At 45.7% G+C, this 72,089-nt stretch overlaps 1 protein-coding gene across 1 annotated transcript; it reads right to left on the bottom strand.

The window, feature by feature from the left end:
- Positions 1-32,763: 32,763 nt before the first annotated feature.
- TMEM260 (transmembrane protein 260) lies at positions 32,764-69,376 on the bottom strand. Its single transcript, XM_027719742.2, has 16 exons — positions 69,241-69,376; positions 63,810-63,841; positions 62,849-63,000; positions 48,877-49,054; positions 46,347-46,460; positions 43,582-43,761; positions 41,321-41,361; positions 40,878-40,961; positions 40,387-40,504; positions 39,888-40,060; positions 38,410-38,581; positions 37,302-37,450; positions 35,820-35,996; positions 35,018-35,071; positions 34,504-34,594; positions 32,764-33,425 (listed from the first exon to the last, which is right to left on the bottom strand). Exons 1-16 carry the CDS (start codon positions 69,374-69,376, stop codon positions 33,153-33,155), a joined length of 2,124 nt encoding a protein of 707 aa, XP_027575543.2. The 3' UTR covers positions 32,764-33,152.
- Between the last annotated feature and the right edge of the window lie 2,713 nt (positions 69,377-72,089).

Genomic DNA, 72,089 nt, shown 5'->3' with positions numbered 1-72,089 from the left:
GTGTATTGTTGGATTAAGGGCTGTTGGTCCTCTCCTAATAAACACATTTATTCACGTTACACAGATGTGAGAGTTGATAATTATGTAAAAGCATGTGAGCCTCAAGCATAGCAGGATCCACAATGAAACAGCGATAATAAACACTGGAATTTCATCTGGACAAGAAGGACAAGCAAAGCCAGGCTTAGGAGGACTGCTAAAAATTTTAAACAGCCTCCTTACCGTCCTTTCCTCACGAAAAACCTGGGGAAGTAACAACAAAGGAAAGGATGGGAAGAGATAGAAATCTCCAGAATTCAACTTCTCCACACCATTAATTATGGCAGTTAGAAGAATCAAGCGCTTTGGACAGATTTTGCCCGGATTCAGGAAAGCGCTTTAACATGGGTTTAAGTTTACCCTCTGTTTGGAAAGTACTTAAGTATAGGCTTAACTTCGAGCAGACGTTTAAGTCCCCTTGACTTTAACATGTGCTCAAGTGCTACCTACAAAGGAAGCATTTTCCTGAAGCGGGAGACCATCTTGGCTTAGGCACTGGATTAGCTGTCAAGAGACAGGGATTTGTTCCTGGCTCTACCCCTGGCCATTGGCAGGGTGAGCCCAGGCAAATAACATCCCTTCGGTTTCACCACCTGTAAAAGGGAGCAAACTCCACTGCCCTTTGCAAAATGCTCCAATGTTGACGCACGGAAAGCATTTATTTAAGAGGTACACATTCATATAATTATTTTAGGGGCTTTTTTACATCATCCTTTCAAACAACTGGTGCTGACAACTGCTGGAAAATGATGGATATTGCTTGTACACCCCCTTTTATCCATCCCTGTTAATTCAGAATAAGGGCTGACTTTTTTTTTTTTGTCTGATTTCCACTCTTTATACATCCCTTCGAAACACCTTATTTTTTATTTTAACATTAAAAATTCCCTTGAATTTAATGGGTTATTAAGTTGTTGGATGCATTTTACACCTTCATATGTGAAGTGAGTTTGGATTTTCATTAGTTAGAGCTAACACCAATTTTCAATAAAATATTAACCAAACACACAGAGAAATAGTTCATGTGGATCTATCCACTACTTCAATAAAATTAACAGACTTAGATATTTACTCTTGCCCCAGCAGTAATATTTTCCCACATTACATTTCAAACAATGAAATGACACTAAATTCATTTAAAACAAATTTATATTATTGTTATTTTAAACAATACTTAATTCAATTTCAGTGTTTGGCATGCAAAGTTTGAAAATATCAACATTATTGTTTAATGTATAAAAATAATAATAATTCAGCTACAAACTATTAGCATATGCAAGCCTCCCAAATGATTTCCAGGGCTGGTATTTACATTAAACTGAAAATGAGCAAAACCAGCCAGATGTAACTGTGCCATTCAGCAAAGGGGCTGCTAAGATTTAAAAACCAGAGCATTCAGCCCCAGTTTCAGCCCTCTCACCTGCACTTGGTGGTAGCTCATCCAGGGGAGTGTCACCACGGGTTTGCTGTGAGTGAAAAACAGAGGGACAGGAAGGTGAAGAGAGATGGGGAAGCAACCCACACACTGCTTACTGGGGAGCTTTATGGGCTGTATTCACTAATAGAAAACCTCCAAATATTTGACACATATATACATGGGGTTGTTCAGGATGGGGAAGAAAAGGCTCTGGGGAGACCTTAAAGCAGCTTCCACTGTCTAAAGGTACTCCCAGAGAGATGGAGAGAGGTGGAATGACAGGACAAGCAGGAATGGCTTCCCACTGACAGAGGGCAGGGTTAGATGGGATCTGAGGAAGAAATTCTTGGCTGTGAGGGTGGTGAGGCCCTGGCACAGGTTGCCCAGAGAAGCTGTGGCTGCCCCATCCCTGGAAGTGTTCCAGGCCAGGTTGGACAGGGCTTGGAGCAACCTGGGCTAGTGGAAGGTGTCCCTGCCCATGGCAGGGGGCTCTAACTGAATGATCCTTAAGTTCCCTTCCAACTCAAACCATTCTGTGACTGGTGGAGTAGCCAGCTGGGATCACCCCTCAACAGCAGCACTGTCCCACAGCCAGAGCAATCCATGGGATCAAATCCTTCTGCACATGGGATTTAAACCAACTCATGGGGAAGCAGTGTCAGCACAGAGCAGGTAAATTCCACCTTGGGCAAACTGTATTTGAACCAACAAATATTTCTAAGCTTGTAAGCCATGTAGAGAGTCAAGGTAAATAATGTGCTCACATGTCCCTGAATGCTCCACCAACAGGGAGGAGATGGTCCATCACCTGGAAACAAGCTGCTCCCTGAAAATTGCCGGGACAGCTCTTGCTGAGCTTTTCTGCCAACAACAACACATCAGTGGAACCTGGGAGAGCCCGCAACAAACCTGTGATTCAAGGCAACCTTTGAGGAAATCACAAAGTATATTTAGATTTGATCTTTAAAAGGGTCTTTTAAAACCCTTCTAACAATGAAGCAGTTGCCCTTTGAGGATGCCTTCCCCATGCTCAGCGCTCAGAGGAGCTGTGATTCAGAATAAAACAAGTGGCTGGAAGAGCATGTGGGTATTTAGTTAATTATATGTCTGGTAAATTCGTGTTTTAAAACAATGCTGCTTGTCTCCTCCCTTTGCAGAGTGCCAGTTCACTGGAGTGCTTCCCGTGGATTGGCAATTAGATGTAATTAGGTCTTGTGATTTCCACATTTGTCCTCATGTCACAAAGTTTACTACTAAAAATGCTCATTTTGGTGGTAGGAGGTTTCTAATTGCTCAGGGCCTGCAGCAGTAATAGAAACCATTGGCAGCTGCAGCACCTGAGTTTGCTGTTGGATCAGGTCATTGCTCCCTGCTCCCAATATTTCAGGTGGATTTTGCAGCTCCAGAAGTCTCAGCCAGCTCTTTGTCTGGGTCGAGGACAGGGGACTTACACTTGCTTGCTGTCTGATAGGTCAAATCAACTAATAATTTGGGAGGTGGGGAGGGAGTTAGAACCCAAATTGAATAGCTGCTAAAAAATTAGAGAGGAGGAACTGAGATCTTTTTTTTTTTTTTTTAACCTCCAGAAAAACACCTAAGTATTAAAGTGGTAATTTACTTTTGGGACTCAGGTCTGTCTGTGACTGACATTACCTCAGTCCCATGCAAGGTGATTTCGTGTAGTTTGTAGCAGGGACCAGTCTGCTTTGGTTTTCTAAGGACAAGGTGCAACAGGATTAGGATGCAAAGAAAAATACGAGCAACCTGGGCTAGTGGAAGGTGTCCCTGTCCATGGCAGGGGGTTGGAACAAGATGGCCTTTAAGGTCCCTTCCAACCCAAGCCATCCTAAGACTCTATGATTCTAAAAATTAGGAAAATCTCCACAGAGTGAGAATTATAACATGATGAACTAGGCTGGTGGTGCCACAGCTGCTTCTAAGGTTTAGGTCTTTAAAAACATTTAGGGAAAGAATTAGCAGGAGTGATTTCTGTTTCGTTGGGTGCTGGAACTGGGAGGTGGACTGAATAGCTTCCCCAAAGCCTTTTGAGCCTTATCCTTTGGTTTTATGAGCAGCACAAGTCTCTCTGAGCCCACCATTGTAGGTATTGTTTCACTGTGTGTGCATTTGTCACGTTAACTCATATGGGCACCAGTCTCCTCTCCTGGCTGGGTCTTCTAAGCTCTTAAATGCATTCCCCTGAAGAGTGCATAGCAGAAGGGCGTATTTGACAAGCACAAGTGGAGATAAGCAGCCCCGAGGAGTTTCAGGACACTGAAGAAAGAAAATAATCTTCTGGTTTCTTCTTTGCACAAAAAAAAAGATTTAAAATGACTCCATCCCCTCTGGACTGGAGAAAGAGACACTCTAAACCAGATAATCTCCAGCTCTTAGACAGAACATTTTCTCAGTTGATCTCCAAGATCTTTGCTAAGGAGGTCGGCGGTGTGATCCTGTTTTGCTGATGCACACGGGTGTGCAGGTCTGGGCTGTGGCCACAGCCCCAGGTGAGGAGGGGCGGGAGCTGTTTTTCCCACTCGGAGGCGGATGCAGGCTCAGCACCTCCTGCAGATGGAGAGCACAGCACCTCCAGCCTGTGCATCTGTGTGGGCAGACCAGCTGGGCCCCAGCAGAGCTAAGCTTGCCACGTCTAAGTCCATCAGCAGACACCATAAGACCAGCTCTTTCTTAGCCCGGTGCAGATGCCTTTTGTGCCTCCCCGACTGCTTGGCAGTGCAGACCAGAGGCGTGCCTGGGTCACAAAATGCAGGGACTGCTCTTCGTTCCTCTTCCTCACCACGCTGTGTGGGCACATCACTAACAACCGGTTCATGTTCACCCCACGGGTCACTGGGGTGGAGGAGAAGTAGAGCTGGAGGTGCCATCCGGTCGTCCTGATGCTTTCCAGGCATGTGTCTTTGCCAGGAGCAGGCACACTCATGGATAACACATGTGGCTGTGCATGTTCCACCTGCAGAGATGGCAGCTCTTTGTCTCAGTAAACGCTGCTGTGACAAAGCTGTTCCCCATCACTCCCTTTTATTAAATATTTGCGACAGTGCTTTCCTTAAACTCCACAGTCTTGAATTTAGGGCTGACAATGGAGAAGGAGCACAGAAACAGTGCATGTGCAGAGGGATAACACCTAAAAATTCAAAGTCTGGTGGTCCTGATATCATGTGAGACTTTATTTATTTCTTCAGTTGAGCTTTGAGGGGGGAAAAAAACAACCAAGAACTAAAAACTATCTATTTTATTTTTGTCTGGAACTGCAGGGCAGATGAGTTTTGCAGAAGGAATATAAGGCTGCCATCGATTTTATTATTGAGTCAGTTTTAATGAGTCACAGTATTTTTGGAAGGCTTTTAAGATTACTGTAAAGTGCTTAGTTACAGTGGCTACAGGTGCCAAGGCAGGAAAGGAAACAACAAAGAAATGCACAGCAGCTGTATTGCTACGCTTCCCCTCAGAACTGGGATCAGCAGAACAACACACATGGCAAATGCAAAAGAAAATAGGAGAAGATGTAAGAGATGACAGAAGTCAGCATGGTCAGCTGCTACACTAAAGCAAAATGCATTTTATTTAAGGAACTGTCCAGTGCTCCTTGGCTGCAAGTTGGAAAGGGCCACTGACAGACTCCGGATTGCCAGACGTTCAGTGAATCGTGTGCTTGCCTTTCAAGCTGTCCTTTGGTTGTAAGTCATTTTCTCCCAGAGCTGCCAAGCTCTGCCACTGCCATCCTGCGTTGAATGAAACTGTGGAAACATCTCATTTAGCAGATGAGAGAAGGGAAGGCAGAGAAGGGGGAAAAGAGGTGGTGTGAAGAGAAAAAAAATTATTTTTTCTTTGTGACTTGAACAGGCTTGCCTCTTTTTTTTTTTGCCTGTACCATTCTGAAAACATAGAGAATGACTTTTGCAGCTCATAAGGATGATCTGTGTTATGAAATTATTCAGTGTTTCCCACTAAAAAGAATGTACTAAAAAGCACATTCTAAACATCCAGAGATGGAAAACAAAGAACCTCAGAAATACAGGGGTAGAGAAAAAGCTTCCAGTCACCATATGATGCGCCACCTGGATTTTAAGATCCTTCACACGATGTTTGGACTCAGACAGAGGCAGGAACTGTGATTTTGGAGAGCTGGAGCTGGAGCAGGACCCATTAAACATGCGCGGGGCTCCTGCATAGCAAGGGATGGGATGCACAGCTGGACCCTCGCATATGCAAATACCAGTCTGTACATGCAGATAACTGCACTGCACTGCAGCCCAGAAATCACCTCTGAGTCTGCAGGCCCATTTTCACTCCCCTCCTGCCACCCCCACCCCTTCCACCCGTGGGGGGATGCACGGAATTCCCTCCCGGTGGAGGGGTCTCCGGCGGCCTCGCGGTCTCCTCGGCGCCGGGCGCTGCTCGCCCTGGAGATGCCACACGGCAACCTGGGCGCACAAACAGAGGCGGGGAGAGCAAAGGAAACCACTCATTGTCCCCGGTGGAGCGGGCCCAGCCTTGTGTCTGCTCTTCATGCGTGACTGGCATGAGTCCCACCGCTAAGTCCTTGGCCGGCGGCCAGGCGCGGAGTGGCAGGCACCTGTCCCTGCTGGGAGACCTGGCGACCCCGGCGTGCCCTAACGGTTAGTTCTTTTCTAACATCACGTCTACTCGAATTTACCTCAGGATTTCTAACACACACACACACCCCCCCCCGCCTCCTCCGGGTGCCAGGGAGCCGGGCTGATGCCAACTGCTTCACCATGGATAACGCGGGGAGCGTTCCCAAGCTGCGCGCGGGCACCCTCGAAGCGTTCAGCTGTGCCCTGCTCGCCGGAACAGATGGGGCCCATCAAGGTGTTGGTGTCCTCCAGCACATCAGCAAAATGCCCCAGCACTGGGGACAAAGTCAGGAGAGAAAAACAAAGCTCAGCAGGGATCCCTCTGGACTGTCCTTAAAATGTGGTTTGAGGCATGTGCTGAGCGCTCCCACCATGGGGGTGGCAGTGGGGCTGAGATCCTTCTCCCCCCCCACCGAAATCCTTCACCCAAGGTCAAGGTCTCTGCACCCAGGGAATCACAATTCGTGTTGTTGTTCTTTCCCTGGGTTGCATTTTGGTTCACTTTCTTCGGGAAGCCCGTTCCAGCATTTCCCTTTTCTTTTCCAGCACCTTGCACACACGGATCAAAACCTTTCACAAGTGGCCCTGCTGGAAAAGGGGACAAGGAATTTCAGTTCACAGAGACCAGCCAGAAAGGGATTTTTTTTCAGGAAGTTTAGGGCAGAGATAGGACTAGGACATGAATGTCCTTATTCTGCAGCCTGTTTCTTACATAAAACTCCACTTTCTTCAGCGTTTCAAATGTGAGTGGAAATATTTCCAAAGCGTGGAGAATTTTTGAGTGATCTCCCATTATTTCAGCTTTATTTATGGTCTCTCGTCCCAATATAGGCACAGTTCACTTATCCTTCTGAAGAAAAAGAACAGAAGCTTTTACTTTCAGACAAATGATCTGCCTCAGAAATAGGGAAGTTCTCTGCACCCCATCCTCGGTTTTAATGGCATGAAGTTCATTAGATAGAAATAATGACAAATGATTTGTCTTTGCCAATGAAAATGGAGCTTTATTATGTGCAGAAGAAGCTGCCTGCTCTGTGATGAGGAAGAGAGAGTGGCTGATGGCAGAGCATCCCAGCTCTACTGCCTTGTGTCAGGCACTCAGTGACTCTGCAGCCACCTTTCTCCTCATGGAACCAAGGTCTGCAGGTTTCTTTTGTCTGTCCTGTCTCCCTTGACCATGAAACTTTATGGCCCAAACTCTCGCCTGAAAGGAGGACGCAGCACTTACATCCTTGAAGCTTAATCTCAGCAGGCTCTACTACAAAAGAAATAACACAAGGAAAACGAAAGATCCAAATCCTCTCTCTTAGAAATCGATGTTCATTTAGTATTTAGGTTCAAAGAGGTGCAGAAGCCAGCAAAACCAAGGCTGGAAAAACAGGAAGGACTGAGCAAAAAGTGCTTTGTGCTAGAACCACAGCCCAAGACTGGAGTCAGTAATATCCTCAGGCCTGCTCATCTGTAAAAACAGGCTAAAAACAGCCTAACAGCAGCAAGATGAAGGCAAAGCCATCATTTAGGGCAGTGGCAACTCGTTAACCCAAATGACCTGCATCTCTGGCGAGCGCTGACCCAAGGACTTGCGAATTTACCTCCACTGCCCAATAAACTGTCGCTGCCCGGCTTCTCTAATTAAAATAGTCCTGGATTTGCAGGACCTACCCAGAGAATAAACTGGAATTTATCAGATTAGCTAAGCCAGATCATACGCAGAGCGTATAGGCTGGCCAACAGCCTACTTTGGACCAGATTAACCAGCTAAAATAATTGGGGATTTTTGCAAAGTCTGCCCCTAAAGACTGGCATTAAAGAAGCGCACCAAAGACTGAGCATATAGTGCAGCCCATTTCTCTTTACCCTATTTAGTTCTTAGCTTGATGTTTTTTGGCAATTGCTGGGAATCAGCTTTTTGTCTTTCACTAACCAGTGAAAAAATTTCTCTCTCCGCAGCTCCTTCAGGTGAGCTGTGCCAATGGGAACTGGTGGGTCTCTGAAAAGGTAGGGAGGCTGTGTTTAATGTATTCCTACATCAAAACTCAGTTCCCCTCATTCCTACACTCTGGTCCCTGCATTGTCAGCCTTGGGTAATGAGGAATGATTTCTGTGGAGGCTGTGGACTGATGTCTGAGTGAGAGCAGAGCTGTGTCTTGTCCTGATCCAGTCAGATGTCTTTGCTGGAAAAGAATGAGGAGGTAAGAAATTCTTGCAGCCAGAAAAGGACAGAACCCAGGTGGCTATGGAATGCTTTGGGGGGCTGTCTGCAAAACAAGGGGCTTTTTCTGGGGAATGTGGTGCAGTGGTGCATCCCCCCACCTGCTCTCACCCCGTTATGTGCACGTGAGCAGGCAGTGACATTCTGGCAGATGTTTCTCTGTGCCATACAGGCTTTGCTGCCACTCAGGCAAAACAGGTTTTGCTACCAGAGCCAAAGGACTGCAGCCATGGGGAGGAGCAGGAGGAGGAGCAGAGCCAGGAGACACCTGAGAGCTGGATATCCTGCTCGCTGTTCTCACCCTCCCTCAGCAGCCCCTGCCCAAGCCAGACAGACAGCAGAGCCATGGACATCTTGTTCCCCTCTGTGGGTGCAACCACCCACTTGGCTTGTGCCTGGAGCAGGCTTTGGGCATTCTCAGCACTGCTTTGAACCTGTACACAGCCACTTCAGAGGGGAATCAAGCCTGAAATCTTCTAGGACAATTCTGTGCTTTTCAGCATCACTGTTTCAACCTTTTCCTCTCCTTTCCTTTTCCTTCAATATTTACTGGGTTTTTCTTGCTACACAGAAGTCATATTTAATAAAATGTGTGAAATATCCTAAAAACGGGAATATTGTATTCTGCTAACTTCAGCTGTCAGATGCATTCACTCACTTCCCTTCTCCTTATCAAGGATCTGTCCAAACATGGGGGAATAGAAAATAGCAGGTGACAATAGCAGGGAAACAGCAGGGAAATAAGATGCTGCTGTCCTGAGCCAGTGCTGGTCTGGAGCCCATGAGGAAGTAGAGAAGAGGGTAAGTCATTAAAGGACAGAAAAAGACATTCTCCCTTTGTCAAGAACATCAGGAGGTATCTGATTTGTTATAAAATAAAAAGAGGAAAAAACCCAGCAGCCAATCTTTTACACAGGAGAACCACAGCTTCATGAGAGCTGTGACTGGTTCATCCAGTGTCTCATATCATCACGTCCTGTAACTCATTCCTCCTTCACTCACAGCTCTGGACAGGAGTGGTTTGAGCCCCACAGAAAAACATGGAAAACCTCACACCTCTCACCATCTGAAAGCCAATTTCCTTTCTCAGGAGCACACATCCATCCGAGCTCAATGCAGTAGGCTTAGTTAAGCCCTAGCATTTGCAAACCCAGCCCTGCATGTACAAGCTGAGTCCTCTTCTGAACCCCTAATGGACACCCAAAACAATTCTGCACTTCCAGGCTGAAGTAAGGGAATCTGTTGCTTGCTGCTGGTTAGAGGATCTGACCCCAGGATTACCACGAGACAAACAAACCAAATGCTATCTGGCCTGCAAATGGATCTTTACATACCCCAAACCAGGGCAGGCATCTGTTTTTTGGGCAGAGGGACAGCTGCCACAGCAGGAGAGAACAGCTCGGCCCCAGCATTCAGTCTTGGCTGCAGAGACCTGGCTCCTCAGCTTCCACATGTGAAATTTCTTCTGATGTAAACGAGGGAGCTTCAGGTTCTGAGCAACTGCAAAACAGGGATCTGAGCGCTAAGGTGGCTCTCCAGGGTGCTCAGAGACCTCCCCCAGCTCTAGCTGTGCCCTCACCCAGGAGTGCTCAGAGGATTTGCTGCAGCACCCGGGGCTGAACCCTGAATTTTTCACCGGAGTTAGCATTTCACCCTCTTTTCTAGAAGCAATTCCAGAAGCTGACCTAAGACACCCACATGGGGGATATTATATAACAATGGAGATTGTGTGTGTAGTTTATGTAAAAACACTTAATCTCACAGCTGCTTCCCTCCCCTACACCCTCGGCAAAAATTCTCCCTTCCATCTCCCGTTTAAATACCTGGTATTTGATCATTTCACAGGGTTGGCAAAACAAGCACAATGGAGGCAATGTTTGCTCAGATCTATTTTTGTGTGTATGTGTGCGTGTGAATTTTTGGCAGAATCAGTGTTTGCAAGGAGCAGATAAAACTTTTCCGTTGAAGAGCCACGGACAGCCAGGAATTGCTGCCTGCCAGCAAATCTCTGCTTACTGAGGGAGATCATGTCACTGTTAGCCAGGTAGAGGGGCTGGAGACAGGAATCTAGAGAGCTTCCTTGTTAGGCTGTAAATGAAAGAGTTGTTTAGCAATTACTCTAAGACAGCAAATCTCTGCGTGTGAACCCACTCCAAGATAAAATCCAAACTTGGTTTGCCCTGCTTATACAGCACAGATGCATATGCATCCTGGAAGCTACATAACCCAGTAATATTTTATTCACATCACACTCCAAGGAGCTCACTGACTGGAATTCAATAGAAACTGTTCTCTGTGTGAAAGTAATTTCAGAAAGTAATCTAGTTTATGGAAATGAAAGGCATCAAAACACAAAAAACACTGTTTCTGTACAAGTGCTTTGCTTCAAATATTTGACATGGAAATTTATATAATCCCTCTGGGGCACATGGGTTTCACGAGTGTTAACATCTTTTGAAATGAATTTCACAAATGTTTATTTGGAATACCAGGCATACAAATAATTTAGAATATCAAGGCATCTTGTTGAATCAGTCTTAATGATACAGATCTCAGATGGCTGTGGAGGTTAAAAGGTATGAATTTTAATTGGGTGTATGGAAGATGTCATTTTCAATCATTGCACTGCATTGCCAAAGCTATCACTTTCCAATTCTAAGCTTCCTGCTACCTCCTCCTCGGGCTCCTTCTGTTACTTAAAGACCAAAATGAAACATTTTTCACATTTTATTTGTGTGCTGGGCATGTATTAAGTACAGAGTTTGGCTGCCTATCTTGGTTTATACAGACCCCATCACCGCTGTACTGCACCACTTCTCAAGCAATAAAAAGAGAGTTGACTTTTTCCAGGCAGATAGTGCTACATTGTCATTCCAGTCTTATAAAAACTTAAAAGATTGAAGGCAAACAGTGTCGAGGCCATCTACAGCTCAAATGGTTGCTAAGACTCTGGTCAAAGCCAGATTTTACAGCTGCCCTTCTCTCTTCCCTGCTCCCATGGTGGACCCTGATTACATTATGGTACAAATCAGAAGTAAAATTATTTTGCCATTTAAAATCTGTCCTTTAATTAGTACATCCATATTTACTTCTAGCTTTGGACAACATGATGGACAAGCATGAAAAGAAAAACTAACGGGGTACCTGTGAAGGGATCTTTGTCCATCCTTTGTGGCAAAGTAGCAAGGATCCTGTGGGAAAAGATATCGTGTGATTGGGTAATTAAAAATTATCATAAGCCATAGGCAGCAGGAAGACAAATTAAGCCTGAAGAGGCTGCCTGAGTTCTGAGAGCTCCTCAGCTACTGAGGGCTCAATATCCAACTTTAACACTCATTTTAAGATTGTTCATAGCCTAGATTTGTAATCAGCAAGATTTTATCCAAGATACTGGGTTTTTTTGCATATGAAAACAAATTTGAGAGAGAAAAGTAATGTGTGGTTTGTTCACATGAAACGAAGTGTTGGGCTCTTTTGGGTTCACTCACTGGCTACCCTTAGATGTGTTCAATCAACACCAGGGAGTAAAGTCAGGCCTGTTTTGGGGAAATAAAGTCCCTCTCCCATTCAACAGCCTTGGGCAGACCGTGCCTTCAGAGAAATGAAGCAGCCAAATTTCAACAAACCTTTAAAGAACATGCACATTACTGATAACTTGGCCAAACACGGGTGGATTTCAAGAAGGGCGTGAAAAGCACTTTGTTCCCAGGCAGCACACGGCCAATTTCCTTACTGCTCCCAAGAGCGATGATAAAAGCTCAGCAAATGGCTCTGGTTTTTTTTTTTTCCCCTTCTCTATAGATGCACATTTTATTCCAAGAAATCATCATTGTTTTCTTTGAAATGTCCACTGTCGGCAGCAGGAGCAAAATGAGCGAGAGGCAACCATCCAACCCACACAAGTCTGAACCACTGGCAAGAAAAAAACACCTTGGTCTTCTGGTGTAGAAAGATGCCCTGGTATAGACTGAACAGTCAGCTCTACCTGCACCTAGAGTGATGCTGATTTCAACACTTTATATTGCTAGAATTGATGACCTTACATATTTAAAAGGAACCATTCTGGGTCAGGAGACTGATGGTCAGATCAATGACTTCAGCCACTATTTATGGAATCATATGAATCCTAGAATGGTTTGGATTGGAAGGGACCTTAAAAGTCTTCTCATTCCAACCCCCCACCATGGATAGGGATGCCAAGAACAGAAAGAGAATAAATATATATTTGTGTTTCTTGTGAATAAGTCTCCATCATCTGACAGTCTGTGCCTTTGGGATTTATGGATATACTGGCCATAAACAAGTAGGATTGAAGGCGACTGTCTAGAGCATTCCTGGGAGATGCTGCACAGAACCTCTGGTGAAAGGGGAATCCATGAGCCTTTAGGGTTGGCTCAGAGTATCAACATCTTCACAAACAGAAAATATTTCCTGAAAACACCATTAAGAAACTCCCATTTTAGAAGGCACAGGTTGGCCACAAAATTCCCTTTTTTTTTTTTTCCCTCAGTTTCCCAGTTATCCCCACATCAGTGGGTAGTTTGGCCCCGCTGCCGCAGCCTGTGGTGCACGTCCCTTCTCCACGGTGTGTGAGCACACCCTGCCCACTGCCAGCCCTGGAACTCCCCCCTCGTTAAGGTTCTCCGGGAGGAACACAAAGTCCTGTGTTTTGCTTGAGTATCTCCCGTGAATAGGTGGAACAAATGATAAGCACAGAAAGAAAGCAGGAAAGTTGTCCGAAGGAGGCATCAGTTTTCCTCATGGGAAAGGCTTTCCAAGTCTTCCCCTTCCCCTCTGCCCTGCTCAGATGGGAATGAGCCTTCTGCTGAGCAACTGGGACATCAGTTCCTTCCATCCCTCCGCTTTCCTTCCATTCACACTCGTCCTCCCTTGCAGCCCTGCAACATGTTCAGGTGGTGTCAGGCCATGAGCAGGGACAAGGTTGGCTTCCAAAAGTCCTCAGTTAGCAGAGCAGTGGCAGAAGCATCCCTTGGAAGGAAAACACCTTTAGGAGATCCTGAGAAATGCTCATGAGCTGTGATGTCTTTTCTGTGGTACAAACCACCCTTTCCAGGCAGCAGGGCAGGGACAAACAGGTGGGCAGTATCTGCCACAAAGCTGCTGACTGGGCTGCAGAAGGAGTTCCAGTGGCAGGGCAGAGGGAGTAAAACAATTCATTTGCTGGAACTGAGGCGGCAAAATGGATCTCCTGCGGTGAAATGACTTTGCTGTTCTCGGGGAAGCAGATCACCTGGTGCTGCTGCTGGTTTTCGGTGACATTTGGCTGCATTTGCCATCAGTAACACATGGAAGATCTGTCTTAAGGACGCTCAAAGCTTTGGGGTGCAAAGGGGTCCCTGACATGGAGAAGAGCTGTTGTTGATGTCTGATCCTGTCTGATCCTTCAGCAGTTGCCAACAATGCATCCCTTGGCTGAGCTGTGTGCTCGGGGTGTGGAGCATTCTTTTTGTTCCCAAGAATGTACTTATTTCTTAATATCCAGAGGGAAAAATACCTTTGCGTGGGTTCTTGGGGAGGGTTTCACCATTTCAGAGATGAGTTCAACCCCAGCCTCTCATTGCACGTGGACAGCAGCACCATTTCACAGGTCAGTCCCACTGTGTTCAAGTCTTTAGTGCACTGCAGCTACATCTACTTGCCTGGCATTGATGGATGCATTTTTTCTACTGATGGCACTGATTTTACAGGTATCTAATGAAGGGGGAAACCAATTCAGAAAGAAATCTTCCTTGCTTAGACTGTCTGTATACTGTAGGATATAAGTCTCTGGAAAACCCAGAGTCTTTATGAAGCAAAGGATCTGTAGGATCCCACAAGTGAGTTACTGAGAAGCAGCTGAGAAACTGAGGAACAGAGGAAAAGGAATGAGTACCTTCCTGCGAACCTGCAACAGAAAATGAGCATCAAGCAGTTTGAGTTATCAAATCCAAACTCCTGCTGGCAGTCGTGTCACACACTCCCTTACTCAAACCCAGTGCCAAGATGCCAGTGTGTATTGTAGAAAGCAGAATAGGCAGCCATTGGACTGGCTGCTTCAAACACAAAATTTGAAATGCTGAAAGTGCTAAAAATGGTCTTTTGCAATGTATGTGATGTTACATTAGAGACCACGGTTCAAGGAAAGGGATATGAAGGCGGTGCAAACCACTAGGAGGTAATGATGGAACACCTGATTATACCAAAACCACAGCCCTTCATCTCACAAGCAGAGTATGACAACACTTACAAGGCATGTGTTTTTTCAACCAGGGCACAGACACTTCAACCAGGGCACAAATACTTCAACCAGGGCACACACACTGCATCCGTGTTCGTCAGAACATGCCAAAAGCCTGAAAAGCAGTGTCAATTGCCATGGTCATCACAACATGACAGCAGCTCCAGGACTTTCTGGGAAGCACCTCCAGCACCAAAGAGGAAACTAAAACGTCCTAAAACCCATTTGAGGACAAGAAGGGCCTTCTTTAATCACCAAGTCCTTCCCGTCACATTCCCCGGCAACCAAGTCATACAATCCCATTTCACAGGCTGAACAAGCATCAGCTTCAAATGAGCTGGAGCATTTGCCCCAAGGCCATTCCCAAATCTCCCTTGTCTGAGAGTCTCAAACTCTCTTCTGATATCCAGCCTGAATATATTCTTCATCAGTTCACGTCTCTCTGTATTTGCAGCAGCACGGTCCATTAAAGCTCGGCAGCCTCACCCCTCTCACAGTCTACACACAGCCTTCAGCACACATCAAGCCAGGATAAATCATCTTCTGTGCCATCTTCTCTTTTCATTCCTGCCTGAATTTAAAACTGTCCCCTGTTCCAGCTCCCACCTGACATCCCCAGTCTCAAGCGCAGCCATTGCACCAAAGGAGCTCGTACAAAGGTTTATCCCAAAAAGCAGAGGGTGATGCAAGAATGAGATCGTGTCCTTCACTGCCGACACGAAGTTGGGGTAGACAGATGTCCAGATGATGGGACAATTGAACCAGCCAAATGCAACCTTGAAGATGTTCATCCTTTGCAGAATGTTTCTGCTGCACACAGTGCTTGTAGTTTGCAAATGTTTTGGAAATGAGTTTCACAAGCAATCTGGATCTGGGTTGCTCACCTGGTAATTGGGACACACATTTTTTTTTTTTTTCCACTGGATACAAAGCCCCAAATAAGCCAACTGTGCAGGTCAGCAGGAGTTGTAGTTTCTTCTTTATTTTTTTTTTTAATTCTCCTCCTCTTTTGCTGTAGAATTGGAGGCGCTGGTTAAAAATAGCTGTGTAAACCCACTGCAGGGAGTGAATGTCCCTCCCTCAGCACTTCCAGGCAAGTCTCTATTCAAAATTGTCCCCCAAGACTGTGTGTGCTTTGGGGTCAGCCTGGGCCACCCATGGCACCATTCAGCACTGGGTGTAGCTCGGGCAGCACACAGACAGGCAGAGCAGGGCTGTGCACCCCTCAGGGACTCCTAATGGGAACCTGCCTTCAGGACCTGTGTCTCTCCCACCCAGCAATCCCATTCCTCACTGTCCTTTGGCTAACAGCAGTCATGGGATAACTATTCTCCTTAGGTAGATGCCAACCCTGGTGAATACTCTGAGCCCCCCCAGGTGAAGAGAGGTTGTCAGAGGTCAGATCAGGCTCTTCTCAGTGGTGCTGAGCAATAGGACAGGAGGAAAAGGGAATAAAATGATGCACAGGAAGTTCCACCTGAACATGAGGAAGAACTTCTTCGCTGTGCAGGTGACCAAGCACTGAACACACTGCCCAGAGAGGGCATAGAGTCTCCCCCACTGGAGATATTCCAGAACCATCTGGACACAATCCTGTGCCATGTGCTCTGGGGGACCCTGTTCGAGCAGGGAGGTTGGAGTACATGACCTCCAGTGGTCTCTTCCAACCTTACACATTCTGTGATTCTGAGAGTTCCCGATCTGTCCAAATATTTGGGACAGAGTATAGGAGTCCAGGTGGGCTTTCCAAGCCCACCCGAAGCACCTTCCTCCTCTCTGACAGACGTGCCAATGGTCAATTAGCCACAGTACCCAGAGGGTGGTGGGGCACTGAACAGGCTCCCCAGGGCAGTGGGCACGGCTCCAAGGCTGCCAGAGCTCAAGGAGAGTTTGGACAACGCTCTCAGGGACAGGGTGGGATTGTTGGGGTGCTCTGTGCAGGGCCAGGAGTTGGACTGGATGATCCTTGGGGATCTGTTCCAACTCAGGATATTCCATGATTCTATGATTCTACCCGTCAGGAGGGAGCTGGTCCTCAGGGCTTCACCCCAGGACAAAATCACACATGAGAAAAGCTGGACCTCTAGAAAGGCAGGGCTTAGAATTAAGAAGATGACAAAGAATCACAAATTCCTTGTCACCCATTGGTTTTATTTCACTGTTGCTTGAAGAACCTTTTGGTAGAATTTTAAGCCCATTTCAGTATTTGTGTCAGTCTGATCACTCTCATTGCAATCAGTATGTATTTGAGTTTGGACAAGGATTGTTGGGAATGCTGGTAAGGAAAGGTCACATCTACAGGTTGTCATCTTGCTGGCAGAAAAATAAGTTACAAAAACCTCCAATCAGCCTCAAGTGGATTGCTTGGGAAATAATTTTCGTTCCCAAATGCAATCATCTATATTGGATACAATGTTTATTTGTTAAAAAGAAAATAAAAGTGGAGTTTGGGAGCTCTCATGTCTAAAAAAAGACTACTTTTCCCGGCATTTATAAATATTAATTTGGAATGCTAGAGAGGAACAATACATAACAATAATGAGAATCACCAAATCCCATCATTTTTGACATCGTCGTATCAACAGCTTAAGGATTAAGGTGAACTTTAAACATATTGCTTCCAAATAATAATAATAACAATAATAACAGTAATGATAATAACATCAAAATGAAAAAAAAAAAATAACAAAACCCTTACTGCATTATATATTCCTGATGGCTTCCTTCTTCCAATAACGTTCACAGGATCATCGCTTCGAACGTTTGGATGACATGCCTAAAAAAATTAACCTGGAGAAGGGGGAGGTCTTCTTATCTCTTCCCATTCTTGCAACGCTTTCCTTAGCCTTGTCTTTGTTTCCCACTAACCCCTGCATTGGCAGAGTCAAAGGCCTATCAACTAATACCCTAATTTCGGGAGGATTTTATATATACATATATCTATGCGCATCTGCACGTGTGGGGACGTAAATGCATAAAACCGAGCAGTGTTTGCAAAGATAAAGTTGCACCAGGTGTCAATTTTCACACCTCCTACTAAATACTCGTGGTGGAAAAAAAAAAAGCGATGCCACAATTTCATTGAAAATCCAAGCTATTGAGATCTAATCGCCCGCTTAAGCTGTGGCTTTATTCAAATCTGGATCACCAATAGGGCTCAGGATGTAAATGAAGTGCAAAGAGAAATAAAGCAAAGGAAGGGGGGAAAAAAAATCTATGATAGCCCTTTCCTTCAGCCATTTGATTCCCAAGTCCTTATCAGTCAATTAATGCATACTAAAACTTTAGTGGCAGCCTCAGTTTAACAGACCTAATAGCTCCAGCGAGGCCCAAGCATTAGCCAAACAAAACACACTTTCAGCTGCCTTAATATGAGACTGAAAAAAGGTCAAAATAGACAGGCTTTACAGAATAAATCCTGAAGATCCATTCTAATTTCCACTCAAGGATCTTTTAAGCAGTTCTTGGATGCTCTTTATGGTACTTTGATCCAAGCATAGTTTCATTAAAACTTTGTGGCTTGGTATTTTTAAACCTGATAGCTTCACTAAACTAGTTCTCAAAATGTTAGCTAAGCCGCTATGCATAAAACTACTTTACTGTCATGGTGTCTTCTAATATCACCTAAGTACAGGCTGTTGCAATTTTGAAAATGAACCTTTTTTACATTCACCAGATCTCGGCTTGGGAATTTCTGCTTTCACACTTGAAGGCTGTCTCGTGGTATAAAGGGAAGGTGCTGCCTTACCCCCTTCCTCTCCCCCTCCTTGAAACCTAAAACTAAAATTAGCTGCTGTACCTTATTTGTTCTGGAAGCAAGTTACACAGTACTTTTATCCACTGTGGTTTCCAATTGCAGGATTAACACTGGATGCTGGGGAAAAAAAAAAACATACCCAGGAAAAAAAAAAAACCAAAACATTAAATGGTGGTTTAAAATCCAGTTTAATGATGGCAGGATAAATTCCCTAAAGACCCAGGAAAACAAATGTTACTTGCCACCTTCATAACGTGGCATGTTAATAAATCTGATTTAACTGCCACAGATAAAAAACCCACCCTGTGTCTCCAGAGATTGTCCTTTGCTCCCCTGAAAATGAGGATGGCTGAAAGGTTAGGCGACAATTTTCTTCCTCACGCCTGGCGTTCACAAAAGCCTTGATTTCTCGAGGAGCTTTTGTGGTGAGTTTGCATTACAGTAGTTAAGAGAATTACCAAAAGATGGCTTCAGAAGAGGCTGGGCTGTTGGTTTTTTTTTTTGAGAGAAAATACAAACAAAGGATTATTTTAAAAAAACAGCAATAAAACTGAAGAGGTCGGGTTGGCAAAGGCACCCTGTGCAGCCCTGCCTCGAACATGAGCCCAGGGCCAAACTCACACTGGTTCTCATGGGAGCAACTTGGTCAGCACTGGGAAATAAATAACAAAAAAATTACAAGACAGCCCCATAAACTTCTCTGGGTGGGAGACTACTTTCATGAGTGATGGGCATGTAAGACCAATTAAGGCCAAAACAGGAGTTTATATAATTTGTGTAATAATAAATGGAAATGCAACTTCTGCTGTCTGCATGGTCACTCCATGTCCTGCATGGGTACAAAATATCACCTGAGATGGACCTTGTGCTGGTTTTAACCACAAGCCATTGACTCTCCAGGGTCTGAGCCCAGGATCCCACCCTGTAACCTCAGCTCTGGCCCCAGCACCATCAACATAGGAGGCAGAAGTGAGCATGAAACCCTTGGGCATACAAAAATTCAGGAGATATTCATGGGTTTGGGATAAAAACCGTCCAACTGACCACTTCTTGGGCAAGGGTTGCTATTGACTATGTTATAGGAAAGGCCACCAACTCTTTGCTCTTTAATTCTCTCGGATGCTCTCCAAAAAGAAAAAAAATAAATGACGGAATTACCAATTTTTGTCAGCAGCCGCTGCCCGGTGGTTTGGGATAAGGCTGTCCCACTTCTCCCTGAGTCCTCATCACCTGGCAGGAATGGCTTGGTTGTTTTCACTGCTTCACACACCTCCGAGGGGTCAGCAGAAAATCCTGTCAACTGAATGGCGGACAAAAGCGTCCTGATGTCAGGTATAAAGAATGCCACCTACAGCTTAATGTCTGCACAAACCTCTCCGACTTCGGGCAAACAATGAGCGGTTTTGTCTCCTTAATGCCCAGTATGCAATCGAGTGGAAATGCTACTTCCATCCTTAATCTACAAATGAAATTAAAGTTGTTGAAAGACACACGATAAACCGGGATCCTTTGTTTCTTGCGGGAGGGGGGGGGGGGAAATTGAAACCACTAAATATTTTAGCAGATTTACTAAATTTCCAATTAAATCTGGAATTATGGGAGAGCCCGCCTCTCCCTCTCACTCCACCACACGCATTTTTCTATTTGAATAAAGTAGGTTAAACGCGGCGCTCCCTCCACCCACCCACCCACCCACCCACCCGAGCAGGAATATTAATGAAGCAGATCCGTCGCCAGGCGCGTTGGGCCAGCGGGGATGCTCGGGCATCCCCGGGCCCGAGGGTGTGGAAAGGGCTGGTTTATAGGGGAACAGCCTCGGCTATCCGGAGGGAGCGGGATATGCAAGGCAAGAGCACCCTCTGCCCGCTGGCAGGAGGGTCTGGCTCTATTAACATGCCCCCCATCCCTCCCCCTCCTTCCCTTCGCCGCGGAAAGGTCACGGGAAGCAGCTTACACAAGCCAGATGAGGTGGAGACCAAATCAGGACCAAGATTATGTGTCAGGGACTTAAAGGCAGGAGCGGAAGGACGGTGTGCAGCGCTGGTGCGTGCTCCCTGCCTGCTTCCAGCCTTTCCTCTCATCCCACAGAGCACTGGGAATGTCAAAGTAAGGATAACGGGTGTCCCCTCCCTCAAGGGTTTCCAGTACATGTGGCCAAGTTGGCTCAGACTTGGCCAAAAAACGGTTTGAGCGACACAGATGTGTTTATGGATCTTCTAATGTGGTCCAGTCCCATTTGGAACGGAAGGGAAAAGGGATGTGGTGGTTGGGCCTCATGGGAGACACAACCTCACTGTCCCCTCGTCTGCCTGGGGGAAGGGTGGGGATTCCTTCCCTGCCACAGGTCAAGCAAAAAGGGACAGCCTGTCCCACAGGGAAGTTCTGAGCCTGAAACCTAAACCTAAAGAAAAGTGAGAGTGACTGTAAGGACAGAGTCATTTCTCTGCTAGTTTTGGGTCCAGCAAGCGTGTTGTTCCACTTCCAACACCAGCCGCGCTGTGGAAATGAGGTAAAGGAAGAAGCACGGAGCAACCTTCCCCCACCACATCTCTGAACATCCAGCAGTCGGTGCTTTAGGGATGCCTTGAGCCAGGATTCTGTATTTTGGATCATCCCCTCTACATTTTGGCTTCCTGTAATTTCTGACATCTGTGGGGACATCATCTCAGAGACACACAAACACTGGAGAGGCCAGGGAGACTCTCACCACGAGAGTGACACCAGCCACAGGAGCATTCCACACAGGCAGCTGCACAAGGAATGTGTGAGGAAGGATTCCCACCTGCACGAAGGCATGGACAGACCTGCTAGCATGGCTTCTGGTGTTCCAAAACAAAACAAATTTTGTTATCCTTAAACACCTTTATCCTTACCACCTTCTGTCACCCTAGGGTGACATCCACTGCCTGGGCACCACTCACAGGCGCAAATCTCTGCTCCACCCCTGCATCCTTGGACATCCCTTCACACCTGCAGGGATGGCTGCAGCTGAATTTCCTCCAGGTTAATGCTACAGCAACATGTCTCAATGGAAAGTTTTGGAAGATGCTCCTTGTCCCCTGGTGAGATCTGAGCTCCAGAGGACACCACCTGAACATTTAAATGCCCAGTTCTGAGTTTCTCCTCATCGGCCACTGGGATGAATCAGGACACACTACTTGTTGCCAGGGCACATGGACAGCTCTCAGCACACCAAACCTTCCTCAGAGGGACCAGAGGGACAGGAGGGACTCACAAAAGCTGCCTTTGCCTCATCACTGACCACAGATCACTTTTCTTATGCATAAGCTGGGACTTTCCCTCCCTGGACTCTCTGCATCCCTCCCTCCTCTGCTCCCACCCCTTGCCACAGTGCTCAGGGCTCTTGGACACCATCTTGCACAGGGGAGGGAGTTTCTTGGTGGCACTAAAACAAAATAAAAGCCAGGAAGATCCTTTTCTTTCCTTTGTGTAGCAGCTAAGCCCATGCAAAGTCAGCACAAGGCTTTGCTGTGGCACAGCAGTTGAGAATAAGGCCAAAGAAATCAGCAATTGCCCTTATTTTCTTCTCCTAAAAATGGCTCAATTGGCCCATTGTAACTTATTCCTGCTGTCTCAATTCACATCTTTTCTTCTAGGCAGCTGCCAGTTGATGTTGCATGTTTGCTTGGAGTGGAATATACCAGCGGGCCTGAGCTCTAAAATGTTGTTTCAGTCATATTTCAATATTTAGCTTATACATATCTGTATAAATCCTGTTTTTTTCACAACCTTGCACACCAAAAGAGCTAAATGGGGTTATTTGCTTATTTGCTGTGGTCAGAAAATGCAAATTCCAGCTGCAGAAGGGTTTGCCACCTTGTGTGGGATTTCCCACACTGCAGATGCCCTCGCCTGAGCTGCCAACCTGGGCTTCCTCCAGTGTGGACTGAGAAAAAGGGACTCCCAACCATGCAATTCCCTTGATTCCTCCAGGATTGCTGCCTTGGAATGGGGTGGATCACCCAGTTCTGTGCCAGCTGGGATGCAGCCTGGTGTCCTTCCAGGAGAGGCTTCCATTGGGCTGCTGGGCAGAGAGAAATCTGAGATGCAAAGGGATTCATGTGAGGGGATATTTGGAGAGGTTTCTTCATGCTTCCACCCTGGAAAGCCAGTCAGGTCAGGATATGTCCCATTTTCCATGAGACATCAGTGAAGCCGAGGAAACAGCTGTTTCCCTGTAGGAAATTCCAGGGAAACCTGCAGAGATGTGAACTTAGAATTGCAGGGAGGTGCTGACCTTCCACAGTCACCTTCCAGCTTGAGCTGGACGTGACTGGAAACCATGGAAGGGCTTCCATTCTGTATCTCAGGGTGAGCAGCGACACAGGGGGTTTCCTGGCAGGCAGGAGCTGTGAGGAAATTTGGGGGAGCGTGGGCCAGCAATGACAGGTCGGACACAAGCAAAGTCCTCATCCTCTCCATCACCTCCCAGCACAATATTTGTGGCCCTGGAGAAGACCACAAGGCAAGTAAATTCATTTTTATTCTTCTTATATTTTTGTGTTCCTCTGCTCTAGCAATAAAGGACGGGGAAATACATCCACCTGCCCCCATAAGGACTTCAAATATTCTTTGCAGCGGCAGGTGAAGGTAAATAAAACATTTTGAATAACCATTATCTAAATCAAAATAGCCCTGGGACACCAAACCCATTGCTCTATACGGGTTGATTCAGGACATTTCAGCCAGGAGAAATGCATAAGAAATGTATTAAAAGAAAAAAAAAAGCAAACATAATTATTATGATTTTATGTTTTTAGAATTTAGATTTAAAAATTCAGGGGTGAGTTGGTTTTTTTTAAACTAAATGTATGACTTCTCCCTTTGAACGTGGACAGTTTCAATTTTAAAAAGGTCCTGTAAGGAGGAAGACTTTGAAACCAAAAGGCTCAAATAATGCTCCGAATGAGGCAAAACATTTCACTGCCAGTGAATGGAGCATCACAAGGAAGAACAGCAGAAAAAAATGACCTAGTCTGATCTAAACAGACTTCAAATAATTTCTATAATTCCCAGGGTTAATTCCTGCTTGCCAATGTCATATGAGTGGTAGAAATACCCACTACCATCAACTTGACCTGGATAGTTCAGTGGACAATCCCAGATATTGGGACATTCACCTTGGCTAATGCTGGAGGAAGAGCTGCAGAGGGATGGTCTCTGATGAAGGATGTGGACAGGACAATGAAAACAATTTACCAGAGAAGGGTCTGGGTGCCATGAGCTTGTGGAGAGCAGCCAGCCTGTCCCGACCAAGGGAAGGGGACACAAAACCTCCCCATGATGGGTTCAGTCAGTCTCCGTGTCTCTTACTCAGTCTCAAGGGAAAGGGAGCTACCTGCCAGAACTGCTGAACATTTCCAACACACTGGGTGAAACTTCACCGAAGGGAAGGGCAGGAGCAGCTTTCCCTCCTCCTCAGACTCTGCACCTCCAGCTCTGGGGGTTCCAGCTCAGTCACTACAGGACAGCAGCCCCCCTTGTTTCTCTGCCTCGTTAGAGCTGTGGGTTTCCACTTCTCACCAGTCCCAAGCTTGGTAGAAGGTGAGGGAGGCATTTGGGGTCTGAGGGACAGCTGTGCCGACCCAATGGTTGCACAATGGCTTGGGATTGCAAGAGTGAGAATCACAGGATCATTTAGGCTGGAAAAGTCCTCTAAGATCATTCCCCCAGTGCCACCAAGCCCACCACTAACCCAAAACCCCAAGTGTCACATCTACTCATCTTTTAAATCCTTTCAGGATAAGTGACTCCACCACTTCCCAACTTAACAAGTTCTTGGATGCCTTCTCCTTCTACAGATCCACAAAGAGATCATGGACCCTACAAACCTGGAATGGGGGACTCATTGATCTCTGTCCCTAAAAACAGTGACCACGGGGGTCTGGGACAACTTGCTCCTGTAGGTCTTGTAGGCACTACCACGGGTTATGTGATTAAATAGCAACACTGAGTTTACAAAGCTGTCAATCCCATACCTTTCATCAGCATTTAATTCACAAAAAAAATTTAAAAAAAAAAAAGCCACACCAGCCCTTAAAAGCTTTGGAGCTGCATTTCTCATGGCTGCAATAATACTTACTTACAATATGGACTCTAGCTGCTTTTTATGTAACTGCTGCTCTTAATCAGCTCAGTATTAGCAGCTCTAACCTGCTCTTGCTTGATTTATTTTATTTTATTTCTAAAACAAACACAGATTTACAATCTCTCTGATTTCCCAGCTTTTATGCCACTCCACTGAGGCACTTTAAACATCTCATTTATCTCCCATACGTTGGGAAATTACAACCCCCCTCCTCTCCAAAACAAACAAGCAAGCAAAAAAACCTCCAGCTAAAATCTACACAGTTGGAAAGTGTTGATTTAAACAAAAACCCTGAAACGAGAGGGGGAGAGACTAGAACATGAAAACAGACTTCTTTTTTTTTTTCTTGCACAGATTGAGCTCTGAGGTTGTTTGCATCAAATGTTGACTTGTTCCAAGGCAGCATCTATTTAGATGTTGTGAAACTGGAAGGAACCAGTGTGAAATACGTTTTTCAGTTGTTTGAGAAAGACTGTGCTGTTCTACTTCTTCTAGAACACGTTTCCCTCTCCTTCCCTTCCTTCCCACTTCATCCCAGTTGTGCAAAGCGGGCTAGAAACACCGGGAATAATTTGAAGTATCAGGCTTTCCAAACGAGGATGGGTGGGGAGAACATGCTCGCAGGTTTCTTTTCTGATCTGTATCATTTATGAAAAAAAAATCTCCCCTAATCAGAGAGGCTGATTTAAGGGTTGTGCTTGTTCCTGGGGGATGTGTTTCTGAATACTGACCGTGCTTAAGAATATCTACCCGTCCTGCACTAGCAAAAGCACTGCTGTGCCCCAACGTCCTGGTCCATTTTGCTGATTGCATAATTCATTGAATTCAAGTAATTTCAAAAAAATTATTAGCGGATTTTTTAAAAAATTTGTTGTTTTAGGCTTGTCTTGCATCTTCTCCCCAACTACCTCCTGCCTAATGCAATCACAGGATTTATTCTATAGTATGTAAAACTACTGGGAAACTTTCTCTTCCCAGTTACTGTTTTGCTATATATAAACCAGCAACTCCCATTTTTTCCATTAATAAAAGGGACAATATTCCCCTCCTTATAATTTTCTTCAACCTGTTTCTTTTTTTTTTCACTCTGAAACAACATTTTTATTTACCCACAGAAACCCACGTAAAAACACTGCTGGAAGAACACACTGCTACAAGGTGCATCCTCTCCCTATTAGCAGCCAAGATTTGAATTTTTAATTGAAGATATCCAAAGACCGAACCAGTTCCCTTTACTTTTAACGAGCAAACCCATCAATTCAAGGAAACATAAAGCAGACAGAACATCAAAGTCTCCCATGTATTGATGGGGATCGGGGAGGGGGGGGGGGGGAAGGAACGTTTATAAATCTAAACCTTCCATTCCAGACCACATCCCCAAATGTAAATAAGCACCAAAGCATGTTGCTACATATTTTTGCAGAAATAATTACAAACAGCCTTATCAGCGGCGGCGGGCTCGGCGTCGCACCCATCACTTATCCGTTGTGCCCTCTGCTGGATACAGCACACAAGGCAAGCAAAGATTATTTCCAATTAATTTTTGGCATCATCCCTTGGCACCCGCGCTAGGAATGCGAAGCGTGAAATTTGTAGTAGCAGGTTTAATATTTGATCCAGCCAAAAAAATATTTTTTTTTGCTACAAGGACTTACCTTTGGTAGCGTTTTCCTCCTCCCCCCCCCCTCCTCCGCCCCGTGTTGTTCCGTTGCCACCGAGCCTTGTTTATGGTCCAAACGGGAAAAATCTGCCACCGAAACGCCATACATGGCAGGAATAATTTCATGCTGTGCAAAATTTGTTTCATTTCACATCCTGTAAGAATAATTACTTAGCATAATGCCACTTAAGCTGCATTTCTAGCTGCAAACATTAAGGAAATGGTAAAAAGCTAGATCCCGGTTGGGAGAGAGAAAAAAAAAGAGGGTATTTAGGGGTCCCCAGGGTTTCTTAAAACTAGTGGCTTTCAACACCATGGACAACGAGAAGAATTAAAATGTTATAAATGATGCAACTGAATTGAAAAGCACAATAAACCCCAATATTTTCAATGATATTCGAGGTCACCTATTTGCTGGGGACCTCCATAGGACACTGCCTTCAGAAATCAAGGACAAAACACCTGGTCCATATTGCCCACATTTGTTGTGTTTTCTGTAATTATTTAAAGGTGACAGCTGCCCAAATGGTCCTAAATAAAACAGCCAGTGAAGAAGCTGAATCCTCCCCATGTCATGTCATGGATTCCGATTTTCACGTGACAAAAAATAGGTCTCTGTAGGTCTCCTCTCTGGAGGAGAGTTGATGTGATGTGTGATGGGGTGTATTGATCAAATATCAGCGTAAGTTGTGCAAAACATACATTAGCACTTCGGAGCAGTGGGATACAACACGCCAAAGGAGGCTCCGACCTCCCTCCTGGGCCCCCACAAGAGAGAAAAATCCTCTTTCATATCTAGTCAGAATTATTCATGGTTCTCTCTTCCCTTCCAGCAAAACCAAACTGCAGTCTTCAATCAAATGCAAGACTGGCACGGTCTAATTGAATTAGTTCAATTAAGTTTAAAGATCAAAATTATGATTGTGGATTTCTAAAAAAAAAATCCCATTTTCTCGATGCCAAACCACAGCTTGTAATCGAGTGGTAAATTCTCATATTTTCTTTCCCAAATGCAGGCAGGAAATCATCACTTACAGAGAACTTCTCTTACTCCAGCAACGACAACCCTCAGGCACACCAAGTATCCAGGCTGACCTTCATCTTCCTCAAAGCCACTGTGGCTATTCCTCATTCACCATTAAACCCTGGATTTGCTGTAGTTTGACCATCAAGGATTTACTGATAAAATTCACTCATAACAAGTACGTTTGTCTTGGGTTTGTTCAAATCTCCAGTTTGTTTAAAGCAGGCTGTGAAGGGCGGCTGGATAGATGGATGGAGGGATGGATGGATGGATGGATGGATGGATGGATGGATGGATGGATGGATGGATGGATGGATGGATGGATGGATAGAGGTTGTCAATCACAGCACCACCTCCAACCAGCTCTCCACCGGCACAAATTCCCCGAGCTCCACTCATCTGAATAAAGTTATTCCAATTTACACTCATTCCTTGTTTTCACTCTGTTTCGAAAAAGCTTTTATTGAAATGTCAGCTTTGAATATAACAGGAAGTGTCAAGAGGCAGCAAGGGAGAAATAATAAATTTTAGGGAAAAGATTAGCAGCGATTTGGGCCGGCAAGTCCTTCTGGCCTAAAGAGGCAGCAGATCCTCCCTGGGGAGGCTTCATGAGCAGCAGAGTTCTTCAGATGCCATTTTTTAAAGTGGCTGTACTGCTAAATCAAAGGACATGACAAAAAAAAAAAAAAAAAGACCCCCAAACCCATCCAAACCCATGCTTTTCTCACGTTTTTTCCCCAAAGTTCAGCAAGCTGCTGCTGTGCCTGACCGGCAGCGATGTGTTACAACTCCAGAATGTCCAAGAGCACTTAAATGCTACCATAGAAGGGACAACACGATGCCACCAGCACCCCTCCACCCTCGCTGTGTGGCCCTTGGTGGCCGTGGAGCCAGGCAGGGTGTCACGTGGCAGAGGCAACACCACATGTGCTCGCTCCGGTTTTGTCAGGAAGATCCAAACCAAACAGCCTTTCCGAGGGTGCTGACAATGATGTCTCCATTCCCTACTGCACCGTGCAGGAGCTTTAGCTGCCTCTTTGCTCACATCAAGCTTCCAGTCCCGGAAGCCCCTGGAAAGATGGTGAGGGCTCTGGAATGGGTGGGCTTTGCCAGGGTACATAGATTAGCATCCCAGTGGCAGATGCCGTCCTTAATGTGGGCACCTTGTTTCATGAGTGCCCCGAATGCAGAGGTTGGGGAGCACATCAATGGGATTTTGTGCTCTAAAATCCCCAACTCGATGTCTTCCAGGCGGAGGCGGCCCGTGGCATTGTCACTTATCAAGTATAAGATGCTTTCATGACCTGGTAAAAGTTTTATTCTTTATTTAAAATACACAATTGGGGACATGGGGAGAGAGGGCAATAAGGACCTTCAAATTAATGCAGCATTTACCAAAATCAACATTAAAAAACAATTCACATGAGATCATCCAAGTGCCTCCACACTGAAATACTTCTCATCCATAAATCCCATCACCAAAACCAGGAAGGACTCTAAGGCAGACAGAATTGTCTCTGGTACATGGAAACCTCAGCATTGCTCTACTTGACCCTTGAGCAGTTGCAAACAGTCAAGAACGATGCTGCCCCCTCCCAGACCATCTCCCAGACTCCTTTTGGGAAGCCTGTTCCATGAGCAGGTCTCAGTAACACACACATAAGACACGTGGATTTCAACTGCATTTGGGGGTGGATCATCCTGTGCCATGCTTGGCTCTGTGACTCTCTTTTAAAGTGCAAATACAAGTTGCCAACATCCTCACGAAGGACAAGCCCAATAATTCAGCAGTTCCCTCTTTTTTTTTTTTTCCTAATTTTTTTTTTTAAACACCACATCGTATCCCAACGAGATTTGGGGGGTTTTGTTTTAAACGGCGAGGCAAAAATTTGCTGATCCTCCCCGTGGCGAAGTTACTTTCAAGTCAGCGAAAGTTCTTGGCCCGCGATGAAAAGTCTTTGCCAATTAGCGCTCAACAACTTCAATTCATCCCTCCTGGTTCAAGATGAGTAGGAACCTAATAAGGCTGCGATAAAAGGGCAAAAGGCACCGAGTACCCAAAGGGGATTAATGGGCTCTTCCATTTATTTGTCTCCCTAACAGCTGAACTGTTACAAGTATTGACGGTCTTCAAATGGGCCCGGGCGCCGGGGTCTCCAATGGCCATCCCCAGCTCCCCGGCCCCGAGGGGCGAGGGCTTCCCCCTGGGCGATGCCAAAACCAACAAAGCCCCGGGGATCAGGTAATGAAACTTCAGCTTTGCCTCCCCCCCCCTCCTTCTTCTTTGAGATTTATTTACTGGCAGCTGACAAGGGGCAAATTCAGCTGGAATTGTGTAGTCAAGGCCCTGTCAAGCCTTCAGAGGCACCCTTATGTCGAATCACCTTCCTGACTGGCATGTCGCTGAAAAGCCCTCGGCGCTGGTCCTTAACAGCTCCCGACAGCACAAAGGACACTCCAGACAGATGCCTACATGGCATCCTGCAGCATTTTAAAAGAGAATTAGTGGTTTTAATTATGGTCGTCGTATGAAAGGAAACCATGCAAGCTCGGCAGGAGACCTTTGATCAAACCCTTTTGCCAGCACAATGCCGCGGAACTGTGACTATTCCTAGCAAGGGGCCTTTTCTCGCTGAATGACTCACCAGTGATCTTTGAATGCAGACAAGTTCCTCGCCCTCCCTCTTCATTAGCGAGCATTTCTATACAGGCCCTATATAGTGTTCGGAGTCTTGGAGCTATACAATGGGGGGGAAAAAAGAATCCCTACAGATTCTGGCCTCTACTTAGGAAGTGCTGAAGGACTCTGAGTGACTTTATTCATTAAAACAGGTTGCTATTAATTAACTGTCATAATAAAATAAAGAACTATTATTTGCATTTCTTAGTGCGCTCCCTTTAGTAATATGTATAAAAGATGCTTGTAACAAAAATGAATTTATAAGGGAGAAAAAACCCTTCAGAAGTCTTTTTTCCCCCTCTCCCCCCACCCCTTTTTTTTTTTTTTTTTTTTTTAAGGTCTAGGCAGCAGGAGACTGACTAATTATTAGGACTGGTTTTGCAAGAGAACAAATAGAGGTAAAACACAAATATGAAAGTAATTAGGAAAATGCAAAATCCTGTTTACTTGGCAACCGATTCATGCAACTGAGACTAACGAAGAGCAAATCAGCTTTGCTTGTTTGATAAACTTCAGGGTGCCACCTAAGAGGAGCTGATAAAAATTAAACTCTGCCAGCATCCCTCTGCCTTTTAGCCAACAGGCTCAGCAACATCCACGCAACGGCTTCGTCTGCAAGCACCAGCAAATCTCATTTGAACAGGTTCAGGGGGGAGGAATTTCGGAAGTTCCATCACTGTTAAACATTTTCCCCTTTGTGGGATATCTCTGAGCTGAACACCCAGCACAGACACCTCCATCACGTGTGCACAGGATTCACATGGACACCGTACAGGTCAACACCACGGTTGTGCTTTGCTCCCTAAAAAGGCATCCCCTTTCCACTGCTCTTCACACCTGGGAAGGCTTTTGCCACTGGGAAAGTTCTTGTTGTAGTTTCCATCCCTGTTTATTGCAATATAGGATGATACACTAGTCAGTGCAGGCTGCAGGCTGGGATACAGCCCCTCTTTTCTCCAGAGCAGATAGTGGAATCCACAAAAGCTTCCAATTATTTCAAGACTATGCGGCTAAGGAGGGGCATCTAATCAAGATAAAGAAAACCCTCGGCTCAGTATATTTGCTTGAATGGATTTTCAATAATGCAGGTAACAAAAGCATTCAAAAATTGGATTCCTAATGCTTTTCTGCCAGGCTGAAGGACTGGTTTGGAGAAGGGAGAAGAAAGCCAGCCCTGAGAAAGCTGCACAGAGGAATGTATGATATTCCCCTGCTCTGTACAAACACTTCTGCAGGGATTGAGAAGAAGGAAGAGATTTAAGTGAGGCACGGCCGACCTGAAATGTAGTAAATTACAACACAAAGAGTTAAAATGACACCCCTGAACTGCTCCTCTTCCTTCTCACCCCTCTGCTTTGTGGCTTTGCAGCCCAGCAGCTGCAGTTTTCCTCCTTTTCATTGCTCATTTCTCATCTGCTGTTTGTACAGGAATGGTTTATAGCAGTGACAGGGGGAATAGCCATGGAAGTCACACTACAAAAAATAAATCAGAGTGAGGGGGTGAAAAATAAAGGACGTTGTTGTGCAACTGGAGTTAAGAGATTCTTAGATATCAGCTTGATCTTTACACAGGAAGCATCCAATGAAAAGTTGGGAAAATCAGCACTTGGAGAGAAAAAGAGAAGTAGTCCACTTTTAAAAAGATCTATTAGGAAGAGGGGCCACATGTCCCTACACACACCTCAAAACTACAGACCAACAGAGCATCCACCTGCAACACCCCTCACTCCTGCCCACATCCCAGTCTGCTCCTCCAAGCCTCGGGGAAGCTTCCAGAGGTACCATTTGACAACATGAACTTTATAGACTTACTTCTTTCTCCTCTGAAAATTTTACTAGTCCAAATGAAACCTGGCCTGCCAGCAATTTCTCTCCTGCAAAACACTGAGCTGAGACCTCACAGAACCACAGAACAAAGCATGACAATTCAGATGAACACAGCTCTCAGTGACACCACCAGACTTTTGGGTCTGCCTTAAGCATTTGAAATACAGATTAACTGAAAACATTTTGAAAAACATGCTATTTTATATCTTTTTTTTTTTTAAACAAGTAGCTGAGCTCTTGTTAACCAAGCCCCTTGGTTTTTGGGGTAGACTGAAAAGCAGGATGGATTCGCACCTGTTCTTTTGGTTAAAGCCCCTGATATTTCTAAAATTGCAGTTCTGGAATCCCCAGTACCCATGAGGATGTGGCAGAGTAGATGAGCATTATGGGCTCACACAGAAATAGAGGCCACAGGACAGATGCCATGAACCACAGGGAGAGCAGTGTCCCATGGGAGCTGCTCTTGTGTTCCCTTGTGAGGCCTCAGGACCACAGACCCTCCACCCCAGGTAGAGGCAGTGCAGGAGGTGCCAAACTGCTGCCTGAGGAGTCACAGTGCTCTGCAAGAGAAAGTACACGAGTTGCTTGCTCGCTTTTGGAAAACTAGAGCAATAAGGTCTATCCCAAAAAATGTAATGTAATGAAAAAAACATCCCTGCAAAGCAAGGGGTACCTAAAAGGGGGTACCAGTACCTAAAGGGGCTCCAAGAGAGCTGGAGAGGGACTGTTTACACAGGCATGGAGCGACAGGACAAGGGGGTTTGGCGTCAAACTGACAGAGGGCAGGGTTAGGTGGGATACTGGGAAGAAATTCTTGGCTGTGAGGGTGGTGAGGCCCTGGCACAGGTTGCCCAGAGAAGCTGTGGCTGCCCCATCCCTGGAAGTGTTCCAGGCCAGGTTGGACAGGGCTTGGAGCAACCTTGCATAGTGGAAGGCATCTCTGGCCATGGCAGGGGGGTGGAACGAAATAGTATTTAAGTTCCCTTCCAACCCAAAATATTCTCTGATTCTCTGATTATGATTCTGAAGCACCCCTGGGCACAGGCACAGCCAGGGCACAAAGCACATTCAAAATAGGCTTCCATGAGGGCACCATCCCACATCCTTGTCCTGAGGGAAACCCACCTAACCACACTGTCCCGTGACCATAAAAACACAGACACAGAACAGCAAATGAAAAATGGCTGTAGAAAACCTCTTGGCTCAGTAACAGAGGAAACAATTAAATGCTAAGTACATTTTTACATCTATAAAGGATGCTGCACTCATTAAAAAAAAAGATAAATGTTCATAGTACAACAGAATCACAGGTTCCTTTAAGAAGAAAAATTTTCCTTTTTGAAACCCAGTATTTTTTTTAGTGATGAATCTCCCCCCCTGAACCCCCGAAGTTCATTTGGCAACAGCAATCAAAGACCAAACATCAGCATGTTCCTGCACACTTGATTTCCTCTCTGCTGCCAGTTCTGTCACCTTTTAAAACCATTCTCACCTTGTCAAGGACTAACTCAGATGTTAAGCCTTGACTTCAAACTTCCAGCCCTCAAGCAGGTGGGTGGGGGACCGGGCGCTACCCAGCTCCCCGCCTCAGGTCTGCTTTCCTTTTCCTCAGCCCCTGCAGCTCTTTCTCCAGGTGCTTCACAGCCTGCAGGATGTCCTGGCGCTGGGGATCATCCTCTGCTTTCTCGGTGTACAGCAGGAAATGTTTCACAGTTTCAGAGAGCAACGTTTCAGGATCCACGTCCCCCCGACGGAGACGCAACATCCTCTCGCAGGCGATGGCGTAGTTTTTGTGCCAGTTCACCGGGTGATTGGGATGAGAGTTGACAATTTCTTTGTATGACTGTTACAGGAACAAAACAAAAAAAAAAAAAGAAAGGGGGGGGAGGCAAATTAATTGAACTAAGGGGACCAACAGCTCTTAACAGTGTTTCAAAACTGCCCGTGAAGGAACAGATGCTATTTAGAATCGTCCAAGTCCAGAGTCGGAGTATTTCTGTAATTCACTCTGTGTTTGCCATTCAACAGCATGAATCAGAAACCCAAGGGGGGCTGAAACGTTTCCCTTCCGACAGCAGCTGTTTGTTTAGAAACATTACAGATGATGGTGATAACCCCACGGCACATTATGTGCTTCCCCCAGAGAGGTGTTACACCAAGCTGGGGAAAAAAAAGAGGTTTAACTGCCGCGCCTGGAAGACATTTATCCAATATTTCAGGAGATCAGGACGTCTTCCACAGGACTTAAGGAGTCTGTTGACTTGAGAGGGAATATTCATAAGCTCAACAGCAGGCACGTGCCTGAGAACTTTGCAAAACAGCAAAAAAATCACAGCAAAACGGGTAAGAATTAGGGAAACTATTTGTTGACTCTCTGTTGGGGTGTGAAATGCTGCTCCTCTCTGCTGACACACACTGATCACTTCGTGCATCTGTTGGCATCTCAGGCAGTCCAGTATTTCCAGAGATACCTACACCAGCTTATGGGTGTTATTCTTTGGTGTGAAATGCAGCAGAATTAATTTGCACTGAGAAGACTGTCGGATTTTATACTTGCTGGCTCAGACACACGACTGTGTAATGACAGAGGGGACAAGTGCATAGGGGGAACTTCAGGACAAGCAATCTCTTGGCATGGGTTTGGAGCCCAGCACAGACAACATAATTATAGCAAAAGCAGGGTGTTGACTGGTTAGCTTTTGGCATCCTCTGTGACCGAGGGGGCAAGTAGGAATGGATAAAATCCCCGAGCAAATCTCTTTGAATCGGCTGTGCTCCCAGTTTGGATAAACAAGGGGAATGCAGATTACGGGGCCTGTATGGAAACACGTTTCTGTGCAGTCAAGAAATGTAAAAGAAAAGGGAAAAAAATAAATTATGGAGGCTGCAGGGAGCGTTCCTAACCCAAACAGACGACTTACGTTGTATGCAAATGTGTAAAGTTGTGATTTCATTTCTGCAGTCACACTGGCACTCTCCGCAAGGTCGAATATAAAGAAAGCTGTTTTCATCCTGGGAAAACAAGAAAAACTTCCATGTAGTAACTGCTTAATGCAACCAGCTCACATCACGTGGCTATACACATTTTCAGCACGGCTATCCACATATGGGACAGAACCAGCACCTCCATTTGAGTCATCAGTGACACAAATTTCTATCCACGATGTATTTTCTCACCCCAAGCCCCAACTGCTTTCTGCTCCTTTGAAATACTTTGAGCAGAACCTTTAGGGGAACAAATCGAGCACTCTCCCGAAGGCTTTGCTGGAGTCCTTGCACGCTTCACCTCATCCTGCCAGCCTTTTCCTTCCAAAGCTTGGCACACGTGGATCCAATAAGGCCATGCCCCATCAAGCTGCCCGCTTTGGTGTGTGTTTCCACACCGGTGAGCTGGCATTGCCCACTGGCTGTTGGAAGGGAGCAATGGAGAATTACCTGGCTTGCCACATCTCCTCGTTGGCAACAGCTTCCCAGGAAGAGGGACTGAAACTAAATGGGAATGAGAATAAAATTCAGCTGTCAGATCCATGTCACTTTGCTTCACCCACCACAGCCCTTCTAACCCAGGTAGCTACAGACCTCCCAAGCAGAAGAAAACCCATCATGAAGCCTATGGCTCTGACAGCAGGGAATTCAGCTGACCCTCTGTCATTCATAAACCTTATTCCACTCTCTCCACAAAAGGAGCCTCTGGCATATCAGGTGCTTCACAGTATCCCAGTTCCCGAAGTGAGAGATTTTTTTTTTTTACCATGGCAGGTCAGTCTACAACATTTAAACCTTTGGATGTCTCAAGACCTCAATGATTTTAGCTCCTGTTCAAGTTTTAAGGCCAGAAAGGGAGCTGATACTTGACTAGAAATGTCCTCGCTATATTTCACACTAATAAAAGTTATAGATCATAGAATGGTTTGAGTTGGGAGGGACCTTAAAGACCATCCAGTTCCAACACCCTGCCATGGGCAGGGACACCTTCCACTATCCAAGGTTGCTCCAAGCCCCATCCAAGCCCCCGGCCTTGGCCACTTCCAGGGATGGGGCAGCCACAGCTTCTCTGGGCAACCTGTGCCAGGGCCTCACCACCCTCACAAGGAAGAATTTCTTCCTTATATCTACTAAAACACAAACCATCATGATCCTGGCTCATGTTAATTCCTGCAACACTGCAGAGGATGTGACAGTGCTGCTGGCAGAAGAATGATGAGCAGGAAGGAGCAAGATCTCCTCTGCCTCGTACCTGCCATAGTCTTCAGTCCAGTTATAGAGATTCCTGGTGAGACGAATCCACTCTCCTGGGTCAAACACAACATTGGAAGGAACCAACTTCTCACACGTCCCCCAGGGCCAGAGTGAATGGCTCCTTCTCCAGGTCGAGTCACCTTCATGAAGACCTATGCAGACAAACACCTCCTTACTGCCAAAAAAACCCAAGAGAGAGCAATTGTGAAGCTGTGCCAGACCTTGGGCCACCCCATGTCCCTGAGCAAACCACACACACAGTGTTTCTTAAGTTAACAACTAAAATATCCGAAATTGTTGTTGAATTTGAGTATGAAAAATTTCCATCCAGTGAAATCCTCTTTTGGAATGTTTCTGTTCCAGTATTCAAGACCCCAAAGAGAGACTAAGGCAATGTACAAACCTACCCTTGGGGCCAAGCACTGACACACATGGGGAAACTTTCCTGTCACAAGAAGTGGTGGTTAACCTCTTGCAAGAAACAAAGAAGCTTTTGAAAGATGTCACAGGGTGAGTTTGCTTCCCGTGATCTCTGTTAGTGACATAATTTTGTGCATGAAATTAAATCTTGAGGTTAAATTTTTGGTTGAGGTGTGATAGGAAGAAGAAAAGACATTGGTAAACAAATTCTTGTTTGTGCTTTTTTACTGAAACAGGGTCATACTGGAGATTGAGGGCTGGCTTTTACATGTGGATCTAAGTTGTGCAGCACAACTCTTCCTGTGGCACAGACACCTGTCCAGACCATCTCACATCAGAAAGTGCACATTTTGGACCAGTTTGCAAAACAGCTCTTCTGCTGCAAGCGAATACCCCATCTGGCATTGCCCATCTTGTGCAGCCAGCACAGGTGGCACATCCTCTCCCCTCTCCTGGACCTCATGAACATGCCAGAAGCCATAGGAGAAGCCCATTTCTTCCTGACAGCACCTGGCTCTCCCCACCCTCGCCAGGCTCACCCCCGCTACTCTAAATGCAGATGCTATTCTTATTCATGTGAGTATCTAATCCTTTCTCCACTCTTACTAAGCTATTTTTATATGATGATTATTCCTGGAATACATTCATTCTATGCTAATCAGTTGGCCACAATGTTCACAAAGGAGAAGCAGCAGCAATTTGCTCTCCAGCCATCGTCGTTTTGAGTGCAGGGGAACTGTTCCTTTTTCTGTGATGAATTGTATCAACAACAACAAAAGAAATGATCAGTAAACACTCTGATCATCACCTTCTTATTTTTCCCTCCTAAAAACCAAACCAGGCTCAAAACAACAGGCAACATTATATCCGGATGGAGTTACTCCTGCACAGATATTTGCTTTAATTGCAAGAATAATCTCGCCACCAGGGAAGAAGTCAGTGGAGAAAATTGGTCTTTTGGATGCAGTACCAAGCTGTTCCATAAACAATTTGTAGGGGAAAAAAAAAAAAAAAGGTCGAAGATTTTAGGAAAGCTGTTACATATGAAAGAAATGCTTACTGTTTATTTACTTTGAGGAAACGATGGAGATTAAAAGCAAGTGTCCCGTCGGGTAATACTCCTTCCACAGGATTCCACCGGTGCCCAGGAAAATAAACGCCAGGTAAATGCTTTGCCAGCTTGGGTAAATACCATTCATAAGTCATCATCTATCAATAAAAAAATATTGCCATACTTAAAACAAGAATTCAAAGTTTTCATCCCTTTTACATCCAGAAGAAATGCGTTTTGAGGGAGTGATGACTGTTTGCTCAGTGAAGTCACCTCCCGTGCCAGCAGTGGCTGCACCACCACACTGTGTCACCAGTTTGGTTTCTGATCAGAGGCACGTGGTCCTCACTCTAACACAAAACAGCTGGTAAGAGACACAACAGGGATTTGGCTTGGTTAAACACGAGGTTTTGGGTTTGGGGCTTGCCAGCAAGTCACAAACTCTTGTTGCAAAGCCAAGCGCGAGGATGACGTGGTGGCAGAAATGTAGGTGTTCTGTTCTGTAAGAGGTTTTTGGTTTTTTTTATTTTCCCATTGCTCAGTGAAAAAGGAAAGAGTGCAAACATCACCCAGGGACACACAGCACCTCAATCTTAGTGTAAAAAACGGGGACAGAAGTCTGCAAAACCACCAAGGTAACAGAGGGGATGCAGGGGATGCTTGGTAAAGCCCTCAGGAGAAACCCAAAAGCTGCATCATCCACGGGGTAACTGCTGCCCTGCTGCCCTCCAGGCTGATCCCAGAAGTCTTCTTCTGCCTCAACATCTGTATTTTGCGGCAATTGCAGAAAACAGCTGGGACAAACTTCCTCAGCAAGGCAAACACCAGCCCTGTGGCACATCTGGATATCTGCTGTGATGAAGGAATTTGGCTTTCCCATCTCTCTAGCCACTATTGCCTCACTGGTGGCTTTTTGGGCTTGAATGGGCCTTGCACACCATGCTCCATCCTAGGGCTACCCACAACCCTTTTAAACAAATATCAATTTTATTTATTTCCACATCATGAGTTTTATTTGAACAATGAGACCCTCTCAAGGAGATAAAGGAACAACCGAACTTTTGCTTCCTGTTTCAATCTGCCTGATGACTCCTTAAGCAGCACTTTCTGAACCTACCTCCTGGTCCACTAAGGTGATATCTGGCCTCATCCCTTCGCAGTAATGAAGGTAACGAAGAGCATTCCCGGGTAAGTCTCCTCTCAGCAGGATCACTGCACCCATGGGCATAGAGGACAGCAGATTCCTTGCAAACTTGTCAACAACATAGTTGTTGCTCTGATCACAAGCACTAAAGAGAACAGATAAAAAACAGTATCTCGAAACCAGGTATTTGCATGGCTTTGCATATCTTCAGAACAATTTTATGCAAGAGGCAACCACAGAAATCCACCCTAGTCAGATCTTGCTGGAAGTATCACAGAATCACAGAATGGGAAGGGAGGGAAGGGACCTTAAAGCTCATCTTGTTCCACCACCCCTGCCATGGGCAGGGACACCTTCCACCAGACCAGGTCACTCTAAGCCCTGCCCAGCCTGGCCTTGAACACTTCCGGGATGGAGCATCATCAACAACTTAATCACTCCAACTCAATCATCTCCATTTCCAGAGAAACTGAGATATAGAAATGAAACATTTAGACAACAGTCCCCCAGAAACCAGAACCACAGACATGAGCCACTACAGTTTAGCCAAAATACACACTCATTGCACACCTTCACCTTAAGTCTGATTCTTTTTATTGGGCTAAACCAAAAGTCTTACTTGTTGGTGCTGGAAGTGCCAGTACAACGATGGTTCTGTAAAGTACCTGAAATCTTCCTCATCCTGTAATGTTTTAATTAAGCATTAAAAGTGCTTTTAATTAAGCATTGAAAAGCCAAGTTTTTGTAGCATCAGGTAGAAGCAGATTTACATCACCTGAGATTATATCCTTTTTGTTACACATCTGTGTGTGCACACAGGGGACTCAAGAAGAGGACACTCCATGACTTGGCTCAGGACATGAGCTATGACTGGCTCACCTATGGAGAAGCCTTTGGAAAAGATGTGTGCAAAGGAAGAATTCCTGAGGATGAAGTCTATGCTTCATTGGTCAACCTCTACCTGAGCACCCCTACTAGGACACTGATTCCTATCCAAGTGACTGCAGGTGCTTGTGGGATAAGGAAGCCCCACACTTCAAAAGGGGAAAAAAATAGAAAAAACCACAGGGCACAAGGAAACCTGAAGGAAAGCAAAAGAAGTTCGGGTCAAATGAATTCTGCCAACCTGCTTAGGAAATAAAGCACAGATTTACAAGCAGGTTTTTTTAGAAGTTTGAGTATCTACAGAGTTTTCTTCCTTCAACCTACATGACACTCATATTTACAGCCTGGAGTTGGTTCTTGGTGACCCTGAGGGAGAACAAACAAGGGAGTCCTGCAGGCTGTGACCATGCAATCTTAGGTGGGATGTGAGAAGTGCCTTTTCCACTTCCTGACACGGATAGAAACCCCAGGAGCAGGAGTGGGGGGTTCACAGGAGCACCCCAACTGCACAGCACCCCACAGCCCTGCGGGGCTGCACCAAGACACGTGCCCAGGGGACTTCTTACCTGTAATTTGTCCAAACTTGAGAAGCAACAAGAGCAAGGGCAGAGAGCCACTCCAGCCAGGGCAGCACCCGGCTGCCCTCCAGCACGGTGTTCCCGAGGGAGGTGAGGGTTGCCAAGCCCAGCCCTGCCAGCACAGCCACCACAGCACTGCTCTGCAGCCAGAACCGCTCCACCTGGGACACAACACCACAGAATCCCAGAATTGGGATTGGAAGGCACCTTAAAGTTCATCTCATTCCACCCCCCTGTCACAGGCAGGGACACCTTCCACTAGCCCAGGTTGCTCCAAACCCCATCCAACCTGGCCTTGAACATTTCCAGGGATGGGGCAGCCACAGCTTCTCACAGACCCTATTTCTGTGTCCCCAGAAACAGAATAAGTAGATATATTTTTGTACCTTATGCAGCTTCAAAACAACTATCTGCCCCCTGGTTTTAAGGTTTTTAATGTTTCTGCCGAAAATTAACATGCCAGACCAGTTTTTAGAGTGCAACTCACCACGCCTAGAAACAGAGGCTTTGTAACATCCAAGTTTGCTCTCCAAGCGAAGAAAAGGGAATAAAGGCAAAGCATTCCAGTGAAGAGCCAGATCACAGCTGATTTCTGCTGCCTTGTCCTATAAAAAAAGTAATGTATCACTCCTGAGGCACGATGAAAATCAAAACAGAAGCTACATGTGCTTGAAAACCACCAACTCTTTGCACACCCAAAAGCATTTAATACAAGGAGCTGATGAGCCTTTCTTTACCTTTGCCATTTATAAAACTTCTGTTTTCAAAGCACAAGAACCACGAAGATTTCAGGATATTTAAGCTTGCCACCCACAAAGCCACAGGGTTAACCAGGAGTGTAGGGATATTTTGCTCTCACAAACAGATGACCACAGCCAACTGCTGCAATTTTTGCCCCAGCAAGGAGAAGGTAAAACAAGCTGCCCACAAAGCCAGTGAGAAAGTGAATATCAAAGCAAATATTCTCCTCCTACTTACAGCAGTGCTGTGCTCACACAGGCCACAAGTGCCAGGGCAAGGACGGGAAGGGAGAGCTCCGACTTCATCTGCGCCAGCTGGAAACTGTGGAGAAATTAGTGCATGGATGTGCCACCCCTAATCACCCCTTGCACTCAGGTAAAGTGTCAGGAGAAACTGGGAATAAGCACAACATAACATATTCCAAGTCTTCTGTGATTAAGTTTACCAGAAACGGGAACAAGGCTGGTTTACGTGGCAGGATTTTGAAGGAAAAATCACCGGGGAGGGGATCCAGCATTTCAATGGGAAAACAAACAGGCATGCATGTTGTCCCTGTGACACACACCAGGCCTAGCTCTGGATCAAGACTAGGAAAAGAAGGACAGGAGCCACTTTGGCCAAAATACCAGCAGCAGCAACAGGTTCCTCTCCACTAAAAGGCAAATCAAGATGTTACTCACAGCAGCATCTCTCTCATACTGGATCCTGTCTCGGACTTGGCCTGTATTGAAAAGAAAGAAGCACATGATAAACCTACACACTGACTGAGTATCACTGGGACAAGGAAAGTCTTTCAATTTTCTCTTTGCAAAAAGGCAGCAAGCTCTACTCAAACCTTCATTGCAAGATATTCTCCCACATTCCTGTTTTATGCGACGGGTTTACTTTCTGGATAGGCATTTTTTCAAAGTGCTGACAACGGATTATCCTGGTGATTTGAGCCTGATCTCTGCTATATCATAGAATCATAGAATCATTTAAGTTAGAAAAGTCCTCTGAGATCATCAACCATTAACCCAGCACTGCCAGGTCCACCACTAACCCATGTCCCCAGCTGCTACGTCCACACGGCTTTTAAATCCCTCTAGGGATGGTGATTCCACCACTACCTTGGGCATCCTGTCCCAATGCCTGACACCCTTTCTGTGAAGAAATTTTTCCTAATATCCAATCTAAACCTCTCCTGGCACAACTTGAGGCCACGTCCTGTATCTGCACAGTGCAATTATTTTCTGGGACATCTCCCCACAGCCTGAGAGAAGCTGCAGGCCTCAATTCCTCCTTGCTTAGCAGACTTGCCCCCATCTCCTCTGCCCTGACAGAGCTGTACGAGATCTATATGAGACACATGGGAATTTTTATTGCAGAGACCTGCAAGCTATGGCACAATTCTGGGAAAGAAGACATGCTCAGTGGAGGTGAGGAATTAACCTTCACAGCTGCTTGTTGGAAAAGCGGTGGCTACCAGAAAAAAGATAAGGTAAACAGATTCAGGAGGACTGGAAGGAATACTTAATCTCAATAAAAATGGAATAGTTAATTGCAGTCAGGTTTTAATTAAAAAATAAGTGTTAGAGGATGGAGAGCCAGCTCACAGCTCCTGAAGCCCCACTTTGCTGGCGGCTTCTGGTCCCAGACACATCCCTCGCAAGGAGATGACATTTCTGATCCTTGGCTTACAGGTGGAACCCCCTCCTGAGCATTTTCTGAGGTGATTTTAGACCCTGTCTGCCCTTAAAACAGAGCTACGGGATGCAAGGGCTGGCTGTCCATCCAGGCAGTGCTCTGGAATTAGCCCAGCTGGCACCGGGACCAAACGCTTGGATTTTGCTGTATTTATTGCTCCTGCTTCAGACAAGTTCAAATGTGATTTGTGGTGTAGGATTACACGCAGTCCATCCCTAAGCCTCCTGAACATCAACTTGAATTCATCATATTTGATGGAGAGAGGAGTTAAGGGATTTGCATGCCTTGGTATTGCTCTGCCCAATGGAGTCTTATCCTCGGGAGGCGGCTGGGAATAGGGCAACAGGGGAAATCTCAGAAGTCCTTCAGAGGGTGGATCTTATCTCTGTAGGAGTTTTGGAAAGATTTAGTGGCAGCAGCAGGAATTATCGTGTCTTTTGACACACATCCTACAGCCACACAGCTGTAATAGGACAGTGATGGTGCTCGCTGCATCACGTTGGCTGCATGCAGGGGCTTAACTTCTGAGGATGTGGGGCTTCAAGGAGTGACATAACAAGTAGACCACACCTTTTTATCTTTTTCTTCCCAGTGGTGTCATTTCCCAGCCCTCTGCACCCAAATCTCTGAAGCAGGAGGACAGAAACTGGGGTGATGGGCACGTGCTTTCCTTGGGTGGCCACAGCCAAACATCCAAGTCAGGGCTGGAGGAGGCAGATGCAAACCTTACACTCTGCAAGCAACCATGCAATGATTCCCTTCTTTGGCAAGAGCACAGACCTCAGTAACTCAAATCAGAGGTTCCTGAAACCCCCCCAAACCAACCATTCTTTTAAATTCAGTATTAGTAAGTTAAGAGGAACAATTTTGAAACGAAAGCTGCTTGTGACCTCTTTAAATGTCCGAGTTAAAAATAGAGAAATAAGAAAATATTTGTCTTAAAACAAGAAAACCACCAAATTGATGTCACCATCTCCCTCTAGTTTGCTCTTTGGGCTCTACATACACAAGACACCAGACAGCTCCCAGGAAATAATATGGCTTGCCCCATGAAGGCAAACAGAATTATCTTTCTGCTTTCCCAGCCACATGATCCATTTCCCAGAAAACCTGACAGGTCAGAAGGTCGAAATCAGAAACAAACGCTTAAAAAAATGAAACATTTTCAATTTCTTTCCCCGCGAGCCCTTAATCGTCACAGAGACCAGTTGCATAAGTCAAAAAGAAAGTAATTTAGAAAACGACCCTTATTTACCAGATTGAATGTCCCATATTCTTCCCTGAGAAAGTGGGTCAAAAATCCTTGAAGAGTCGTCTGGTCTCCCCATGTCCAACGGGCTCGACTGAGGTAGGACGAAGCCGGCAGATAGAGATAAGGCAGCAAACCAGCCAAGAAGCATAAACCCAACTTCAGCAAATGGCCTGGGGACAATTCCTGCACCAAAATATGTTATATTGCATAACAATGTTTATTTTAGTTTAATCACGCTGGAACTTCAAGAACAGATAAAGAAAAAACATCAAATATATTTACACAGAGCTGATCTCTCAATTTATAGTAAGTCCCTACAAAATGCTATGTTAAACCTTACGATTTTGTGGATTACTAGGAAACTGCATCAAACTGATCTCCTTTGCATGGCAGGGTGAAATTTAAGTGAAGCAAATAATATTAGCTAGGACTCATGAGTATCATACTCATTGCATCTTTCACATTTAAATCATGGCATGACATGCATAGATGGCTGAAGCACTGCAAGGCTGAGATAACCCACTTTGCAGCGATTAAGAGTTGGCTGGTATTCCATCTGGCAAAAAAAAAAACCCACATAAATGCTGCTCTAGTACAACTACACACATCACCACCATCATCAGGAGTCAGTTTTGCCATTTACTTTATCGCGATTACAGTGGCTAAATTGGATAGGCCAACTTTTGGGGTGGGATTTTCAAGACTGCCTAAGGGGTCAGGAAGACAAGACTTTCAAAGGGACTTCTGTGCCTAACTCCTTTAAGTGCTTTGGAAAATCCCACCCTAGAATATTGCACGCTGGCTTTATCTTTTAGCCACTGCCCTGTCAATCAAAGCACTTCCTCGGCATTTGGGGTTACAGGGAAGAGGCACCAATTCAGAGGGATGATCTACAGAGCAGAAAAAGGAGCTTGATAAGGGTGATGGCCAGATTCTTCAGAAGAAAGATGGTTCATTTTTACTTAAAAAAGGCACTTTTCCCATCAATTATCCTTCTTATTAGGTGGTTTTCTGCAGCAGGCACTACTGGGCTGTCTGAAGCATTTTCCAGGATTATTATATTGGCACAGCATTGTCCTTGCTGGAAATCACAGAGGCCTCTCTGGACCTCCCTGGTTAAAAAAAAAAACACTAAAAATTCTGTTTGAAGAACACAAATATATTGCAGAAGTGAGTCTTCATCGTGTTAAGGGAATTATGTAGCCAGAAAGAGGTTTGTTGGAGATGCTGAACAGATTTTGGATCAGGCTACCCTGAGTTGCACTGCACCTCTTGCAGCTCAAATGCTTCACCCTGTGCCATTACTGAGAACCACACAGGATTTTTCTGGTTAAGGGTGCCCAACTGTCACCTTCAGAGGGACAAAAGAGAGAGGGGGAAGTAGGTGGAGGCTTCCCAGAGCCACTTCCAAAATGGTCAGAGCACCTGCATGGCTGAGACGTGCCACTGTTTCACGGGCAAAGTAGAGTTCCTACAACACATCTGCATCCAGCCTGGTGCACTGACTCACAGAAAACCAGCTACAGTAGAAAAGAGCATGACAGGGTCCCAGGAGAATGGCACCCAGGAGCCTCATCCAAATGGATGCATATCACCTCCAAACACCAGGAATGCAAAAATGTGTTTTCACCTTCAACTTTAATAAAAAGAGGTGTAAAATAAGGGACATCTTGAGAAGGGGACAGATTTGAGGGGATCAAAAGCTTGCTGTTGCAATGAAGGTCAGCCTTTCTTTGGTCCTCTCCAGCTCTTTACCTGAAAGTTGATCTCTTCTAGGACTCTCAAGTCCTGAACACATCAGAGCTGGAGGCCACCAAGCCTGGGACATCCCAAGGGAAGACAAACCTCCATGCCTTTCATGCCATGCTGCTTGTTCTGGCTGCACCTTCAACTACCAACAGCAGTCAGAAGATGCTCTACCATGAGTGGACATGGCTTTTGTTTGTTATCACCAGGGAGCCAACATTCAGAAACTCATCTCCAGGTGAGCTCATGGCAGGAGCAAGCCAGTGTCACTGGCCAGGAGAAGCAGCACACACAGACTGCATATGGCTGTGACTCTCCCCAACAGATATTTATCTCCTCTCCTAGTTGGTAGGTCATTGAACTTGCTCTTATTTCCTACACTCTGAGCAGTTTTTAGCTCCCAGTATTATTTTAGCTTACAGGGTATTTGGAAACAGCTGGGGCAGAGTGTTCCTGTGCCAGGAGACACAAGTGGGTCACGGACTGCTGGCACGAGTAAAGCTCCTAAATTGTGATCACAGAATCACAGTTATTGATAATTTGGGTTGGAAGGGACCTTAAAGATCATCTAGTTCCAACCCCTCTGTACCTTCCACTGTCCCAGGTTGCTCCAAGCCCCATCCAATCTGGCCTTGAACACCTCCAGGGATGGGGCAGCCACAGCTTCTCTGGGCAGCCTTTGCCAGTGCCCCACCACTCTCACAGCCAACAATTTCTTCCTAATATCTAAATCTAAACTTGCCCTACTTCAGTTTAAAGCCATTTCCCCTTGTCCTGTCACTCCATGTCCTTGTCAAAAGTCCCTCTCCAGCCTTTTTGGAGGCCCCCCCTTAAACCAGGCCCCCTTTAGATCAGCGGCTCTGGTGTCAGACAGATGAACTGTAACTTCAGTGGGTTATGACCAACAAGTTCTGACAGACCATTGACTCTCCCTGTTTGCAGATCAACACAGAGGTGGCAACAGTGCTTGGAAAGAAGAATTACCCACTGCTTCAGAAAAAGAGGGTCAGCAAAACACGTACCGAGTTTCTGAAGAGCCGGGCGAGAACCCAAGGCACGATACAAGCGATGTAAAGCACTATCGTGTGCTGATTGCACAGACTGAGCCCACAGCAAAAGGCACCAAGCTTAGAGATCTGAGAGGGGAGAAAAAAACATCCACGATCACTGCTTATGGTTTGCAAAAACACGCAGAGATCAAAAAAGCTTCAGTGCAGCCCATGGCACCCTTAGAAGAGAAAGGCAAATACATCAGCGAGCACTGGTCAATTATAACATGGATAACAGGTTATTTTTGGCTATTTACAGAGAGATTTCATTTGTTTAACAGAAAATACTCTTTAAGAAGTGTCCAGTTTAACTGCTGTGTGTCCATGCACACAGAGATCCCACATAGCATCATCACATCCTAACGATGAGTCCAATCCAATCCCCAAATCCCAGCTGCACCAGGGAGGCTGCACAGGGAGCAGTTAACTCCAAATGGTGCAAATTTTTTTCAGAAGTCATACCCTAAAATAATACCCCTATATACAGAGACCTCATTTTTCATAACAGGAATGATTTTTAACTCTTCTTCAGGCACAGAGGGATAAAGTCAGGGCTACACAAACTTCAGGAATTAAGGCTGATATCCCTCATTCATCTAAAAGATCAATTTCAAGCATCTTCAAAAGAGTTTTATGATAAAACAGGTAACGCATCCAGACTACGGAGCACAGTGCAGGGGATTTCTGATATTCATTGAGGAAGGCTACAAGAACAACTCCATACAGAATCCTTGAGTCAAAGCCACCTACACCACTGCTCCTCCTCTGAATTTGCCTCCTCCTCCACCATCACTGCCCATTGGTCCATGTAACATCATGAAGCCATGCCAAGGGCAGCTCCTCAGTGGGTAAAAAGCCACCAAAGTCCCACAGACAGGAGCAGACAACCCATCCTCGCCTTCCCAGCCAGCCCCAAGGAGGACGGCACTTCCACAGAACCACAGAATATCCTGAGTTGGAAGGAATCCACCAGGATCATCGAGTCCCAACTCCTGGACCTGCACAGGACATCCCCAAAAATCCCACCACGTGCCTGAGAGCACTGTCCAAATACTTCTTGAACTCTGTCAGGGTTGGTGCTGTGAACACTTCCCTGGGGAGCCTGTTCCAGTGCCTGACCACCCTCTGGATGAAGAACCTTTTCCTAATATCCAACTTAAACGTCCCCTGCTTATTTCAGCCACTGGTGAGGGTGGTGTGTGAGATGCAAACACTTGCATTGGTGTAGTGATGGGATCACCCTGTAATTATAAATCAACTGCTCAGCATTCCACGTTGGACGCTGCCTTGTCAAGGAAACACCTGCCATAACTTCAGAAAAACCTTTTCAGAGCTGCCTGGCAGGTCTCTGAACCACCTCAGTGATTTTATAAGTATACTGATGAACCCCAAGCACACCGCTGGAGATGTTTGTATGCACATCTGATTTATGAAAAGCACCATGAGCTTGCTGTTGGCAGCCTGGCTTCTTCGAGGTGTGGGATGCCAGACACCCAAAAAACCACTGAAACAAGTTCCTTAACTGCTTCTGAAAATCTCATTTGAAAATCCCATTGGAAATTGGGCACATGAAACATGGGAGTAGGTTGGAAAATGCCCAACTCCACGTCCGTGGAGTTCAGGTTGTGGGGATCTTGGGGCACTGCTCATTAGAAAATAAAATAAAAAAAAAAAATTCCAGTGGTGAAACAAGGTCTCTGTAACCATTGATAAAACATGTTATTTGAGAACTCACGAAGCTGAGTAAACTACCACTGCAGGCTCCTGAAATTCTAGCCTAGCCTGACAAAAATCCTTTTATTCACACAATTTACAGGAGTCACAGCAGGCAAGTCTGTCGGAGGAAAAGAGATCAGATGTTCAGGCAAACCAAAGTAGAAAGAACAAGACTGCTGAGCAAAAATATCATTTGGCTGCCTACTCTGTTTAGAAAGTAGAGAATAAAGCATGAAATTTAAAGTCTCTGTGTTTAACAATGGCATTATTTTAGGGGCACATTTAATTTCAAAAGAAATATTGATTGAAAATTTGGTTGTTTCTGGTTTTGAGTAGAAATTTGGGGTTCTGATTAGATGAAGTTTTCTGTAAAATACATCTATTTACCCCAAAGAAAAATATCAGTTCTTAAAACAAAACTTTGAGCACCCACAGCCTAGTTTGTGTCTTTGATGCAGGAAGAACTAAAACATTTATATGAAAATGATTTTGCTTCTCATATTTCCACGCCGTGGTATTAAACAAACCAGCCCCAAATGCATCCAACAGGTCCCAACTCAATCTTTAAACAAAGTGTACAGGTTTCTTTCAATGTCTGGCACTCTTGAACATCCAGGTAGGTCAGGAATGGACATCACCCAGCACAGGTACTGAACCAGGTCCCAAAATTTGGCCTTTTTGCTTAAACAAAACTAAACCAGCAATAAACAAATAGGAAATTAAACAGACAGGTGACAATCAAATAACAGAAGATAAAGAACTATTCACTTTGCTTGAGATGTTTTACCTTTGATCTCTCTTTTGCAGTGGATGCCTCCTCAAAATGAGCAGTGAGAGCCATCAGCAGCCCCACAAACAGATTGTTTAAGCTGAAAACCTCCGCCGTGATGGACCACTGCCATGTTAGACGAGAAAATGAAAACACCCCCGCAGCAAGGATTCCTCCAGCATATGAGCCAGAAAGCCTGCAAACACAGATAACATGAAATCTTCTTTTCCAACAAAAAAAAAAAAAGCCTACTTTATTGTCCTTCTTTTTTTTTAAGTTGTTTTTTGGGTTTTTTTTTAAAACATACTGTAGCAGTAGCGACGGCTGCCACCCCGCCAAAACATTATATGGTTAATATCTTCCTAATAATTTCTCTGCCAAAGGATTGCGGTCAGGAAGAGCCAGCCCGTTTGCCAGCCACCCCAACACCAAAGAATTTGCTCCTTGCAAAAGCCACGAAAACTTCCAGAGTGGAATTTGGCCCAGAGTCCCTGACGAGTGATGGCCCGGCGGGTCGGGAGTCACGCCGCTAACGGGATACTCTCCGACGGAGGAGATGCCAGCAAGAGTGCAGTCCTAAATAAAGACTGGATTAGAGTTATTCATGATGGACAGCATTAGCAGAGCTTTCCTGGGGAGGGGGGGAAGGTGTTCAGTGGGTTTGGTGAGGATTGTGGCACCCGTGCTGCCAGAAGGGAGAGGTGCCCACCAGGGTCGGGAGCAAGGAAAATGGGTGTCGGTTCCAGTAAGTGTGAGGGAGTGGGTGAAGCACCCACAGTTGGGATGGCTGTGAGCCCAAAAGCCAGTCATCTCTGCGACTCCCAGATGGGATTATGGCACACATTCCCCACGGAGCTGTTCGGCCAACTCAGTTTGAGGCTGCAGCCGGCATGCAGGGAGCCCACAAGATGGAATTCAGCCCAGGAAACCTATTAGGCCCGTTCCGCAACACTGGCTCTTCCCACCCAGTCCCACTGGGAGCAGCTCCAACTCTGCCTGTCTGAAAGGTCTCCCCCCCGTGAAGTCATCCTGAAAAGATGCCACATAGGGCACAACCAGCTCAGTTAAGCCTTATCCAAAACCAGAAATAGCTGTGGACAAAGCTTCTCTCCAGAAATTCACCATCCCTCTGTAAGACTAAGCCAGTCTCTGCCACAAATTGGGCATTTTCCGGTTCCATCCCAGAGACGCACAATTCCATTTCTTTCTAACATTTCCAGCAGGTTTGAAACAAAACTTATAAGCTACCAAACTTCTTCATCAAGCTACCTGTGTAATTTGGTCCTAAATAGTGGCCATATCCTCTAGGACAGCCAATGTCCCCAGGTGACTTGTTCTACCCAGCGTTGATGGGAGGGGGGATGTCCACACGAGACTTACCCTGACATAGCTCTGACACAAAAGGCAACCAAAGGACACAAAACCTACAGCCCCTAAGAGCAGAAGTGCCCTGCTGGCAGAGTACTCTTTAGCAAGGGTTCCTCTCCTTGGGTAAGCTTTTCTTCCACCTTCCCGAAATGACCTCAGTTCAGACAACCTATTTCAGTAGATGTCAAAGAAGGACAGTCTGAATAGGAATTTTTAATCCATTAAAAATGAGAAGCAGTGTTCGTGAGACCAGGTGTCTAGTCCTCCTCCTGCCATCGACACTGGACATCCTGGGTAGCCTGGGACAAGCCCCTCCGCTGCTTTTGATGAAGTATCTGCAGTTATCTGCAAAATAGGACTAATGATTTTTATTTCCTTTGCAAAGCACTTTGAGATCTGCAGCTGCAGGAGGCAGTTGGAGGGTGAGAAGTAAGGAGTTAACAGTGGGGAAAAAGAAAGTAACTCTGAGGTGTTCAAGGTCAGAGCAAGACAAGCTAAAGGTGGCAGAGAGTTCAACACCAAGACTGTGGGAAGAAGTCTCAAAAAATCAATGGAAGTGGAAAAAAAAACCAGCCTGAAAACTCCCAACTGACAGCAAGTAGGACTGTTTCAGATCAAATGTGAAATCAAGGGGAAATATTCAAGGTCAGGTTGGACAGGCCTTGGAGCAACCTGGTTTAGTGGAAGGTGTCCCTGTCCATGGCAGGGGGTTGGAACGAGATCATCTTTAAAGTCCCTTCCAACCCAAACCATTCTGTGATTCTATGACTCTAAATTTGTGTCTGCAAAGTACAGATTTAAACATTAAACTTTTGAAGAAAGGTGACTTGGAACCTCTTCAGTAGCAAATCAGGTATCTGCTGTCGTGCTCACTAACACATGTCACTGTGGTGGACTCTTCCAACGTCTAAACTTCCCCGTTGTTCAACACAGGTCCAAGTATTTGGTATGAAATTCTCCAAGGCAAGACCCGTCACTCACTGCACTAATATACTGTTTCAAAATCACACAACTGCAAACAGAAAAGGCATTCAGGGGCATGAACACGGCTGTGTTGGTTTTGCTACCAAACCACCCCAGCAGCCCCAAGTCCACCTCCTCTAAGGGAGAAGTGAGACAAACACAACCTGTCTGGTAGAGTTTTCAGCCTCAAGAGCTCTGGCTGTGCCCTCCTCCTCCCTGTCACCAGAAAGATGTGGCACCCAAACAGAAAAGGGAAAGATGCAATGGAGTTTGCAGGAATTGAGTCAGGAGTGGCTTCTGCTCCTAAAGAAAAACACCAGGAAAGGGCAGCAGGGCAATGTACAATTAAAACCCACGAGATTCCCAATACACAAACCCACTACATAACGTTTGGACTAAACTTTTGAAACAATTCAAACTTTCAGTTATAAAGAAACAACTTTGCAAATCCCTTTGAAATTCTTGCAGGGAAAAAAGGTAAAAAAAAAAAGGTAAAACAACCTTCCCAAAAATCTTCGGATGAAAAGCACCATTTTAGGCAAACGCTCCAACCATTCACCAATTCTCCTTGTCTTTCCCAGAAAATACTTAAGCATATCATGAGAGTTCAAATGAGATGAAAGAAATCCCATCCTCTTGATAAAAAGTCTCAAACCTGCAAGTCGAGTTTTATGAAATAAGGCTTAAGCAAAAGCTACTCAACCCAAGCTTAAAGACTTATCCCAGCTATGTGGGACAGAGGACACCTCTGCTCACCGAGCACTGAAGGGTCAGGATCCAAAACTAGGCAGAGTTCACAGACCTGTTTGTCAACAGAGCTGGTGCTGCCTTTAGTTTCATAGAATAATAGAAAGAATCATGGAATGGTTTGGGTTGGAAAGGACATTAAAGATCATCCAGTTCCAATCCCCTGCCATGGGCAGGGACACCTTCCACTAGACCATGTTGCTTCAAGCCCCATCCAAACTGGCCTTGGCCACTTCCAGGGATGAGGCAGCCACAGCTTCTCTGGGCAACCTGTGCCAGGGCCTCACCACCCTCACAGCCAACAATTTCTTCCCAATATCCCACCTAAACTTGCCCTCTGGCAGTAGGACGCCATTCCCTTTGTCCTGTCCGTCCAGGCCCTTGTCCAAAGTCCCTCTCCAGCTCTCCTGGAGCCCCTTTAAGTACTGGAAGCTGCTCTAAGGTCTCCCTGGAGCCTTCTCTTCTCCAGGTTGAACAAGTTTCCTATGAAACTCATGGGAAAGCCAGGCTGTTAAGCTCACTTTGTGACAGTCCATTGCATGCACGGAGCACTAAGCTCCTGTAAGAACACTGGATGTTAAAAAAACAAATGGAAATGTGTTGCATTCCTGAAGAACATCAAGATAACAGCTTTGGGAAGTGGAAGCTGGAGACCAAGAGGTTTTCTGCAGGTTCTGTCAGCAGAAAAGCAAATTATGCATTTGTGAGTTTGCTGATTCAGAAAAAAATCTCTCAGAAGTGGAAGCAACCAGAGCAGGTATCTCCCAAGGTGGATGAAGACCACACGGCAGAAAAACATGCCATGTCCATCAGGTCCACCCAAGGCAACAGCTCACAGTACCAAGTGGCACCAGAAGGACAAGTAGAAATGAATCCCATGATGGTGGGGCCAAATTAAATCAACCCTGCCTCGAGAATGGGGTAACATGGTCATACAGCTCATTTTGCTCGACCTCCATGCACCACTGCCTCTGCCATCTGGCAGCCTCTTGGATGTCTCCAGCATGAAGTGACACTGTGATGACCTCAAATGCACACACTGCCCAAGGAGGTGACAAAAAATCTCAGGCATGGACAACACAGGTCAGCCACCTACACCACTGTGGAACAAAGAACAGCCTCAAGGTGGGAAAGACACTGACGGGTGTATAGTGAAGGAGGGCAGAGTGAGATGCAAAAACTCGCTGGAAAAGGCATAAAAATGTGAGTAAAACAGAGATGGGAAGAACTGAAAGTGCAAAGGGATGGGGCAGAGTTCTGGAACTGAGGTCAGGAAGCTTAAAGCCAAGAATTTTTTTCCTCATCCCTGGCAGTGTTCCAGATCAGGTTGGATGGGGCTTGGAGCAACCTGGTCTAGTGGAAGGTGTCCCTGTCCATGGTAGGGGGGTTGGAACAAGATGATCTTTAAGGTCCCTTCTAACTCAAGCCATTCTGTGACTCTGTGATTCTACAAAAAGGATGAAAAGCTTTGCAAAGCAGGACAGTGCAATCTACAACCGCAGATGCTGGAAGCAGGACATTCGGGAGCCAGAAGATGGTGGTTGCTTCAATTACAGGCACAGGCAGCACTTCTGTGGTTAAGACACAGTATGTTGTAGAAGATTAACACAAGAGGTAAAGGAGACTTCCCATAACTCCAGCAAGAGTTCAACTACCCAACTACCAGTGTTGAGATGGAGAGGGAATAAGACCAGCACGCCGTTTGTTGTGTGGAAGGCAGGAGGGGGTTTTCTCATGGCACGTGGTCACATTCTTACCGAAATCAAACACCACAACTCACAATGACAATGTAAATATTTCCTGCAGTGAAGCCCTGCTGGACAAGAAGGAATCACAGAGCCTTCAGGCTCTGCCACCCAGCCTGGAGACCCACACTCTTCCATCTACATTGGCTGGAGGTTTGCAGGTGTACCGTGGTCAGAAGAAGGAAATAGTTGGGTTTTTTCCTGAAAATACTTTTTAATTGCTTAACACTGTCTCTCCTTTTGATAGCACATCAGGGTTCCGGAGCAGAGAGCAGCAGAGACTTATCCTCACTCAACTTCTACTCATGCTTTTGCCTTTGAACACATTTTTCAAACTGAGTTGAGGTGCCACAAAAAACATGGCGAAGGCCCAAGATCCTCGATTGGCCTCATGTAAAAGGAACATCTAGGAGGGCTTTATCCCACTGATTCTAGGGAGCAGAGAGGGTAACTATCTCCCCCAAAGCCAGCTTGTTTCCCCCAGTCTTTGGAGCCAGTTTGAGAAAGAACAGATGACTGGAACAAGAGGATGAAGGGGTTGCCAACAACAAAGCCATGGCAGTGGAAATAACCATCCACTGTTCACCTGTCAGCACATTGTAGGCATAAGGCTGCCTGGCAGATACTCCTTCAAGAAGAGAGACTTTATAAGGAGCAAAAATGGGCAAAACCCCACTGTAAGGCTCAGTGCAGTGGAGGGGGGATCCTAGGCTTGGGCTTGGCAAGGACCATCTCCTGGAGAAGAAGGCTGAGTCACCTGGGAGAAAGCATTCAGGGTAACACTACCTTGCTGTTGGAACAGCCCCAGCACACACAAGTCAGGTCATGAAAGAAGAAAAGATCTGAAGTCAAGCCAGCAGTGGGAAAGTCTTCAAAGCTTCTCCCAGGGGTACTACAGCTACCACCACCTGCCCCACTTCAAGGATTGAAACACCTTCCAGGCCTCTTTCTCATATGTGGAGGAAAAGCCAAGGAACAGGTGGTATTTTTGATTTTGCAAAATAACTAGTTTGGAGCAAGACCTGCTCAAAGCACGTGGAGCACTTTATCAAGACAGGACAGGTCGGAAGAAGGTCCCTTCCTATCAATCGACCAACTTCTGAACGTGGGCAGAAATTCTCATCAGCTGAAAACGCACTCAGAGGGACAGAAACAGTCAGCAAAGGAGAGGTCACATGGTCCTTTGTGAGAAATATTTTCCCATGGTATCCCTAAACATAAAAGAAAAAGACTAAAATCAAAAAATAATTGTTTTGTTTTCCTTTTCAGGCATGCAACTGAAAGAATGTGTGGTTGGGTCTCAGCTCCAAGGACGCAGGAAGCACAAATTTGCCTTAATCAGGACTACTTTACCTGCAGGTTTTTATTAAAGAGTTTGCAGGAACATTTAGGAAAAATGAAATTCAAAATTTTAATGTGTTTTTTTTTTTGCCATTATAGTTTTTAGCTTCTCATTTGTTGCCAATCACTAAAAAGTCAGTTTGTGATTTAAAATTTAGCCTTTCCTCTAAGTTCGGTAAAACTTTCTGTTAGCCAAGAGCACAGGTTACATCTACGTGGATTTAACAAAAAACTCCAGCAGTGTTTTTACTTTTTATTTAGAAAATAATGGCAGACATTTTATACTTCATAATTTGCAAAAAACGTATTAGATGAGTGGTATAAAGCCATACATGGATGGGGGAATTGGAATTTAATTAAAATGTTTTCCTCCAATGCAATCTTCGGTGCACTGGATTCATTAAGAAAAGTAAGATAATTGGAATGGTTTATATTTGAAGCTGATGTATTTAACACTGCAAACACCTATCTGTACCTAGTGAAATAAGCTGATTATTTCTGCCTTCTGTTCCCTCCAAAACTTTACAGGCAGCAGATCTCAGCCTTCCATCTTTTTTTTTTTTCTTAGGCAGTGGAATAAGAAAAAACTCTCCTGATTTTTTAAAATCCACACTAATTAACTAATTAATGGGGTTTTTTATAATTTCACTCTCCCTGCATCTGCAGATGATGACCCCGATGTCAGTGGTTCCCTGTACACGTCCACAGGCTCCAGGTACATCATCAGCAACTTCTGCCTCTGCAATGCTGTGACTTCACTTTGCAGTAGCAAAGACATATCCCTTGAATGTATTTTTATTTCAAGTGCATTAAAGATTTAACATTTTGAATCTAATAAGTTCCACTTGTTAATAAATTAATTTAAAAAACAATTTTTTTTTAACGTAGGCTAAAAAGAATGGGACGTAGAAGACTCAACAACCAAGCTTCCCACGGACAAATTTTAAATGTATATTTTCATTGGTGCTGAAATAGAAGAATTACTTTAAAATAAAATGCAAACAAAAATCCAAACATGAGTTTAGGACCGAAATAATAATAATAATTATCCCAAAAAACCCAATCCCTCTGGGTTTTCCTGCCTCTTAGTCACAAACACTCAACGACAAAAGGCAGTTTCTCTTGCTCTCAGCGCTGAAGAGCCAGTGCAGGTACTACAGGGAATAGCAAACCAGATTTTATTCTTCCTCAAGGACCTGGAGCTGAATAGCCACTTAAGCCCTGCCTGCAGCCTCCGCTCCCAGCGCTGGAGGAGGAGGAGGAAGGAGAGCAGGGCTTGGCTTATCTGTCCTGGTCGAGTCTTCATGGTCACGAGGAGAGAAGAGAAACCAAGTAAAGAGGCAAAAAAAACCATAAAAAAAACCCCCAACAAACAGGCACTTTGGTTATAACTGACTGATGTCCTTCGTGCCAAATGGGACTTCAGCACCCAACTTCAGCATCCCCACAGATTCCTGGGATTTATGGGGTGGGGATGAGCAGGCAGCACCCTCACCTCCCACCACATGCATGGGATGCCACTTCCCCCACACCCAGCCAGGGACTGCCACCACTTTCTGACTTTTCTTTCTTTTAGTTATTTCACCCAAACACCACAAGCTGAAGAGATGGTTAAGGAGTGCTGAGCTAGTGAGGATTTTGGCAAAGGGGAGCTGGTCCTTGCACCCTCTTGTGTATGTCCTCCTGGACTGGAGGTGTCCAGTAAGGACACCACCTCTGTAGGATAACACTGTATCTGCTGGTACCCTTAGCAAATATGGTACTGTGAATGTCACCAGCACATGCAAGAGGCATCTTGCACCCCAGCCCTCGTGCCCTGGGGCCATGTCACCTTGGATCTTCTCACTGGGAGGATCAAACTGGCCCTGCAGTGAGGTGCCCTGGATGGCAGTGAGGACCTTGGTGGGTCCACAGTGGGTCTGGACACCAGGGATGGGAAGAGTTCCCTGTGAGAACTCGTCAGGGGAGCAAGGAACGGGACATCCCAACCTCAAACCTTGCACGCCCCTGGATGCCCACCACCATGCTGGAGCAGAGCCTGCCTCTAGCAGCGCCTTCCCAAGAAAGTTTGGTAATTAAATTCGATGCCTCCATGCCAAGCTATTCCAGAGCAGTTCAGCAAGTGGAACAGCTCATGACAGACCGATAAAATGCACACACGGCTGCGCCGCTTTAATAAACATCCCCCCGCACTCACACTTGAGTTGTAAAAACTGTGCTTCCAGCCATTACAAATGAGAACTTCTCTCCTGGTGTCTTTGCAAGCGGAAAGGGTATATTAGTTCAACCCATTATTTGACTCACAATCCTTAGAAAATAGGTACACCTTTATCCCAGGTGCCTGTAATAACCAGCAGCCAAAAAACCCCAGCCCGCAGTAGGAACCGGCTCGAGCTATTTAAATGTTTTATAAGTTTTTTTCCCTTTTTTTTTTTTTTTTGGTAATTTCAGAAACTTTTCCTAATCTGACATTTTGTTAAAACCCCTTATTAGAAATTATGCAGCCGCAGAAGAAGAGGAAAAAAAAAAAAAAAAAAAAGAGAGAGAAGAGAGAGAGAGAGAGAGAGAGAGAGGGGGAAAAAAAATAGAATAAAATATAAAATAAAATAAAAATGAGCTGGCTTCACAATTACCAAGTCAGCCCATGCAGCCCTTCGCTATTGTACGAGTGGCATAAACCCCCCGGCGGCCTATCAGCTCCCTGGCAGGCAGGGGGCTGCGCTATTCAAAGCGAGAGATACAAGCTGCAGGGCAAAAACCTGGCAGCTCCCATCTGACCCCCCAATCCCCGGCTGGTGACAGCTCCAAGCTCCATGGCAAATTAGCCCTTCTCACATTACAATTGCAGGAGACAGATTCCATTAGCGGTATCTGAAATTGAGTGGAGAGCTGCTCCGTTATCAGACTTGACTCATAAGCGCCGCTATTAATCAGAGCTATGATAGCATTTATATATTTCAAGCTATCTGCCGCCGCTGTGATATTCTGCTACAAAGGGTTGATGGGACTTAGGGAAGGGAACAATGGAGCTTTCTGGGAAAAGCAGAGTAAATCAAGAAAGTCTGTGACTTCCGCACATTCTGAAGGGATTGCGGTTTACATAAATTTTCTCCCAATTGGAGATTGAGCTCTTCCTCATCTTACACATGGGATTTAGTTGTCACTCAATGGTAACAGCTGTGAAAAGGTGAAGCGGCCCACCGCTCAGAATATTGCCTCCGCTTTTAAAGCAATTAACCCATGAACAGGAGGATACCTGGTGATATCAAAGGGATTAAGCCAGGCAGTGCATTATTAACATTTCCTTGAACTAATTCTAACTCTGACTAGCTGTCAGAAAAGACTCTTCAGTCTTTAAAAAAAAAAAAAAAAAAAAAAGAGGTTTTTTTTGCCCTGCTTTTTCCTCCCCCCCTCCCTCCCTTCAAAACGAAGCAGAGTTACTGCAGCCTCATGTGCCTACTTTAGAGCCAAATGCAAATTAACAGATTTGGTAACGTCTTCAAACAGACTAAACTCAGCGCCGGTTTATTATGGCGACAAGTGGGAAAAAAAATAAAAATATACATAAGATCAATTAGCCAGAGGCCAGGGGAGATATTTTAAAAGCTAATTAGTACATGAGTACCTTCCTTTCTTCTCTCCCTCCTAAAAGTTTGTAACTACTTATTACTAAGCACATCTGTTTTCCAAATGCCCAAGATCCTCCTGCTGTGCTACAACAGCGGTAATCTATGATAATCTGTAATCTGGAAAAATCCAAATATGCCCCGCAAAGAGATTCCTCCTTCCTCAAAGCCCAATTTTTTAATTTCCCACTCCAGCTGAGTGGGCACTGGCTCCTCTCTCAAGCCTCCATCTTCCCCTAACCATGGCCACAAAAAAAGGGGTCAAACTGTTCAGGGATGACTTCTGCTCTGGTAAACCCATGAACCCCAGGGATATGGAGTATTTCCTCACTCAGCAGAGGCAGAAGACAACTTTTCCCAGCACCAGTTAGTTTTAAGGGAGCATCAGCCATGAGGTCCCTCTGGGATGGCCATGAAGGTCACCCATCCTCCTGGTCCTTCCTAGGGATCTTCCCACGAGAGCTCCAGGACACACAGCCCGGGAGCCAGAAAGCTCAGTGCCATCAGGATGGTCAAGTGCCATTTCCAAAGCATTATGATGATAACAAAATGATAAAATAATTTTGATTATTTCACTATGCAACACGACTAACGCTGCTTTTTGTTGGCAGTGGGAGAAAAGCTGGCTCTGGTTTTTAAATACATCCACAGCGTGTTGTTTGGAAGGTTTAGGGGGTAGAGAATATATATATATATATATATATACATATATATATTAAAAAAATAAATATAAAAAAAATATATGTATAATGTATTAGTCCAAAAGTTAATACAATACCCAGAACAGCATAATGAAGAAACGTGACTGGCTTAATTTAATGCAACATTTTCCCCCTTTTCCAAACCCCGTGTCCAACTCAGACAGAATAAAGCTGGCAAAAACTTACTAGAAGCACTTGTGCAATGACACCACCTACTCTGCTACTGCCCCTGCAATAAAACAGCTTTGTATATTTAAATACCTCAAAACAGCCAAACTATGAAAGGTATACACTGGAAAAGAAAAAGCACTTAGAGGAAAGCATCCTATTTCTCTTTGCAACAGAGAATGCAAAGAATGCATCCCCTGCGCAGAAAATGACACTTTGGCAATCATATTATAAGAAGATAATTGGTTTACTTTGTAAACTTGCTATGCTTTGCCTCCCACAGTAAAAAAAAAAAATTAGTTGTTTAAAGAAACAATCCTACAGCCGCGCTCGCTGCGTCCTAAAAACATAAAGCAAAGATGAATTCAAAGCAAAGATGAATTGTTTGCCTCACTTACAAGCAGCCTGAGAAAACTCTTTGTAAATGCCATTTTACGATAATTACAGGCGGTTTATTACGACTGTGAAGGGGGGGGAAGAAAAATCCGTGTTCGAGAACTAACTCAAAGGAGCGAACGGCTCGCTCCGAAATAGTCTGGATTACTCACAAAGGGGCTTTTTGCATCAACGTGGTTCGACGTAATTTTGCTTTAAGAGGAACAATCCAGGCTTAAAAAAATATAATTAAATGAATAACATAATATACTGTAATAAAACGAAATTAATAAACAAACATGCGGAGCATCCCGCCAGTCATCACCTGGCAGAGGAGGAATCTGTTTAAGGAAAAAAATTCGATCCTAATCCCGCACGTGCCGTAACATCCCGAACGCCACCCGGCCACGGAGGGAACCACGACTCTCTCCTTAAGCAGCAAAATTATCCCGACCCACCGAGGAATAAACTCGGGAAACGACTCGAGCAAAAAGAATCGATGGGGAAATAAAACAACAAAAAAAAAAAAAAAAAAAAAAGGGAGAGATTTACTGTCCGGAGACGCTGGAAAAACCCGGCGAGGGTAAACAGCAACCCTGCCCGGCTGGTGGGGAGAAAAGAAAGGTTTTAGAGGTTAAGTTCAGGTCAGACGACAAATGAAATTGTAACAACCCAACTGACATTGTATAATGTCTTCTTCACTTGATCAATAGGGCAGCGTCGGCCCCATTTCCATAGAGATGGCTTCCTCCCCGCTGAAGGGTGGCTATTGTTTGAGGAGGGAGATTTGCCACTTGAACCGTGTTACTCCCAAAGGATGTGTACCTCATCAATTATTTGTGCTCCTAACATCTACATATTTTCATATTAACGTCCACGTTCCGCGCAGCAAGAGGAGCAGGTGCTGATTTTTCCCGCCGGTACCTCGTAGGGGTCACCCCGTCAGCTGATTTTATTTAGAGGCAAAAATGAGGGGGGATTTGATAGACCCATTTGGATTCGTGAGGATAAACAAGCCCAGTTAAAAACACACCACATCACCTTCAGATAGTTATGGCTTCATGCAGTGAACACTTGTTAGTTTTTTTTTTTTCTTTTAAAGTAGATAAAAAGGCAACAAAAGTAATTTTTTTTTTTTTTTTGGCCAAGTGAATGTTGTAAAAAATAAAGCAGCTTTAAGGTGCTTAAAAGGAAAAATGTAATGTTGTAATTTGGAAATAAAATTGACCTTACAATTAATTTCAAAGAAACAATCAATCCTTGCCAGGTTGAATAATTCATCCTGTCACTATCTATGAAATAATTTCTATAAGTCCTAATAGTTTTTTATCATCTCTTGGTTCCAGGTTTCCCATTCCTTCGTGCAAATTTTAAATTTGACAGAAGCACCGTCTTCCAAATCCAATTAAACAACAACAACAACAAAGAATTAAACCTTTAGAAGTGCAAAAGTAATTCCCAAAATAATTCCCAAATTTAGCCTGTCATTGGTCTCCCGTATCCTCATTTCTGCAAAGCGACGATCGCATCATTTCACGTGCAACAAACTGGGCAGGAAAAGAACTGTCTCGCTGCAGTTCAAACTAAAAACTGGGGCAGAGCTTCACAGTAACTGCAATAATGGGAATAACCATCACTAAAAAAGAAATCAGAAACCAAACATTAAAAACCTTCAGCAACTCCTCGCAGGAGTTTTTAACACAATCGAGTTGTGCTCCGACGCTGCGCCGGGCACTGTGCACGGGAGGGCAGCGCCACTTCCAGCTCCCCAAATACGCTGCAAAATACAGGATATTAAATTAAATAATGCTGACTTAATTACATGTATTACCCACCAGTAAAAGCAATCACTTTAAATGCCTACGGAAATATTTAGGAATTACTTAAGCAACTCCGGTAGGTGCACTTTGGAGCTGATGCTACGCGAAAGGTGAGGCGCAAAAAGCAACTCCTCTGCAGCAGATTTTGGGGATTTTGGACCCCATGGACCAAAGTTTAAGCGAGCTCAAGGCTCTCAGGCTGTGCAGGATCTGGCCCCTCACCCCCCATTTATTCCTGCTTTTATTTCTGGGTTGCTCTCGCTCTCTGGGAAGGTTTCCCTGAGGGGCGACGCAGCTCTGGGGATGGGTGGGAGAAAAGGGCTTTTGTCAAAATAATCTGGGTGAGGAAGCGCCCCCGTCTCATCCCGGAGCGCCCCGATATCACTTGCAGCCTCAAAACATGCCCTATTTTCCCTGCAAAAGAACATCAGAAATTGTTTATACGGGTTGTGATAATCCTCTCAAATATGGGTCAGGCTGAGGTTAAGAGCAGCCAGAACTTGCACATCAAAGAGGAGCGGGGTTAACAAACCACCTCCCCCCCAACCCCGACCACGTGCGCATCCCGATTGTTCCCTTTCCTCCCAAGGTTAGAGGTCCGGGGAGAAGGGATGGACTCGGGCATCTCCCGAGCCTGCAGCCAGCAGGGAAAGGCAGGGATGCTCTCCCTGGTGCTTGTGTACCACCGGCAGGCAACTGCCCATCCGCCTCCGCCGGGAGCTGCAATTAAACCAAGTTCACGGTTTCCCGATAGGTGAAGCTCATCCTGTTAATTTAAACAGACCATCTGCATCTTTCGAGAACGACAAACTTCATTAGTTCTGGTTAGTTAAACCGAGCGGTGATTTGTGATAATGAGCCTGAACAACCTGTCACGTCTGTGGAAGGGAAAGGGCGCACTTTTTATTATTGCTATTATTATTATTTAACAGAAAAGAAAGGGGAAAAAAATAAAGGGGGACCTTTTGTGTGAGAAAGAAGGTCAAATTCAGATTAAATCGCTGTTAGGTTAATCAGAGGAACTAATTAGGGACGGGGAGGGGGGGAAACACTAGTCCGAAGGCCAGAGGGGAACAGAGGGAGCCTTCGGAAACGTCCCGAGCCGACAAACAACAAAACACCCCGGATGACTTTACCTGAAAACCGTGTAAAAAAGCAAAGAGGCGGCAGCTGCTCCCAAGAAGCCGCAGAGGAGGTTGACTCGGGAGGCGGGGGAGCCGCCGGGCAGGAGCCCCATCGCCACTTTGGCCAGCAGGGTGAACAGGGGGTAGCCGGGAGGGTGGGCGACCTACGGACAGACCGACACCGGGGGGTTGGAAAAGGGCTGGAATTCGACCAGATCAAAAGCAGAGCAGCACGCCCCCGGGATCCAGGGGGGTCTCCGAGCGGCACCTCTCCCCCGACCCACCTTTTGGGTACCAGTTTCAAGTCCGCAAATATTTTTTTTTCTTTCCCTCAGTGGATTTGGCTCCACGCCTCGCCCATAATAATGAGGCGGCGAGAAAAAGGAGGTGCCACGTTTCATTAGCGTGCCTTAAAGGGCTCCTTGTTTGGGTTCACAGTATATTAGGGTCATTCAAAAGGCTGTTGGTTTTTTTTGGAGGCGTTTTTTTTTGTTGTGTTTGTTTTTTGGGTTTGTTTGTTTGTTTGTTTGTTTGTTGTTTGTTTTTTTTTTTTAAAAAAGCAGCTCCTCAACTATTTTATTGGTTAGCAAGTTGAAAGACCACACTGCTATCGGATTACCACCGCGCTGACAGTCCTAAGGTCTTGCCTAAAGGGATCATGCACCATAATAAAGTTTATTAAATAATAAAACTTATTAAAATTGTTAACCCGATTTATTTTATTCTCCCCAGCTTATACAAAATTTGGGTTGATAATAAGCCAGCTACTGTATATACAGTAAAGCCTTTGCTTTATAATTTAGTTTAATTGGATTTAAAACTTGAAGTAAATTGTCGCGTGCTGTACTTATAAGTTAGTAAAAACTGTGGTTTGAAAATAAATTAATCTACTTTACTCCATGCTTAATTAAACTTCCTTAATTCCTAAAACTGTTAATGAGAGCATTGATTAAACAATAAAACTAATACTTACTCCAAGCTCATATGCGGCTGTGATCAGCTCCCCTGTGAAAAAATAATGTAAAACCAATAATTACTATTAGGAAATGACACTCCTCCAAAGTTTTCAAAATCCAAATGCTTGCATTGGGGTTTTGCATTAATTTGACTGGATAAAACTGTAAATCTGTGGAGATTTAACAGCATGAAATTTTCTAAGAATATTTTCTCCCTCTGATGTCATTGCACAAAATATCTTTTGTGTCTTTTCGCGAGACTTTTATGAACAGATAAGTGAAAATATAGGTAGGCTCGGGCAAAGAATGGCCTGAGACACTCAAAATGCAGACATTTGTGTGTATTTTTAATTTAAAACCAACTGACTCGATAACTTTCAAGCACTACAGTTTACAACGCTCAAGCTGCATTGTCTCTTCCACAACCCAGTCGTTTCTCATTAAAAAAAAAAAACTCAAAACAAACAGCTTTATTGTTTTAAAGAGGGAAAATACAATCACTAATCGTGCAAATCTACATCCACATATTTGGGAATGCTGCTCTCCCCTGATGCTAAAGGAATTCTGCTTTGCAAGTAACTCTTTTACCTGTCAGTGGATGCTGCATCCCATTAGAAACCCCATTTGGATTTTGCATTTCATTTGTATTTTACACCAGGACAAATAACTGCCACAAAAAGACCCACGTTAGCATAATAATTAGTAATACCTGGCATTTTTAGAGTGCTTGATACAGAGAAGCTCTCTTTGCAGAGAACACTCCCTAATGATGTATAATAAATACATTCAATAGGCACAAAACACCCAGGGATGAACCAAGGGAGGACAAAATTTAAAAATTACCACTGGCTTTCCTTCTTTCCCTCAAATTTCATAATCCAATTTTGCAGAGCCTGGTTTTACTGGTCCTGCTAATTTTGCAAGTGCCAAGGTCGCAGCAGCTTTGTCCCATCGTTAGATGGGAAAGACACAAAGCAAGGGCACTGATGGCTTTAAATCCTAAATTAAGAATATTTTAAATTTCCGCACAATTATGTCTTTAACACGCAATGCAAAGGGGGACGTTTCTACAAATGGCACCTTTAAATGCTGACATTACAGTAAATGGTGCATTTTAAAAGGAAGATGCTGTTGGCATTACTGCTGTTGGCTGGGACACTGTTCCCAAGCACCTTCATTGAAGTCCTCCTGGGATACAGCAATAGGTGCATCTAAAAGGACTAAAGATTAAGAATAAATCCATTCACATCACTGTGATATTGGTTCATATCACAGGCAAGAATAACCCCAAAGCAATACAGCCACAAACCAACCACAAAGCTGAAAAAAAAATAAATAAATAAAATACTGGTAGATGCCACTGCCAAGCTTTGAAAGACAACAGCACAACTTTGCCTTGTAAGAATTAAGGAAATAAAAGTAATAAGACCTGCAAAAAAAAGCTCCTGGGCTGTAGGCCTGTTGGATTCCACTGGGAAAACCAGAAGGAAAACCGACTACTTTGGATCAGGTTAATTCTCCATCTCCCACCCACATACCTGGGCATCACCTACAGCCTCCATGGACTAGAGGAGTAAGGAGTACAAATATTAAAAAACAAAACACACAAAGGGAGAGTGCAGCACCCACAAACTTGATTTCAATGTATTTCTCGTGAGAGAGAACGACCTCAGGCATCTTCAGACACCAGCTCGAATTGCAGGGTTTATTCCCTCCAACTCCACGGGGCCAGGAGTTGGACTCCATGATCCTTGTGGGTTCCTTCCAACTCAGGATACTCTATGATTCCTGATGTAAATACACTTCTGACTGTCCAGACTGATTCCCTAATAAAGGTGTTCAGACAACAGGTCTAATGCTGCCTGAAAACTGATTTATCCCCAGCAAGGTTGGAGCTGATGTTTGAAACACCACAGGGAATGTTTGGGGTTCTTTTCCTTTTAACTTTATTTGAACCCTTTTTAAGCTGTTTTAGCATCTGTGCATGTTTCTGAATTATAATTCATTCCCTCATTTCTTTATTGTAACAGTAAGTAACACGAGAGAGCTGCCAGTGGAAATACCGATTGCCTTTGACACTTTTGGATTACTGCAAACTTTGGGAACAATTAAAAAATACACAGATAGCTTAAAAAATAAAAGAAAATACCAGGCTCCCTGCCTGAAAGCAGATCCAGCAAATCCTTAAGCTGGTCTTTACTCACACAAGTAGCTTCAGTGCTTCTGGTGGCACAAGTTTGAGTTCCGTGCTCAGGCACGGGCAACTTAATCCCCTTGTGCAGAGACTTTTCAGGGGACTCCAGCTGGAGCATCCCATGGGCTGCTCAAGCCATGAGAAACATGGGAATAACCCCCAAAAAACACCTAAGTGATGGGGAGGCTGCTGGCTGGGACAGGCACGAGGGTACAGCAGGGACAAGCCCATCTCTGTTCAGCCCCCAGGCAGCAGATTTAGGAGAAAAGGTAAAAAAAATAAATATAAATAAGGACAGACAGGGAGCGAGGACACCATCCCAAGAGATTTCTTTTAATATAATTCCCTCTAATGTGTGTTCTGGAAGCTTGTTAAAGCAGCCAGTGACCCCAGGCCACTCCTGGAGCATCTCTCTGTGACACACACCTAGTTGGTGTCCTTGATACCTCTGACTCCTCCTGGCAGGGGAGTGATGCACATACATATATGTGTGTTTCTATACACACAGGTGCTGTGCTAGGAAGAGCCTTTGGAAATTAGGGAAAGAGCAACCCCCCTCCTGCCTCCAAAATGGGATAAAATAACCACAATAACCCAGGGAAAGTGAGGTCAACCCATGTGCTGTTTGGTTGCTCGCTGTATTTACCAGGATAATTCACATCAAGGAAAAAACAAATCCCAGCATCGATCCATCACCTCACTGGGAGAACCTGCATCCCTCTTTGTAAAGGGTGCTAATGCTTATTTGCACCCTGGAGGGAAAACCCAAGCTCAAGAACAATTAAAAACCAGGTTCCAAGGCTTTGCTCAGCACGGGAGCACAGAGACCCTGCGCATCCACAGACATGTATTTTCCATCAGGAAGAGCTTTAACGGAAAAAATGGGAATAACTGCAAATATATCGACCATCACATATTAACTGATACACCCAGAAAGAGCAAAACCAGCCCTGTCAGTAACGTGGGAGCAGAAGCAAAAGCTACTGGCCAGCCTTGCCAGCATCTCTCTCTCTCTCCACACATATTGAGGCTGTAAAATCCATGCATCCATTAAGAGCCCATTTATTTATAAGGAATTTCATGCACAGCTTGGATTTGAAGCCAGTGATGGCCAAGAGGCACAGAGTTAAACAGACCCACCCAACACTCTGCTGGCATGCGAAAGAAAGAAAGTATCCTGGACGCCTGTTCCACCGAAAAAAAATTACCAACACATTCCCTAAAAAGATCCAAGCCCTCCTATCCCCAAATTCCAGCCGTTAAACATTGCAAAGCAAGGTATTTTTTTAAGCAAGGCCAGACTAAACCAGTAAAACCACAGAAGGACCAGAGAGGAGAATTCTGTCCCACCCGGGTGGGACTGGCAGCACCAAACACAAAACACCACATGGTGGAAGCTGCAATTCCAGACAGGCAGATCCAGAGGTTTCACTGCTACACTGGCTGTGGGTGCACAGGACAGAGAAAGGGACAGCCTGGGCAGTGGCAGCACATCTGGTAGGGTGGCACATCTGCCTCCTGATGTCACCAGCCAGGGGACCCGATCAAATCCTCTGCTGGAAAGCTCAAATACAGGCAAACTGTTTGGAGAGGGTCAGGGCAGCACGGGGTGGCCCCAGGGCACAGCCCCAGAGGGACATGGAGCACTGACCCCACGGGGGGAGCCCTGGGCAGTGCCCCAGCCCCGGGGGGTGAACACCCCAATACAGGGTGTCAGTGGTGCTGTGGGGCAAGTGCCCCCATGGGGAGGTTCAAATGCACCAACCCCAGTGGGGTGAGCACCCCAAAGAGTGCCTGCACTGCACCAGTGACTGTGGGGGGTGTGAACTTATCGGATGGGCAACCCTATGGAGTAAGGAACCCTATGGGGTGACAATGACCCAGCAGCTGCTATGGGGGAGCAGCCCTATGGGATGACAGCAACCCTATAGAATGACAGGAACTCAATGAAGGTGACAGTAATGCCCCAGCCCCTATGGGGGAGAAACCCCTTTTGAGATGACAGGAACCCTGCAGGTGTGACAAGAACACACCAGCCCCTCTGGAGCAAGGAACCCTACGGGGTGACAACAATCCTATAGGGTGACAGCAATGCACCAGTCACTATGGGGGAGAAACCCTATGGGGTGATAGCAACCCTATGGAGGTGACAGCAATGCACCAGCCCCTCTGGAGTGAGCAACTCTATGGGGTGACAGTAACCCTATGGAATGCCAGCCACCCCATGGGGTGACACCGATGCAACAGTCCCTATGGGATAACAGCAACTCTATGGCATGACAATGATGTCCCAGTCCCAATAGGATGAGCACCCCTATGGGATGACAGTAACCCGATGGGGTGACAGCAGTGCACCAGCCCCCCTGGAGTGAGCAACCTGTGGGGTGACAGCAAACTTATGGGGTAACAACAACCCTACAGGGTAGCAGCAATTGGTGACAGCAACCCTAGAGGGGTGACAGCAGTTGCACCAACCCCTCTGGAGTTTGCAGCCCTATGGAGTGACAGCAACCCTGTGGAGTGGCAGTGATGCACCAGCCCCTACAGAATGAGCATCCCTATGGGATGACACTGATGTTCCACACCCTATGGGGGAGTAACCCTATTGAGGTGACAGTAACCCTACAGGGGTGACAGCAATGCACCAGTCCCTATAGGATGAGCAACTCTATGGGGTGATAGCAACCCTCTGACGGTGACAACAACTCATCAGTCCCCCTGGAGTGAAGAACCCCATGGGGTGACAACAATGCACCAGCACCAAGGGAGTGAGAGCAACCCTATGGGGTGACAAGGATGCACCAGCCCTTATAGGATGAGCATCCCTGTGGAGTGACACCAACCTGATGGGGTGACAACGATGCACCACCCCTCATAGGATGAGCATCCCTATGGGGTGACAGCTACCCCACTGGGTGACAACAATGCACCAGCGCCTGTAGGATGAGCATCGCTATGGGGTGACAGCAAGCCTATGGGGTGACAGCAACCCCACGGGGTGACACTGATGCACCAGTCTCTGTGGGGTGACAGAAATCCTATGGGGTGACAAGGACGCACCCGTCCCTATGGGGTGACAGCGATGCTCCAGCCGTAATGGCTCAACCCCTAAAGGCTCAACCCCCCCACCTCACCCCCCGAAGGCTGACCGCGATGCAGCCCCTACGTAGCCAGGGTCCCCAGGGCGCCACCTTCCCGTGGGGTGACCCCCCGCCCCGGCCCCAGGGGCTGTCCCGCCGCCCTGGGTACGTTACCCGCATCCCCGCCGGGCAGGGCGGGCGGCAGTGTGGCCGCGTACAGAGCGGCCACGGCAGCGCCCAGCGCCCCGGCGGCTCCTCCCGCCCCGGTCCCGATCCCGATCCCGGTCCCGGTCCCGGTCCCCGCTCCCATGTGCGCCGCCACCTTCCGGGTTCGGCCGGGCCGTGCCACTCCACCGCCCGGCGGAGGGGGGAAAACATCCCCCTGCCGCTCGGCTCCCCTCTCCCTCCGGGCCTCTTCCCGGAAGCTCCCGTTATCCAAAAGCCTCTGATAGGAACAGGGAGAGCCGTCAGTGCGCTGAAGCGACTCAGCGCGGGCACTCGTCCTCTTCATCCACACCCCCCCCCCGCATGGAGGAGTTGGTACAGCCCAGGAGGGCGGGTGCGGCCGGGCGGCTGGGCGGGACCACCGCGTGGGGAGGGGGGGAGAGGCGGGGCGAAACCACCGCGGAGAGGCGGGAGGGGGGGAGGCGCGTCCTGTCCCTCCAGCCCTCCCGGGTTCGTCCCATCAGCGAAAATATATATTTGAGGATCAGCACCTTTTGCCCTCTCTCAGTCACATCAAACCCCTCTTGTGCTGCTGCGGCTGGTGCCAGTGGGTGCTGGGTGCAAGACCCAGCCCATGGGCACAGGCTGCAGCCCCCACTCCCACCCCCCTCCCAGCCCCAGTGTGCCAGTTCACTGATAATAAAGATTTTAACCCCTAAATGGGGGGGTCCTTCACAGGCACGAAATGCTGGTGAGGGAAAAGATTGGAGGTGTCAGCGTATGGAATATTAAAAGCGGCGTTTCCCGCTGCGGGAGTAGTTAAGGAAGGCAAATAGCATCCCAAGACCTATCGATAGAGGACTAAAACACATCCTTGGAAATCATTATGGGATTGTACAAAAGAGCGACGAGGCCATACCTGGAGAATTGAGGCAGATTAAAGAGAGGCTTTTGAATACAAATGAAAAAAGGTGTAGAAGAGGGTAACGAGGATAATAAACAGCCTCGTGGATTAGATCTAAGTGGAGACGTTAGAAAATTAGGTTTGCATTTATTAAGGAAAAAAAAGAGCAGGATTAAGGGTTGACACGACTGAGAAAATACACCTGTCGTGTTCTGGGGACTGGAGAAGCTGCTGCTGAAGGGCTCTTCTGAAACAGCAGCACAACCCCCCCAAAAATGCACAATCTGAAGCCAAAAAAGGCATTGAGGGAGTTCTGGAGTCCCCAGCACAGGAAGGACATCAACCTGTTGGAGTGAGTCTGGAAGAGATGATCAGAGGGGTGGAGCACCTTTTCTACATGGAAAGGCTGAGACGATTGGGATTGTTCAGCCTGGAAAGGAGAAGGGTCTGGGGTGACCTAATTGTGGCCTTCCAGTGCCTAAAGGGAGTCAAACAGAAAGATGGAGAGGGGCTGTTTGAAAAAGCATGGAGTGACAGGACCAGGGGGAATGGCTTCACACTGACAGAGGGCAGGGTTAGGTTGGGTACTGTAAAGAAATTGTTCCCTGTGAGGGTGGGGAGGCCCTGGCACAGGTTGCCCAGAGAAGCTGTGGCTGCCCCATCCCTGGGAGTGTCCAAGGCCAAGTTGGATGGGGCTTGGAGCAACCTTGGATAGTGGAAGGTGTCCCTGCCCATGGCAGGAGAGTGGAACTGGATGGTCTTTAAGGTCCCTTCAAACCCAAATCATCTAGGATTCTATGAGTTTAGGGAAGGTCTTCTCACGCAGTCCAGAGATGGCAAAAGAAGCTGAAGTTTGACCCGCTCAGAAGTTAACGGGGTTGCTGGAAGGAACTGGTATAAACACAGGCTCCAAACAGCTGGGCCCACGTGGCTGCCTTCCTTCCACCCAGAGGGCTCTGTGGTGGCCGAGTAAGCCTCAATGTACTCAACTTGTTGGCAGGTTTCTGCCAGTTGTTGGCTGAGGTTCATCGGGGAGAAGAAAAAGATACGTTGCAATCCTCCATTGCCAGCCATTGTCACTATGGAAATGAGCGGGGTCATTGTTCCCGCACCCGTTGGGGCTCCTAAAATGTAATTTTAGCAGCAAAGTGCGCAGCCTGTGTGTGAAAGCAGGCTGGTGGCGAGGCTCTTTATCCGGAGCGTGGCTTTTTTCTTTGCAGTATTTTTCTTTCTTTGTGTTCCCCTCGGAAAAGGCATCCAAAGACAAATGTTCACCGGGGCTGATTACAATTATATTGATGGGGGAGGCAGCAATTTGCAGGCGAATATCGAATGGCTGGTAATAATATGGTGAGGACAAACTGTTCTTTAATTGTCCTGCAAGTTGTTTTATATCTTTGTCATGCAGAAGCTGGAACTTTTAGGGTGCCAGTGACAAAGTACTTTGCTGTAGTGTGGTAGGGCAGGCTCACAGCAGCCTTTATCTTATTGAATAACCACCACCATTTCAAAGGCTGGGATTACAGACACACTTTATGTTGAAAAGGGCATTTACATTTTTCTTCTGTAAACAGAAATCTATTAATTCGTGAGATTTTACTCCCCTTTCTTCACCAGCCATGACCCAGGGGTCCAACCAAGACAAGAAGGACATGCAACCCCATTTTTTTTTGTTTTGTTAGAGACAGGTAAGGTATTTTTTGGCTCATTTTCATCCCTACTCTGGAAGTTGGGAGTTGTCCAAATCCAAGTTAGATTCACCTCGCTGCAGAGCAACCCTCCAGGATGCCTCAGTTTTAAGCATGGGCTCAACAGCAATTAAAAAAAAAAAAAAAAGGCATTGCTTAAAAAAAAAACAACACAGGGGCAAGTGGAAAGCATGTGAAAGATGGCCTTGTGCTGCACATAGTGATTTATTAAAAAAAAAAAAATCCCTGGAACTTGTAGCACGAGA

The sequence above is a fragment of the Pipra filicauda genome, unplaced genomic scaffold (assembly GCF_003945595.2).
Source record: "Pipra filicauda isolate LSUMZ 115617 unplaced genomic scaffold, ASM394559v2 scaffold508_size1329835_pilon, whole genome shotgun sequence".
Taxonomy (NCBI): Eukaryota; Metazoa; Chordata; class Aves; order Passeriformes; family Pipridae; genus Pipra; species Pipra filicauda.
Note: the sequence above shows the minus strand (reverse complement) of the source record. Positions and strands in the feature narration are given on the sequence as shown.

Coding starts and splice junctions, on each gene's coding strand:
- TMEM260 (XM_027719742.2), bottom strand. CDS start 69,376: ATGGGAGCGGGGACCGGGACCGGGACCGGGATCGGGATCGGGACCGGG. Junction 46,461..48,876: donor CTGCAAAAGAGAGATCAAAG/GTAAAACATCTC, acceptor CTCCCCTCTCAG/ATCTCTAAGCTTGGTGCCTT. Junction 35,072..35,819: donor TGGACTGAAGACTATGGCAG/GTACGAGGCAGA, acceptor ATTCCCATTTAG/TTTCAGTCCCTCTTCCTGGG.